At 42.3% G+C, this 70,149-nt stretch overlaps 5 protein-coding genes and 1 long non-coding RNA gene across 6 annotated transcripts; 4 read left to right on the top strand and 2 right to left on the bottom strand.

The window, feature by feature from the left end:
* Positions 1-9,488: 9,488 nt before the first annotated feature.
* si:dkey-30k22.5 (lecithin retinol acyltransferase family protein) lies at positions 9,489-12,916 on the top strand. The gene is made up of 2 exons (XM_062517475.1): positions 9,489-10,851; positions 12,532-12,916. The coding sequence occupies exons 1-2, from the start codon at positions 10,282-10,284 to the stop codon at positions 12,685-12,687; spliced, it is 726 nt and encodes a 241-aa protein (XP_062373459.1). The 5' UTR covers positions 9,489-10,281; the 3' UTR covers positions 12,688-12,916.
* Positions 12,917-21,919: 9,003 nt separating this feature from the next.
* Positions 21,920-23,032, top strand: LOC134075242 (neuropeptide Y receptor type 2-like). The gene has a single exon (XM_062530808.1). The coding sequence runs from the start codon at positions 21,920-21,922 to the stop codon at positions 23,030-23,032; it is 1,113 nt and encodes a 370-aa protein (XP_062386792.1).
* Positions 23,033-27,271: 4,239 nt separating this feature from the next.
* LOC134058927 (uncharacterized) lies at positions 27,272-29,154 on the bottom strand. The gene is made up of 3 exons (XR_009935038.1): positions 29,066-29,154; positions 28,382-28,483; positions 27,272-27,305 (listed from the first exon to the last, which is right to left on the bottom strand). It is a non-coding gene; the product is annotated as an uncharacterized LOC134058927 (long non-coding RNA).
* Positions 29,155-35,023: 5,869 nt separating this feature from the next.
* Positions 35,024-38,844, top strand: LOC134061684 (zinc finger protein 665-like). Its single transcript, XM_062517447.1, has 3 exons — positions 35,024-35,353; positions 35,970-36,106; positions 36,274-38,844. Exons 1-3 carry the CDS (start codon positions 35,104-35,106, stop codon positions 38,524-38,526), a joined length of 2,640 nt encoding a protein of 879 aa, XP_062373431.1. The 5' UTR covers positions 35,024-35,103; the 3' UTR covers positions 38,527-38,844.
* Positions 38,845-42,745: 3,901 nt separating this feature from the next.
* LOC134061677 (zinc finger protein 135-like) lies at positions 42,746-45,676 on the top strand. The gene is made up of 3 exons (XM_062517434.1): positions 42,746-43,070; positions 43,499-43,635; positions 43,765-45,676. The coding sequence occupies exons 1-3, from the start codon at positions 42,836-42,838 to the stop codon at positions 45,061-45,063; spliced, it is 1,671 nt and encodes a 556-aa protein (XP_062373418.1). The 5' UTR covers positions 42,746-42,835; the 3' UTR covers positions 45,064-45,676.
* Positions 45,677-50,976: 5,300 nt separating this feature from the next.
* Positions 50,977-53,685, bottom strand: LOC134061669 (retinol-binding protein 2-like). Its single transcript, XM_062517425.1, has 4 exons — positions 53,496-53,685; positions 52,942-53,120; positions 52,292-52,393; positions 50,977-51,294 (listed from the first exon to the last, which is right to left on the bottom strand). The coding sequence occupies exons 1-4, from the start codon at positions 53,566-53,568 to the stop codon at positions 51,241-51,243; spliced, it is 408 nt and encodes a 135-aa protein (XP_062373409.1). The 5' UTR covers positions 53,569-53,685; the 3' UTR covers positions 50,977-51,240.
* Positions 53,686-70,149: the final 16,464 nt, after the last annotated feature.

The raw sequence follows: 70,149 nt of genomic DNA, 5'->3' as shown, positions 1-70,149 counted from the left end.
TTATTGGGGACAGTCCCATGATTCATATCACCAAGAGACACGCACCTAACCTTTGACCTGTCCCTCCGATTTTAAAAATTCAGGTTCAACACACCCTATGACGTCAATTTCTGTCATAATGGATTTTCCGGCACTTTGGATTTAATCAAAAACAATTAAAAGTTTTCACAGGCAGTGGCGGTTCTAGACTGAACTACTCCCCAGGCGAGATCCTCCACGAGCGCCCCCATGAGTGTTTTTTGACGCACTTTGCGTCAGTCGGGCTCATAGGGTTAAGCGCTCGTGCCGCCCCATACAAGATGCCGCCCCGGGCGACCGCCCGGTTCGCCCGTACCTAAAACCGCCACTGTTCACAGGTCATAATTTATTTCCGATCAGCACCAATCTTGACACACATCATCTTCAGACTGCCAATGCAATGCTTCACAAATACATTACTCCGGAACTAAAACCGTTCGCCCATAACAGCCAAACCAAATTTGTGGCTAAGCTGCCAAACAGGAAGTGAGCTCACATCTCAGCAACAGATGTATCAAAAGCAAACTTAGCACATGTACTTCAGACCCCATCGGGAGGACACTCAAGACATTTGATGACCTTTGACCTCTAGGGGTTGCTTGCTGTAATTGACAAATAGGCATTTTGGCCTGTAGCTGCTGTTGTGCTTAGAAGGTCTGGCTGTGGTGTCTGTGGTAACACTTTGGGCAGTGTTGTGCCTGAATGCGTTCATTGAACGAAAGTTCATGTAGCCTACTCGTTCATAATTTTGGTGAACTTGAACTGACCAAACTGTATTTCTGCCTGATGAACGATTCTGTGAACGCGTTCATTCTGGTGTATGTGAACCTCACGTTCACTCTTTTTTAATTTCGTTCAATAAGGTTCAGGCAAAAAACACACCGTTAATAGCACTAAAGTGTTGCCCAATCGTTGTGTGTGCTTTAGGGCTTTGACTCCGAACTTCGTTATTCGAATATAATTCGAATTTTTGAAAAATATATGATATTCGAACGAATTTTAGGCAGCTCTTAATATTCGAACCTGTTATGAACATAATTTTTTTTGTACATGTGTTTGCATGCAAACGTTATTTTCAGATTCAGCGGCTTTCTCACATCTGGTAAAGTCGTGAATCATGAGCTCATTAGCAAGGCCATTAGGCTTACTCATCTCGGCTCCTGTAGGTGATGTTAGCAAGTGGTTTGACTAGCCTATTCAGTTTCCCCACGTGTGTGTACGTTTCAAGGTAAGCTAATAGTAACTTCCTCATTGAGTCTTGGAGTTGGGAGACATTGGTATTGAGATGGTCAATCAACTTCAATGCAAGAGTTAATCTGTGCAGCATGCTAATCATGCTAACCGGATAATTTAGCTTGTTGTCTTCTATGCGTCATTGCTTTCACGATTGTGAATGTTTAGGATGCATGTCGAGGGACGGGTGTCCATTAGAGAAAGCGGGCCATGGAAAATGAGTTTAGGCTACTTATAGGCTATACTGTTTGGTAAAGTTGTATGCATAGTGCCTCCACCTGAACAGCGTTATGTCGGTGCAGCTTCCAGGGATCTTGTTTTCATGGAGACAGACGCGGTCTGCACGGAGTGGAGGGGCTGTGTACGTGTACGTGTGTGTGTGTGTGTGTGTGTGTGTGTATGTTTGTGTGAGAGAGAGAGAGACGGAGGGAGAGCAGGAAAAGGAAATTCAGCTGAATGAATGCTGCGTGTTTTTCCAATAGCATAAAAATAATGGTCAAAATATTATTAACAAATAGGCCTATTCGAATACATTCGAAGTTTGATATTAATAACCAAACGAACTTCGAATACGATTTTTGGCCAAAAGTCAAAGCCCTAGTGTGCTTCTTTGTCTATGCCAGATTCTATGCCTGTCTGAATTCATATTTCCGCATATCTCCAACCGGAACTTTTCCTGCTTCCGACCTATGTTTCCGTAATGTTGCCACAGCTGCTATGTGAATGCAATCGCGGAAAAAAATCACACTTGATGATCAAGGGAAGTATTACGTGTAGCCATTTTAAGCGCCCTATGTCACTGAACAGTTCCATCTCTCAAGCTGCAGGTAGCTAATGCAGCAAGGTAGCCTCCTCTCTTGGTGTAAAAACTACACATTCTGACAGCGCGGCCGCATTTCTGCCCAGTGAACCAAAGCCCAATTGGAAATTCTACATTAGATGTGAACAACAGGAGGCCATATACATTTTGCATGCTACCATCAGAAATGCAGCAAGCAATTATAGTAGAATGTGCGTAAAACCTGTCTGAGAATGGCTATAATGAAATAATTGCTGGCTGTGGCAACAATTTTAAAAGAGTAGGCCTATAGTTCGCAAACTAGCTCATTTTTTGGAGCTGTGAACTTCGTTCATAATTTGTAATTATGAACTATGAACTGAACGAGTTCATTTCAAAATTTGTGAACTATGAACTGAACTAGGCTAGTTCATGTAGAAAGTGAACTTTCCCAACACTGACTGTGGGAGGTCTTTAGGTCGAAAAGGGACAACTTGTGACATCAACATCAACATAATTGATTTGGCCACCATATTGGATTTGATCAAAAATATTAAAAGGTTTTCACAGGTTACAAACTTCATCTGAGCTCAACCAAAATTGGCACACGGCAACCTCAGACTATGCCGTTTCCGTGCATTAATTTCTGGAACAATTGACAGAAGCGTTCGCCCGTAACAGCCCATTGAAATTGACATTGAAGCTGCCAAACAGGAAGTGAGCTCATATCTCAGCAACCCCTGCATGTATCAAAACCAAACTTAGTACAGTTCTCGGACGGATGCCCAAGAAATTTGGTGATCTTTAATGTCTAGGGTCGCTGCAAATAGCAAAAAAGACTTTTGGCTTGTTACTTTTGACGCATTTTTAAATACATTTTCTAAATGCTAAATGTTTTCCGGTATGGATTTCGGTCACATTTAAAACTGTTTGCTGTCTTAAACAAAAACTAATCATATACCATCAACAGATCATGGGAGTTTCCCACATAATCATTTGATTTGATGAAATAATAGTGTCAGAGCAGAGGTTGGTTCTCAATCTTTTGAGGGCTAAGGCACACCAAACTTCCAAAATGCCAAAGCACACCAACCATAGGCGTAATTTGCGGGGGGGTTACAGGGGTCATGACCCCCCCAAAAATCATATCAGCTAATATAACCCCCTCAATATCATCACATAATTCAGATCACACTGAATATGAAATATTCTGGATGAATATTTTTTGTTCGTTTTCTTTATTCATTTCATTTTCCAGCAAGATAGTATCATTTTTTTTTTATATTCTGAAATGTACCCCCCTGCCCACCGACTACTTGGTATTACCCAACCTGCGTTCTCTACCGAAAGTTTGTTTACTATTTTGCGCAGTCGCTGGGATGAATGGTTGGAGAAAGCTCTCAACTCAGGTGGGAAGATGAAAAAGACATTGAAAGGCAGCCAGACAGCATTTTTCCCATTGTTGGTTGACACCAACCAAAAATAGGAAAAATCCTGACCAAATGGAGGTATACCCCTATTGCTAAGTTAGCTGTTAAATTAGCTGATGATTTGTTGACTGGAGTTGGCTGGCTAGCCCTATGGGCCCGACGGACGCAAAGTGTGTCAAAAACACACCTATTCTTCCTATGTTACATTGCTCAGGGATAATTAGTCACAGCGAGATGAGACCTATATTGCACGAAAGAGCAGAACCGGGGCTTTCCAACGAGACTAGACATTTGTCTGTACGATCAAGTATGAAACTAAAATAAAATCATGAAGTTAAATCAAAGTATATCATATTTACAGTCTATATTGCTCTGCATTCACCCGCTCGCTTGAATGGCTACACGCGAACCCGCCATCGGAAAGATATGCATGTCAGATGAAAGGGGAGAGCTAGAGCTATCCACAGATACCACATACAACCTTCTTGGCCATAAAACAGACAAAGTGACAGCAAAATAATAACTTCATTTAGCTCCACTTACCCCATGTTTTGTGTGGCATAATAGCTATGTTCATAATCCAACGTTACCATGTGTTTCAGTTTCTCCATGGCAAGTCACGTTCATAATACGGTTTTAAGATCCTAGCAAACGCCTGTATGGTATTCAATTCAAGACTCATATTGCATCCAAATTTGTTTGACAAATAAACACTTTTTTGCCTTTACTTTGTTCATTGCAATGCAGTAAAAAATATTATAGAGAATCATCATCTGTGCACGTCATGTGTGCTACCACGCAAACAAGTCAGGTCAGATCAGCTAGTGTCACAAATATGGAGCACAAAAAGTGTCAAAAAGTCATTTCTCATCACTAAATAAAAATTGCTATTTATTTCTGGAAGGCACACACCACATATTTCGGTAAATTGCTCAGCCCCAAAGTATACCTCCACCATGGTTCTTATATTGCAATTTTCAGGACAGTCAGGCCTACACAACCAGTTGTCAGCTTGCTGTGGTGAGATACATGTCAAAATGTGTAAAAATGTGTAAAGTATATGCTTTTTAAATTTGTATTATTTAAAAATCTAAATCAAACCAATGCAAGTATTAATACATGTGGTAGATCTGGGTAGCCTAGACTGTGCTGAAAAAAACAATATGTAGCATGTGTGAATGGCACTTACAATGACCAGGATAAATGCTTCTAACTAGAGGTGAAAATGCCCTTAAAACAGCCTAGGGCTCATAGGGCTAGTGCAGGCACTTTATACATAGGCCGACACACAAGACGCGCGCACTTTATACATAGGCCGACACACAAGACGGTCCATGTGAGCACACTGAATTTAACTACTGTGTCATTATGGCACAAACAGTCAAGTGAACAGCTGCATTTATATTAAGTAGCCTAGCCTATATCATCATGATGTATTTCTAATAAAGGAATGGCAAATTAGCATGTTACCTTTTGCACAAGAAAAATATTCAATAAATAAATAAATTGATAAATATGCCGCAAATTTAACCCCCCCAATGGTAGACCCAAAGTTACGCCCTTGACACCAACTCATGGTTACTGATTATGAAGTAACGTTATGTCACACACATTATTATAGGCTTTAACAGGGGTGTTCTTTCTTATGCTCATATTTTCTCTGTACCTAATATTCATGAGCTGAGACCACAGCAATAGAGCTCCCCAGTCCCGCCCACAGCCTAGTCCGGAAGTAAAAATCCAATACAATTTCTCCATTGACAATTGGAGAATAAGCCATAACATCGTAACCGTCCATGGTAGACTTAAAACCAGCTACGATGTGACTAAGCGATTATACCTGCTCATATAGATGTCAAAAGTTAATGGGGGCATCAACCTTGTTTTGAGAAAACAATGCTTTATTCACGATTTAACGAGAGAGTACTACACTACCCGACACCCTAACGTGTAAAACTGGTGAAAGCAGAGCCTTTGATTGGTAGAGATCGCCGTTGCCATGGCAATGCCAAACAAACTGTACTCAGCTTTTCCCGCGCCTATCGTCCAGCTTCGTCTCGCTGGAACTTCAAAACTTAAAATGGTTGCAGGGCTGATCAGGACCGATGTGTGGTCTTCCGAAAAATAACGGTTTTCTCATCTTGAAGGTTGAATTTACTCAATGGAAACGGTAGGAAGTAATCATCTTCTTTTCTCAGATTAATATGGAACCATGTTAAACTATCTTTAGGCTGCAAATGTTGGAAATGTGTGTACGTTTGCAAAGCATCCTGGGATTTGAGTTCTCTATCTCGGAATTTAAGATATGTACACAGTCTTGTACCTTTCGCTTTTTTTACATTTTCTGTTCATTTTTTCACTCGAAATTATAAGTTATATGCTTATGAGTCACATCGTAGCTGGTTAGCCTAAGGCATGGTCTAAAACTCTTTATATCCGATTTTTTCCAGAAGTCAATGGGAGAAATGAATGAGAATTTTACTTCCGGACTAGCACCTCTCTCGGAGGAGGGGCGGGACTGGGGAGCTCTATAGAGCTCCCCAGTCCCGCCCCTCCTCCGAGAGAGGTGCTTGTCCGGAAGTAAAATTCTCATTCATTTCTCCCATTGACTTCTGGAAAAATTCGGATATAAAGAGTTTTAGACCATGCCTTAGGCTAACCAGCTACGATGTGACTCATAAGCATATAACTTATAATTTCGAGTGAAAAAATGAACAGAAAATGTAAAAAAAGCGAAAGGTACAAGACTGTGTACATATCTTAAATTCCGAGATAGAGAACTCAAATCCCAGGATGCTTTGCAAACGTACACACATTTCCAACATTTGCAGCCTAAAGATAGTTTAACATGGTTCCATATTAATCTGAGAAAAGAAGATGATTACTTCCTACCGTTTCCATTGAGTAAATTCAACCTTCAAGATGAGAAAACCGTTATTTTTCGGAAGACCACACATCGGTCCTGATCAGCCCTGCAGCCATTTTAAGTTTAGAAGTTCCAGCGAGTAGTGGTGTGTCGGTCGCGAACGAATCAGTTCTATCGAACGGGTCTTTAAAAAGAACGACCTGAACTAGTTCACGTTACAGTTTTTCTTCGTTCGTCCCTTCGTTCGTGCCTTCGTTGCTGTGTCCACATCAACCTACTGCTGCTGTGCCAAACCAATCATAAACGTTATCTGTACTGATTCTAAGACGTTCTCATTGAATTAGCCAATGAGAGGCAGGAAAGCATAGCAACCGTTTCCATGAAAGAAAACAAATGTATTTCGCGAGTGGCAGAACTTGGTTGCTAGCTACATATTAGCAGAGTGTTAACGTGTGGTAATGAAGGATCTTTGATATTAGTGGTGGATTGTACATGGCCATGGTAGTTCAAAACCATACAAATAGCTACAACTTCATATGTGCACTTTTAATAAACAGTGACCACGTGTATGTCAAAACATGAGCTACTAACGTTCATCGTTCATCTCGTTCGCGAATCAGCATTTCTCCTCGTTCATAGCTCAGCTTGCAGCAGGCAAGGTACAGGTCTCTCGTTCAGTCAGTCACTCGTTCTTGCCTTGTTAGCTGTACAGCAGATGCTCTTTTTATGGCTCTGTAGTCTAAATGGGGACTTGAAACCGTTTTATTAATATAATCGTTCTGCCAAGCCTTTAAACATGCTTGTCGGAATATTGGATTGTTTATTTATGAATTAACACGTTTTTTTAAAATAATAGCTGATCTAGCCATAGTCTAGCCTACTTTATCCAGCCAACCTTCAATGTGTCAATTTAATTTTAAGGCGAATACAACAGGCTGTTGTGTTGTCAAAGACTATTTGCCTTTAACTGCTGACCGTTTACGATCGTTTGTGAACGAGCTGAGGACTGTGCATTCCATGATTCACCGCTGAATTACATTATACCGGAAATACAACTGAACGAACGTACGAACGACCTATAAGAACGAATCATCTTGGCGAACTGAACGACGCGAACTGTGTCATCACCGCGAACGATAAAATCCATCACTACCAGCGAGACGAAGCTGGACGATAGGCGCGGGAAAAGCTGAGTACAGTTTGTTTGGCATTGCCATGGCAACGGCGATCTCTACCAATCAAAGGCTCTGCTTTCACCAGTTTTACACGTTAGGGTGTCGGGTAGTGTAGTACTCTCTCGTTAAATCGTGAATAAAGCATTGTTTTCTCAAAACAAGGTTGATGCCCCCATTAACTTTTGACATCTATATGAGCAGGTATAATCGCTTAGTCACATCGTAGCTGGTTTTAAGTCTACCATGGACGGTTACGATGTTATGGCTTATTCTCCAATTGTCAATGGAGAAATTGTATTGGATTTTTACTTCCGGACAAGGCTGTGGGCGGGACTGGGGAGCTCTATAGGTATATGCTTTTTTTTACCGAAGCGGTCACACTTTATTTGAAGGGGTCTACATAAGGGTGACGTGTAACCGTCATAAGAATGACATGACACATGTCATGCACATAAATGACACATTATTGATGTTTATGACTGTTGTCATAATGTGTCATTCAGTTTTTGGAATGATTTTGACAGGTATTTTTGACGTTGGCAGATTTTTGACATTCCAAAAACCGAATGACACATTATGACAACAGTCTTAAGTAAGGGATAACGGCCGACGAGGTGACCGGTTCGATGGAAATAATGGCTAGGTGGAGGTCTAGAACTCCGGCGACGTGCGAAGCACGGAGACGGAGTTACCTCCGCCGTGCCATTATTTCCATCGAACCGGTCGACCTCGAAGGCCGTTATCCCGCTTATCTCCCGTTTGTATTCATAACCTGTATATTTAGAACATAGTTTTATTCCACCGTTGCGTCCGTTAACATCGCTAAAACTGTCTTGACTGTGGGACTACTTTCCGCCACATATCAACTTTCTACTTGCAGGACAAAACTGCCGTTACTAGTTCTAAAATGGATGGTTGCTATGGCCAAAAGCCAGTCGTTAGTTCTGAATGGCTGGTTGCTACGGCCAAAAGCCAGTCGTTAGTTCTATCTCTCCCGTTGTCAAGCGGCCATATCGCAGGATTCTGATTAACTTTAACTTTGAAAGATCGCTACTTTTATAGCCTACATGGCATCCAACTAGCTACAATCCACCTCCGTCATATGCTACAATGTTACTATGGTTCTGCACGTCTGTATTTCAGCTTGGATGCAACGTGACAGTTCATTTAAACTTCGCAACGAGTTTGGCGAATTAATATTCAAGTGTGTTACGGGAACTAGCCTACTTCAAAGGTAGCAGGTTATACGAAGTTAATGGCCACCCCATCAGCCAATCAGAGAAGAGAATTCCATTACCAATTATTCAATTGCCATTTAGAACTAACGACTGGCTTTTGGCCATAGCAACCATCCATTTCAGAACTAGTAACGGCAGTTTTGTCCTGCAAGTAGAAAGTTGATATGTGGCGGAAAGTAGTCCCACAGTCAAGACAGTTTTAGCGATGTTAACGGACGCAACGGTGGAATAAAACTATGTTCTAAATATACAGGTTATGAATACAAACGGGAGATAAGCGGGATAACGGCCTTCGAGGTCGACCGGTTCGATGGAAATAATGGCACGGCGGAGGTAACTCCGTCTCCGTGCTTCGCACGTCGCCGGAGTTCTAGACCTCCACCTAGCCATTATTTCCATCGAACCGGTCACCTCGTCGGCCGTTATCCCTTACTTAATGTGCATGACATGTGTCATGTCATTCTTATGATGGTTACATGTCACCCTTATGTAGACCCCTTCAAATAAAGTGTTACCAAAGAAACGGTGTCATTTATGCATTTAATGCCCTATAGTCTATTTGATGACGCTGCATTAAAAAACAAAAAACTCAAGGTGCTGCTCACACAATATTGATGTCTGTGTTATTTTCTTTTTTATTCTGGCTCTAATAATGTAAATTACTTCATGACCTTGGTGGAGCATTTTTTTAATGTGAGCTTTAATCATTGATAATATCTGTAATGACCAACCGATTGACAGATCTCTAAACTCAGAACTGTTTCTGAACCCTGTCTGCATTCAAGTCTGTGCAGTGAGTTCTCTGGAATGTAACGGTTATTTCGTATTGGCAGCCCCTGCTCTCAATGTTAACCTGGGTGCCAGAGAGTGGTGTGATGAGTGTTGTCATGGTAATGAAGCCCCTAAGCTAGCAACAGTAATTGAAGGATGGAATTAGGAAGACCTTGACTAACTGATACAGGCCACCGTGTAAGGCTATATACAGTATATGTTGTCAAACGCTTGTTTAAGCGGTCTGAATATGGTCCGAAATGGATGAGGTGATCTTGTTCTAAGTCATTCTGTGGCTGAAGATTCTGTACAACTCTCATTGGAGCTGTATGCCCAGGTGAGTGGTACAAGGGAGAGCCTTTGTGCTCAAGTTCTCTATACTAGTCTAGTTCTCAAACGGCTTTCTTGATCTATTGATTGAAAAATGAACTGACAGTTTGATATTGATATCAGAGGCCGTGTCTATTTGAGTACGGGTCACATTTCACACACAAAGCAAGTAAGCATTACACAGCTGATTCTAATCGAACACTTCAGCCAGTTGAACTTTCAAAGCTACTTAATGGGCTACATTAATGTATGGACAAGAGGCTTGGAACCGTATTGTGAAATACAACTCTGCCACCACCATTCACATGTGATGGAGTAAAGCTGTTTATTCACACACTCATGCTCTGTAGGCCTCTATAGGCTGCTAAATCCCCTCCTGGCCCTCCCCAGCAGGGCCTCCATAAAACAGGCCCAAGGGGCTTCTCAGCTACCGCACACCAACATGCTCCCCCTCAGTCTCCTCACCGTGTTCTTCATCGGCTGCGGCGTGGAGGACCACGAGGACCCGAGGAGGGATGAGGAGGAGGTGGGGGAGAAGAGGAGGGAGGGGGAGGACGTGGACAAAGGGGAGGACAGCGGGAGGCCCGCGTACGACCTGTCCCTGTACAAACGGGGTGACCTCCTGGAGGTGCCCAGGACCCTGTTCAGCCACTTTGGCATCTATCTGGGCAACAACAGGGTGGCGCACCTGATCCCAGACATCGTGCCCTTGTTCTCCACCAACAAGGACGTTATCAGCGAGATGGTGACCAACGACCGCCTCATCATGGGGGTGATCGCCAAGCAGGCGAGCGTGCGCGTGGACACGGTGGAGGACTTTGCCTACGGCTCAAAGATTCTGGTCAACCACATGGACCGGGTGTGCAGCCAGCCCGCCCTGGACGGAGAGGAGGTGGCGCACCGCGCAGAGAAGCTGCTGGGCTCTGTGGCCTACAGCCTGCTGTGGTTCAACTGTGAGCACTACGTCATGTACTGCCGCTATGGCACGCCCATCAGCTTTCAGACCTACCAGGTAGAGGATGGGGGGGGGGGCTCCAGAGAAAGTACTCTATCTGTGTCAGTAGAACATTGTCAAATAGTTGCCATTTGTTAATCAAACCTCGTGAGCGAATTAGACTGACCAACTTAGTGTATTTGGCATTTGCCCACACTTTTTTGAGGGCTTGCTCTTGAGGCGGTGTGAAATCATGGCAGGCAAAATAAGGCAACATCGGTTCAGCCCCAGAGTATTGTAAGGTCACGCTCACGTGTGGAGGATCTTAAGATGCCAGGTGCTTCTTAAGCAGAGCTGTTGCAATTATTGTGAGAATGCCAGAAGTGCAGACTACTGAGCAATTAAACGTGACTTATTCCACAGGGCTTTTATTTCACACGCACACGTGTAGGTAGTCTTTGCAATGGCAATCATGAGCACACTCAGATTACACTAAGAGGTGACAAAACAAGTGTTTTTTTTCCTGTTAGAAGCTGAATTATTTACTCCACTTTGCAGGCACTGGTGGAGGGTGAAGAGATGGATAGAGAGATCAGGGATGCATCTCATAGAAGAATATATAAGAATAGTTGATACCACATCTACAGTTATGAGGAACAACATTATTCATACCCCTGCCAAATATTGATTTAGTGTTGATTTTTCTCTTGACCATTATGGTTGCTCATATTATTATTTGAATCAAAAAAAAGATTTTGACATTTTTATGAAAAATGGCTCCAAAAAGGTCCAAAATTATTCATACCTTTTTTAAATAATCAATGGAACATCCATATTTACAATCACAGCTCTCAGAGTGGTTCTTAAAATACCTATAAAGCCTCTCCATGTCTCCATGCTTTTAACAGCAATCCGGGGTTTGAGGCAGGAACGATTATTTGCATTCACTCTGGCCTTGCGCCCACTTTAGCGCACAGACTGAGGTCTGGACTCTGGCTGGGCCACTCTAAAAATGTTGATATTGTTAACCATTTCTTGCCTTGTTTGGCTGTATGTTTTGGATCATTGTGTGGTTTAATGGTCCAATGTCGCATATTGGGCTGACTGCCTGATCTAAATAAATTTGCCAGGGAAATAAATAATTTTGTTCCTAACTGTATATGGGCTGTGTATATGTGGCACAGTATTTTCCAGAGAAGTTCATGTGATTAAGAGCTGTCATGACTAAAGGTCATATTGACCTTTACAGCTGATATTTGAAAACAGCAAAGCTGGTAAACCAAAGAAAATTGAGAGATGTAAATGACAACCTTCTGCAGAATAGCAAGATGTGTACATCAGTCCTCAACTAGATGTGAATGTTCTTACACTTCTAAATTCTCCTGTTAATACAGCAGATGCAAAAAGCAAGCCTGGTCAGGTGACTGGGAGCATAATTGGCAATCAAAATGAGAGTAGCCCCATCTAGTGTCCAAAGCTACCCTAACACAAGTTGTGATCATTTAGTCACGCAATAATAACGACAACATTAAATGTATTTTGTTATTCAGAAAATTACAAATTCCTGAAAATGATGTATTTGAAATGATACACATTGAAAAGGAAAATGCTAAAACTCAAGTAGAAATAAAATCCAATCTCATGCAACCTGTTTTAGGACAGTCTGGTCAATCCTGGACTTTCTGAATTGTGTGAAGTCTTTCTGTTATACTTTGTCTCTAACATGAGTGTCCTTCTTCCTTGCGTTTCCTCTCTCAGTTCTGTAAGGCAGTGAGGAAGATCTTCTGCAGCAGGAAGTGTGCCCTCTTGTCGGCCCTGACCGGCGTGGGCATCATGAGCTACCTCGGCTCCGTCACGCCACTCACCACCCTGCCCACCATCCTCATCCCCTTCCTCATCTGGATGGCATCGTAGCCAGCTGGCAGCTTTGCCCTTTTCAGATGGATCGTTATCAGATCATCACACTCTTGATAAGGGTATTTGCCATCCACATACAGAAGAGTAGGAAAATATGTAGAATATTTTTTTTATGAAGGATGCTTGTAACATATTGTATTTAAAGAGAGTGTCACAGAAAGGTTTTTATGGAGAATGTGAACATTTAGTTTGAAAGGTTATTTAAAAGCTTTCTTATGTGAGAAAAAAAAATAGAGGTAGCACAAGGTGAGTATATAGTTCTGTTTAAGGATAACTATCATTACTGTGAATAGCACTTCTAACTGTTAACTTTTAAATCAGTTGTAAAAGATAAAGCTTGTCATACTGTATACTTTAATATATTGTCATATAACTTTTTTGTATTTATGTAACTGTTTTTATTCAGTGGATTTGGTTATGCACAATGTGTAACATTATTGTCACACATTTGAGTAAAGGTTGCTATAACCTAATGCATGAATCTGTCAAGACCTCTTATGGTGGCCATACAAACAAACACATTTACACTGTACACAAGAGTTCAAGCACTTGAACTCCTGGACCAGTTGAACACGCCTCTATGCACATACTTCAGGGGCCAATCAACAGCCACGTGGTGGATCATATGTCTCTGCTGTATAGTGTGTGTGCGTGTGTGTGTGTGTGGGGGGGGGGGATTATGATCAGGCTATCCCCGGGCTACGCCACTGATACCTCCATACCCACATGGCTGAGGGATGGAGGTCCTGGTGTCCTCTGCTACACCTGCAGAAAGCCAGAGCAGTGGCTGCTGACTAACCTGTCACAAACAATGCACACGCACACTGAACATTCAGCAGACCCTCGGCAGTCATTACAGAGCACTGGCCAGCAGGTTGACACCCCAGCTGCTCTCGATAATGAAAACACACGCCAGCCATCTCCACTCTAATCCACTTACAGACATGTGAACGGGTAACAGCCTTGATGCTCAATTCAGGCTCCAAACCAATTCCCCGCAGCTTTGTGTTGCGTTAGATGCAAACCACTTTTTGACAGAGATGCTCTCCTGCGCCTGGAGTTTACTTCAACACACAGGCTGGGATGAATACACTGCACATCTGTGGAGGCCAGAGAGGTATGTTGCTCTCATGCACTGGTGTAATGGTTACTCCAAAACAAGACACGGATGCTCCTCAGAGGAACCTTAGTTACATCCTTTTTAGGGTACAAGTTGACAGAGGAAAGCAAGCACTCTATCTTTTCAGGTGAACAGATGACTGAGTCACGATCTAGTTATCCTCAGCCAGAGACAAAATTCATTTGCTTTCAGGGGCTGTAGTTCCACAAAGCATCTGCCATTGTGCTCTAGAGATCTAACCCACGAGGCAGTGTCACACAGTGCAAACATTTGTGTGTGTGTGTGTGTGTGTGTGTGTGTGTGTGTGTGTGTGTGTGTGTGTGTGTTTGTCTCCATCTCTCTCTCTCTCTATGTGTGTCTCATGGCAGGGCAAAATTAACTGTGGGATTTGGGGAATTATGACATGGTAAGAATTCCCGTATGAAAAGATAGCAAATTTCTTCCACAGCCAAATATGATCTGAGGGAATAACACAGACACTCTGGGAAGATCAATTTTGACATTTGGTTAGAGAATAGGCTTACCATACTGATAAATAGGAACAGTAACTGATGGGATTTGTGTTTTCATGTAATTCCCTCTCGGTACAATTGGTGATCAATTGCTTGCTTTTCAAACATTAATTTGTGGAGACAGACAACTGTTCTGTTGAGTGCTTTTACACTGAAATACATCTTATATCTGGACAGGTCTGTGCAGCTCACACAGTCACACTCAGCCCAATATACTGTAGCTGTAAACCCTCCCTGATATTGGTCACACAATAACAAGTGTGCATTTAAAGACCACAAAGCTCCTTTCCTTTTAAGCAGTGTTTGACCAAACTCTGCACCACAAAGATATCATATGAATGCGCATATGAATTACTCATTAAGTCTGGGAATGTTTTTGCAATAACTGTTTTAATATAAAAAGATTATTATGTTGTGTGCAAAGCCGGAGCTAAACACTGTATGGTGAGACAGCTCACTGCGGATAAAATCCGAAGCTAATTGTTCAGTCCGTGATGCTTCTCTATGCAGGGTCATAATGCAATAGCACAGACTTAATAAGACACCATAATGCTGAGACAATATCACAGTCACAGACAAAGTCACAGACAATTATCCAATACATTTCAGAGAGTGATTACACCTCCATTTGCAGTATCCAAAATATGTGTGCAGTGTAAGACACCTGAATCTCTCACTAAAATAGACAGAGGTCTTTGGTCAGATTCCTCTGACACTGAGGCAGGCATGAGATAGTCACGACTGTTCGACCTTATACTGGGTTAATGACACATCTCCATCTCTGCCAATGCAACAACAGCAGGGGGTGATGCCTGGAAACTGCATTACTTTGGGAATTATTGATGTTGCCCCTCAACTCAACCCCTGGAGAAGTGTTTGCAGGAAGTCCAATAAAGGGTATTGAGGTTATAAAAAAACAAGTCCAATGAAGCAACCCTTATCTCACCAACCAATAGAAAGTTCCATGGTTCGACATGAAAGTAATCATTTATCACAGAATCTAATAATAATCATCAATGCTGTAAATCAGTGGGAATTTCCTAATTTGATTGGAAAATCTGGATGGCGTGAGTTGAGCTGTAATGAAAATATAAAAATTCAAATAAATTAGATGATCTCTCTGCCCATTGCGTTACATACTTACTGCAACACATTAGCTTGACATGAAGAGTTATTTGATTGCTTGAAACTGCTGAGTCTATGGTATTATATGGTTTATTATCCATTACTCCTAATTCAAAGTGCCTTTCTTGCTTAGTCTGCTGCTATTTAGAACAAAACTCTGTGTGTCGTGTCATTGTGAGGAAGGTTAGACCCAGTGATGTCCTATTTTGATTTGTGTGGACTCTCATCCAGACACAGCAGAGGAGGGTAAATCTGCGACTGACAGGGCTGATATTCTACTACTTTATAGACCTTGAGGAGTCTGACGCTCTGACACTGAGCTGAATCAATCACCCTTTCAATTAAAGAGCGGCAATAAATACAGAATAATGGTGAAAAGTAGCCTCCAGACTGTAACTGCTGACTAAAACAGGTTTACAGGCACATGGGTAGAATTATGAAATGCCAGTGTATACTTCGGCATTAACAATATCCGATACACTATACATTATGTTGGTAGAATTGTTGAAAATGTAATTTTTTTAACATTTACTTTAAAATCTAAATATAAAAAGGTATCAGTACGCATACAGCATATTTCTAGAATGTATAGCCTATTACTATATTTTCTCAAGATAATTTGAGGTAATCTCACCTGAAATGTCACATAAGATCATACACATTTCTTACATTTTGAGTAACAAATGTGAAATTAACAACACACTTTCAAAATTATTATCACAAGCTGATGGGTGCTATCATGAAAGGCAATTTGGCTCTTTGTTCTTTTTTTACATTAGCCAGTTATTGACCATCTCTGTGTTCATCATCAACAGAGCATTTTGCACTGTTCTAAAACTAGTTCAACTGTTCCAAGCCCCTGCTTTCCAGGTTGCCAAAGAAACACACACATCCACATCTAAAATGAGGGCAAATGTTTTCCACTTTTGAGAAGCCATCAGCATTCATGTCGGCCTGGTTTACTGAAATCAGATCTCTTCGCTAGCCTTTGGAAGTGTCTCTTTTCTTGCCCCTTGTTGATATGCTCCACCTACCTAATGGATTGGCTGAATGGATAGCAGGCGAGTTGATGTGGCTCTATTAAAAGTATGGGCTCGCTCTTCCCGGACTCTAATGGGAGTTAATTGTGACGAATGGCAGTGGAATGGAGTCAGACTCAGACAGAGCATATCATCAGTGATCAGGTTGAGAGCCAGTGTCTCCAGCAATGCTCAAATAATATCGATAGAGCAAATGCCAAAGCAGAGAGAGTGAAAGAGAAAGAGAGTGAGAGAGAGAGAGAGAGAGAGAGAGAGATATGTGGACTGAAGACAGAGAGGAAAAATGAGCAGAGGTGAAACAAGCATCCATCATTCATTTATTCAATTATACAGTATACGGACATGGACATGGACATGGCTGAATCCTGATGTGAACATCCCTGTCTCTTGTCTTAAAGCAATACTGGGTAGTACAAACAACATTTGAATCCAATAACATACAGTAGCAAGAATAGCATTTGAATCTGAGGGCGGTGATAGTGAAGTGACTGAGGAACTTGGCTAGCATACAGTAGCCACGTGGGGTTGATTCCCAATTGCCACAATTGTGCCCTTGAGCAAGGCAGTTAGCTCCAAGTTGCTTAGGATAAAAGCATCAGCTCAATGCAGAAACAATAGTGAATAATAATCTATGTGGCCAGTGACCTGCACTGAAACATGATCCATTTCATATTCCTACATTTTTAACTGCACAAAATGGACACCCAGCACACTGACAATTTACAGCAAGGGGTGTAAAAGCCTGGCAAAAGCAAGAGTCATTCGCAAAGGGAATAGTAGCCTATTAGTCACTCATGATGTGTTTACAAGCTGGATAGATATCGAGGTGTAGACATAACAACTTTTGAAATAATTGGTCCAGCCTAATCACATTGATCAGAGATTCCTAATGTTACTACCAACTTCGCCTACACTTTACAAACTGACAATAAACAGCATCCACAGTCCGGAAACAATGTACAGTATGTGCATCTACCTTTGCTGGGAAAACATTTCTGCATTTCTCCAACTGCAATTTTTGATGTTTGCAGACGTTGCTACCGTTTATCACAATCACAATCACAATCGGTTTTGATTTTGCCATTCCTTCTCCTTCTCTGCCTTCCTGATTGGCCTGTTGAGCTGACTTTGTAAAGTGACCTTGGGTCTGAGAAAGGCGCTTTATAAATAAAACATATTATTATCTCCCTGAAATGAACAAGAGATGAACAAGAGATAGCATTTAATTTTCCTCATGACATGAGTAGTAATCTCATGGAGGTGCATTTCTATGCAGTCAATATCCTTGAAAACACCCCAGCTGGCCCTGTTCCCCAGGCCTCATTAGCCGTAATGCTCTACAGTACAAAGGAAGACTCAGTAACTGCACATCAGCTGCCATCGACATGCAAAAGCAGAGTTTTATATTAAGAAATGAACTTGCTTGAGACTCGGAAGGCATACCACAAATAGGGGTGTGATGAAATTACTTGGAAAGACCACAGACTATTTCCATTGTTCTAGAAAAGAATGCCCCATACAGTAGGTCTTTTTTGGATGCTCATCAACATGGAAGGTTGAATAATGGATGTGAAAAAAATGGTTGGCTGTGTTGTGGTGGGATCTTGTCTATACTTCTCCTGATTGCCGGCTGAAACCCACAATCCTATCTGAAGAATGGGTGGAACTAACCAAATGAACGATAATACTGACCAGGTCATTTTGAGGACTTGGGTAAGTAAAGTAAATGTGAATTCAGAGTTTGAGGTTCAATCAGAGGGATATATCATGTTTCAATGGCTTTGGCAGTAAAATTATTCAAGACCACATGCCATGATATATAATATACTTCATTGTAGGCCTGGCACGACACATAACCTACATCAAGACATAGGAAGGTTATAATATACTTCAGTGTAGGCCTGGCGAGACACATACATCAAGACCTAAGAAGGTTAATCGGCACAATAGGAAGGACCATGGAGACAGGCATAGAATTCTAAAACGGGATTCCACAGGCATACAAACCTCCCACTCACACCCGTAGAGGAGACTTAAAGCAAGCATACTGAGAGTACAGTATACTGTAATAATAATTAACTGCACTTCATGAACACTGATGCAATTTAATACAACTGTTCAATGAAAGCACTGCACTGAATTGCTTTGTCTCTTTGGCAACATCGGAGTTTAATTGAGCATAAAACGGAGCCTTCGGCGTTTTTTTTTAAATCCAAGAGTCTTTGTTTTTAATCTGAACCCTCTTTAGTATACCCCAGCTTGACACACCCCACAGCCACTGATCCCACAGGAAATATAATGCACCAATTGTCTTTACAATGGATGTATTATTGAAGATTTCTGAAGGCTACCACAGGCTTCTTCAGTGGGAAACGATTCAAGAAAGGCTTTTTTTTATGTACACTGCACTGACTATTGACACTTTAGGCTCAGTGTGACAATTCATATTTACAGAGTATTTACCACAGACAGAATGAGAAACTACTATTTCTCCCAGGGAGAAAAAGGGGTTCCTTTAAAAGACTGGCAGGGAAATATGGTTAAAGCAGTGGAGTGAAACGTCCTTGGACCTGTCTCCTCCTCTCCTGGCACAGAACATAAACCAAGTTTTACAAGGCTATCTTTGTTTCTTTGACCACTTTACAACACTTAAGTGACCAGACTGTTAGTGGACAGCATAACATCGACCCCATTGGCATACACTAATCATCACAAATCCCTATCCTACCTTTTAGGCACAGCTACAGAATAGATCAATGGGACCATGATATTGTGTGCTACACTGGGGATTAAAATGGCCCCCAAAACATTGCTACTACCACAAGTTGACATCCCAGCCTGTTTTAAAGGAAGTTATATTGTTGTAAAGCGTCCCTGGCTAAAGTGACTAAACTGAACGTATAGTCAAGATCAGCTTTATAGAGTTAAATACACTCTAAAAACGTACCATAAATATTTGTTTTTCTGGAGTAGGAAGAAGTCAGAAAAAAGGATGTTGCATGTACTCTTTCCGTGATGAAACCATTAGTTTGGCATCAGAGTTTATATTTGCTGAAGAATTTGAAAACTGATTTCCTTCCACTCTACATTCCACAAAAAAACATCAAACCATTGTACTCAAAGGGCAAGTTGGGCACAGAAATCTATGCAGGTATAAAACCGGTCAGAGAAAAGCTGGCGAGAAACATTTACCTCACATTAAATGGAAAACCCCATTGCGTGTCCACTCCTCTTTTTCATTCTGTTTCACATTGTCCTCCTCTGTGTTTGAGAATAGCCACATCTGCGCCTACATGGTCCTTCACAAAACACACAACCACGATTACATTATGAATAAAACATATTTCTATTACAATGCCCTTCAAAACAAATTAGCATCCAAATACATTTTGATATATACAGGCAAACAAGAGCTATAAATTAAGTTCAACTAATCTAACTATAATTGAGAGTTACAGAGAGGTTCCACATCATTGGGATTATTGATGTTTGGCACTTAATAAACGACGGACTCTCCACCTCCCGTGTTCAGCCCCTCTCATGAAAAAATGTCAGTGAGCTGAGCTCAGTGTATTATGAGCCTGCACTGACTGATGTGACAACAGGAGGCTTAATTAAAGAGGAGAGGAAGGGAATCAATACGCGCCTCTGTTGCTACAGCCCTTTGCTTTTGTCTTCAAGTGTGTTATCTGTTCAGGTCTGAGTGAGCTCTTACCTGTAACCACAACATGTTCCAGGTTTGACTGTCTCTAAAAAAAGCTTTTATTGACAGATCTACACCACAGACCTTAAGCACCAATCACCTAGTTACATGGATTCACTGTTTAATTACCCAAGCACCCACACAGAAAAGGGCTTCTAAGATGTTGGCCTCAAATTGAGTTCTCCAGCATTGTGGGCTTGCCTCTGGCTGAACATATGGTTGAACTTTTAGATGTTTTCATCTCCAGATATTATACACTAATACACTAGTTATTATACACAAAAGTAAAAAATCTGGTGGTTGTATGTTATGAAAATGTCCTAAAATTCTTCAAAACAAGCCTCTGTGGTTCTCAAAGTAAGTCAAGGAAAGCTGAATAAGGCAAAGACAGAGTAGACTAACCTTCTCTTTGTGACAAGGTCATCAACCCTGCATGTAGGAAGGGACTTGCGCTGGGGGGAAAAGATTGGCCCTTCAGGAACAATAATTACTTCATAGTAAAGCTGACATAACTTCAAGTCATTATGTTTAGGCTGGCTACCAAATTATATAGCCAGATGAGTTTTACAACAGTGAGTTTAACATGCAGCTGTTTCACACAGACAAGGTTGGTTAACCTTAGATGTGATCTTTGTCTTGATGGCAATACAATTATCTCACAGCACAGATAATTACTGCTTGATACAGATCATGGTTCCTTTTGTGTCATAATCCCTTAAGAGTCCGCCATCTAATCACATTTACCAACATTGCAACTCTATATTACAGACATACTGTGGAAAACATTTTTTTTTAAATGTTGATGTCTCCAAAAACCGTCTGTTAATTTATTCACCAAAATTATCAAAGAATTTATTCTGAAGCTATATAACGATCCAGTGGTGCGATGTCAAAGACATTTTTATGTATATTATCTGAAAACATCTTTTTTAGAAGTTGAACGTTTCGTGGCTGCATCAACTCTGGGTTCCAGAATGTTTTAGGATAGGGTAATCAAATATGACTCGACGCATTTTGCTTTATTTATAGGAAGGTCTGTTTAGAAAACACGCAACAGAGGAAGAGCGCAGTCTCTCTCACTGGCCAGTCATCACCGGCGTTCCCGCGACGCTCCGGCAAGGCTATTGTATTGCGCAGTGCATGGGCTTCCGTTGCGCACACCGTTTGGGTAGACGCGCTGGGTGTACACATAACAGACGGCGAGAGGAAACAAGTAATGACAGGAAAAACATGCCTAATACCTCACTAGGTTGGATATACTTCTAGCTTTACATCAAGAAAGCACGAATGCTTGAACAATGCGTTAAACTTTGAGAATAAGCGCGTCGTGGGAAAAGTCCATGGAATACCCTTATTTCTGGACACCAGGTAAATGCTACTTTGATATTTAACAATCAATCAAGCTGGAAAAAAGACTTAAGTAGTTATATTTCTTCGCTTCAGTATGCTATCTGCTTCAAATATTAGTAGTCTACCATTCAGGAGTTATACAGACAGATATAAATCAAATCACTTTTCCCCATTTGATTTCACTTAAAATTTGAATTGAAGTTAAAGACACATTATTTAGTTACACGTTGATTCTGAACTTTATTGAGTACACCTCGCAAAAACATTGGATGGCCTAATATCATCGCGCCCCTGCACCTTCATGCGCGCGACGCGCGAACGAATGAGTGTTTGATAACATCTGCTTCTCTAATTATAGGCTGTATCATCCGTTCTGGGAATGGATGCACACGACGTTGGAAATGTTTCTCAGGACGAGGTTTTCGGCTCTCAAGTTAAAACCTCCAACCCACCAACGACCGTGCAAGATGAACACTTTCTTCTGGAAGACAGTACCAAACTAGTTGGAGTTCAAGTGGTTTTAATAGTTGCCTACAGTAGCATAATTCTTTTTGGGGTGATAGGTAACTCTCTCGTTCTATATGTTGTGTATAAATTTAAAAACTTGCATACAGTGACAAACTTTTTCATAGTGAACTTGGCCGTGGCAGACCTGTTGGTGAACACCTTGTGCTTACCCTTCACACTCATGTACACACTCCACGGCGAGTGGAAGTTTGGGTGGACACTTTGCTTCATGCTACCTTACGCCCAAGGCCTTGCGGTGTACGTCTCTACTATAACACTTAATGTTATAGCGATGGACCGGTATCGCAGCATTGTCTATCACATGGAGACTAAAATGTCACGGAACATGTGCGCGGTGGTCATAGTTTTGACCTGGGTTGCCAGCGCCATTCTGGCCAGTCCACTCGCCATCTTTCGCGAGTATGTGTCCTTTAACGTGACACCTGAGCAGTCCATACAAGCGTGCACGGAGAAGTGGCCAGGTGACGGTGTTGACGGGACCGTGTACAGTGTTGCCACCTTTCTACTACAGTACGGCATTCCACTTTCCATCATCTCCTACGCTTACGCTCGCATTTGGATCAAGTTGCATAGGCATGTAAGTCCAGGGGGTGGAGGCCGAAACGACCGTCATCGACGCCGCAAGAAAACTACAAAGATGTTGGTGGCTGTGGTAGTAGTGTTTGCCCTCAGCTGGTTGCCTCTTCATTCTTTTCAACTCGCCGTTGACTTCCACAACAGTATTCTCGACATGAGAGACTTTAAACTGCTGTACACTGCCTTCCACGTAACTGCCATGTGCTCCACTTTTGCCAACCCGATTCTGTACGGCTGGATGAACCGGAACTACCGAACTGCATTCACTGCTGTGTGCAAGTGTATCTGGACAGCTGACCGGGCTGGGGCCGACAGGGGTCAGGCCAGAAGAAAGGAGAAGGAAGGAAAGGGCATTAACTGCCTGCATACACACGTAACGAATGTTTAAGATAAGATCTTTGGGCATTATCCATGTAAAGGTAGTTTACGGGACTGCACAATGAACGCAGGCCTACATGTTTGTATAGGGCATATTGTAAGGACGATTTAAGGTAATTGAGGTGAAGGTGAGGTCACAGCTGAGGTAATAGTCGAAATGATAGCTGCATTTGCTGGTCCCTCAGTCTGGTGGCAATTATTAGAGCAATTAGTCGTGTAATAGGCTGGTAGATATACAGGAAGCATTGTAGGCTTTACATCCATTTCAATAGAGGGTTTGCGTAATTACTTACCTGATAGTCTTTCCTTTTGCGTGTGTTAGGCTACTCATTGTATAGGCCTACTACAGCAATTGTTGCGATCTCATCGTGTGAGATAGCCAGATATATTTAAGCCTGTTTTTTGTCATTATTTTCTAGTTAAATGTCCAGTTTGGTGAATGAGGCAACCTTATTGCTTGTTAAGCGTTGCTTGCATTAGGCCTATTATCCCTCTAACTGAGATGTTCTTACATCTGCAGAACAATATAGATTCATGTATTGTCAGATTTATTGACTGAGGAAAAAATACTTTCAAATGACCATTATGTATTAGTATTATTAGGAAAATCAGTTATTTTTTGTGTAATGTGCATAGAGCTTTTCTGATAATCCTTGATGTTTACGTTGGAATATGTGTGTAAGGACTGCATACAGAAATACTGATGTCTGACTAAAATATTCAAATTGAATGCATTCTATAGAAATCATGGTGAGTGTCATAATCGAATGAAAATATAATGATGAATGTCCCCTGCTTGTAGCAAGAGATGGCATTTAAGTTCAGTCAATGTCTTGGTGGTCTTAGCACAGTCAGTGGTGTTCAATATTAGCTTAAATTGCAGATAGTTACCCAAGAGGCATGTGATGGCTTCTCTTAAATCAAGATGGTCTTTTCTAAAGTATTGTTCCTTAAGCTGCACAATATACACGATACCACAGCTATAGACATTGTACCCTCGAGAACTGGTCTGGAGGTAATCAATCATTGTTTAAAGGCATTTTCAAAACCAGTAGATTTTCCATAAAATGAAATGAATGTGATTGCCAACAAATGAAAGACAGGGAATGATCATGTAACTGTAAGACTAACAATGTTAAATTATATTGATGCTTTTAGGAATCAAGAACAACATAATCTATACACTAAAATGGTGAGCTGGCTATCCAATGTATTTATGAGTGCAGTTACTATACAAAAAAAGAACAGTGAATGCTGCCGCAAACTGATTAAATTGATTTCGATCCGTTCCTCCTGCGTCCTCTACCTTTCACTCTCCTCATTTCTGACGTTTGTCAACTCTCATAAGACATTAAACATGACGAACACAGAGCAGTATTGATTTCTTGTCAGCCATCCGCTGGGGCCATTCTGAAGCATTAAGATGAAAAGGGCAATCACCTGGAGAGTAATTACCTCTAAATTCCTCCACTGTGGACCAAAGGTCAGTGGGGTTTCCTTCTCTAAGGCATCAATATCAAACTAACAAAGTGAGGGCAAGTAAGGGGAAGGACATACTCCAGAGGGGAGGTGTGGTGCTCTCCATCCCCTCAGCACACCACTGGCCTGCACTACCCTCTGGTGGCATCTTTTCATTAAGGCTCATTCAGGAAACGCAGCCACTGTGTTGTTGACACAGTCACATAACACATTTGCTTTTCAGTAATGACTGTAGTTGACAATACAGATGGCAAAGCATTGGTTAAACTAAGAGCTTGAGCTAGTGTTTCAATGTGTTACATAATCTATCTCTTAGTACTGATTGTGGTGTAACAGTGATGCTGTGGAATCAAGAAAAAACAATACCTGTTGCATTTTTTTTTTTTATAAAAATCATGATATCCTTTTTTTCCCGTTTGCTGTTCTTTGTAAACAACTACAATAAATAACCTATGAAATTAAAAGCATTAATAATAAAAAAAAAAAAAAAAAATGAAAAAACAATCAGGCTTTCCCAGCAGCCAACATGACCATAGCTCTCATGGATGTTCGATGTTTCAGACCTCAACAGACTGAATATTTAGGGATTCATTGGAATCTCTGATTATTACAGAGTTAAGATGCCGCATAAAGCGCAAGCTTTATCCTAATTCCAGGAAGTCTCTGGTGATCACACAGGGCTCAGTGTGCAGGAGCTGGTGGGTGGCTGTGCATTCTGAGTGTTGCATTAGGAGGGTCATTTTCCAAAAGGCACAGTATTATTCGGGGGGCTCCAGGGAGGCCGAGGCTCATCCTGAAGAATGGCTTGGATCCGTCTGTCATTCTTCTCTGGTTTTAGTTGGAATTCTTTTCTTTTCTGGGAAAGAGTGGTAGAGCAAATCTTAAAAGAATGTAAACAAATACCAATAATATGTGGCATCACCAGAGGGAAGACCTGGGAAGATCAATAGATATTCAATCCTCCCTACATCTCCCAAGCAAACAATATATACCTTCAATTTGTCATTCACCTCCAGTGGCAACAATATACATACCATTCGTTTCTCATACATCTCCAAAGCCAGCTGGTCCTCCTCCGGCTTTTCTTCCTCCTTTCTTCTTTTTTCTAGGATGACATCCTTTTTGGTCTAACCCCTAGAATTGTATGCAGGAGGAAAGTTATTCACAATACTTTAACTATGGGTTATGTAACTGATAATTCTCCAAATCCTCAATTTGGTAAAACTTTATTATGACCGCCGATAGTGTAGCTAGGTTTAGTCTCTTTTTATCTTCAGTATTTTTGTGTCAACGATTCCGGGGACATCGAAAGACCAGTGGGATTGGTGGGCATGTAGCCCCACAAGGCTGACACGGAGCCATTGATTTTCGTTTTGATCCGTCGCCCACCTGCCGCACTGGACGCCCCTCAAAGTTTTCTGTAAATATATCGAGAACCATAGAGCTTAAAATTACCCATTTTTTCTGTATTGGTCTCAAGGGGCCATCTCAACCAATCCCATAACCACTCATTTGAGTTATAGCACCACCCAGGTAAAAATGAGAATGCAAAAATGAGGCATAATCACAGGTATCTCTGGCTGACAGTTGGCTGAAGCGTAGGATCATTTTGACACCCTCTGAATGTACGGCAAGTTTCATGGAATTCTGTTCATGGGGAGCCATACAGTAAATTCATTTATACAGTGGGGAGAACATGTATTTGATACCATGCTAAAGTTGCCTAATAAGAGGAATATAAAATCCTCATTTGACAATTCCTCATTTGATCTTAATGCCTTAAATAAAAAAAATGGTAAAAATCAAACCGCTAAGGAGCATAAAATGAGCTAGGCCTACTGGAAAAAGCACCATGCCAATCTCTAGCTATGGTGAAGGGTATGTGATGATGTGTCTGTCTTTTGGCACCAAAGACAGGAATGTCAAGAAGACTGCACTAATTCCTACAGTACTGCATAGTTTTCCCTAAGGAGATTGTCCAATGGTCAAATTTCTACTTTATTTCATTTTTTTTCTTTGTACTATGCAGTGTTGTCTTTTCCATAGTACTGTAAAGATGTGACTGTTCTTTCTGGATATGACATGTAGGCGTTCATACCTCTCTTTTTTCCCCTCGTTTAGTTTCTCTTCATGCCTTTTGGCTTTCAACTCTTCTCGTAGTTTCTCCTGTTTCTTCCGAAGCCATTCCTGTTCATATCCAGAAACATTAAGGCACACGTTGGTAAAGCGCAGGAGGACTTCAGTGTATGCAGCATCATTCCTACTAGAGTGAATTAAATGGCAGAGAGTCCCCAGAGTGAATTAAAGTGTCCCAGTGTCCCCAGACAATCTCTAAAGCTGTCTTTAGTACCTGGTAGACAGCTGCCTGGAGAGAGGTAGCCTCTGGCTGGGAGTCCATGTTGGGCAGCTGCTTGTCCAGAACCGGGAGGGACCCCAGGTATTTAGGCTTAGCTGTGCAGGAGCTCACTCTACCAGCCTTCTTGGAGCTGGATGCTTGGGCACTTGAGGGTCTGCATTTTGGGAAAATGCACAGACATTCAAAGGTTAAGAACAACAATAAACATACATTTGCTGTGTGTCTTCTTCAGCGATTTCAGAGAGTGATGAATAAATAACAACTATGCATTTAAGGACCTACACAACACATTCTGCTTAAAACAACAGTATCTTAAGGAGGATCTGCAGCATGGAAGTGAATACAAATCCTTGGCAGATGTCTAAGAGGAGAACGTTTACCTGATGGCCTCAGTTTTGCCCGAGGTGTAGCTCAGTTGGCTTACTGCACCATCTGGGCGATCTGCAGACTACATTTAAAATACAATATTGATGATTTCACATAACATAAAGAACATTCTACTATTAACTTTGCTGTATTTTCACCCAAATAGAGGTTAAAATTCACTCAACGTCACACTCAGGAAATAACCTGACCAAAGAATACTCCTTTAATTCAATGGCTGAGCTCAGGATGTGTGGCCTATATTGATCTGACCACAAGCCAGGCAATGTTACCGACTATTGATGGTGCAGCGGTCCATTTAGAGCGGAATCCAATATAGGAGAACAAGGGTGCCACACCATCATTTTTATTCTCTTCACTGTAGTGTGAAACACTTAAACCTATTAGCTGGAGATCAGTGCAATGTTACCAGATCAGTTAGTTGTCTCCTAGTAGAAGGGAATCCCATAATTTATGTATACATGATTTGTACGGTCTACCACTGTTAATTAAATCGGATCCAATTTTGTTACTGGCACTAACTTAGATAAGCTCAGGCACTGGTAAGAATGATATGGTAATTGCTTTTTGTTTTAATCTCGTTTTGGCCTTTCATCCGCATGAAAGCACTGTTCTCGCTCACTGAAAATGGATATTTTTAAAAACTACAGCCAATATTTTCAAAAAATCAGTCTCAGTGCTTGCGTGTAGACAGGCGAAAACAGAGTTTTTGTTTGTTCTCTTTAAAATGTTATCCGACTGCTTGACGGCCTACAACGGTCTTTTGTGTATCCGTGTGGATGGAATTATTTTGCAATACGGAGGAGGAAAATGTTCCTTTTAAAAATACCTGGCTATGACCTGAGTGGACATGGCCTGAGTAGGCACTGTGACATGATAAAAGCGGATATTTCACTACTACTACTACTACTTCATATTCTTCAAAATTGACAGAATATGTATCTCCTTTGCCTTCCTCTGTCTCTTCCAAAACATCTAGATAAAAAAAAATCTTAAGTACATGAACATTTAACACAACCGTATGTTGCTATTATTTATATATATTATGCTAACATGAATTAGCTTTTAAGTTTTTATATAAAAACATCAAATAAAAAAAAACATTCAAATTAGATACTACTGAAGCCCAACATCTCTTACTATTGCAGGAGTTTTCAGTAGATTTCGGTAAAGACATCCCATCACCAGCAGAAGATGAGTACCTGCTCAGCTTCGATGATGCGGAAGGATCTCTTCCTACAACTTGAGGGAAAAATGGACAGTTCTACAACTTCACTTTTGCAACTATTGTCTCACTTATGGCTTGAACTGGTCAAACTGGTAAACAAATAAATAATAATGTTCTAGATGCATTACATTAATGCAATCAGCCCCAAGAGGCCCGAAGCCGAGTGTTTTTAAGGGCACTGCACAAATGATTGCTTTTCTAAAATGGATACTATACATACTTAATATGTGTATACCAATATATCATAATCAATAAATGCACAGCAATGAGAAATATAATAAGTTGCTCATACAGTATATAACAGTCTTCCACCAGAATCATATTTCTTTTATCAGAATGGTTATCAAGCAATGCCGAGGCGCAAGAACTCTGCAGTGAGTGGCACAGAATACAGAATGAAATGTGGCCAAGGTGAAGGATTATGCTGGGTTTTACAATAGCATCAAACACCATTCAGCCAATCACAATCAAGGACTGGAACTATCCGTTTTAATTTGAGCGCATTGCCAAATAACAAACTGTACGTGGTGAAAGTCGCCAAGCGTAAAATCAGTCTGGAGCTGACCGTGTAGGTAGGTCAGTGTAGTGTCACTGACCTGAGATGGGCCTCTCTTCCCTGAGGAGGAAGAGGAGGAGGTGGCCCTCTTGGTGGGAGCCGGGGAGACGGCTCTAGAGGAAGAGCGAGTAGGGCCCTCTGCTCCTGGCCTCTCCTCCATGGTGGGACTGCCCGCCCTGCGCATCCTCTGACGAGGCTTGGGTTTGGGAGGCCCTTCTTCCAAAACCCAACTGATCATGTCTTTGAGGAAGAAAAGAAGGGGAATGAGAACCTGTTGTTGACGGTTGGATTATTTCTCTTCTTGAGCATGTTTGGTATGCCCGACCATTTCATGTGTTCATCATCCAATTTGCAAAATGAACACGCATCTCTCAGAGCAACTGGGACTTATTGACTGACTCCATCATTGCGTATGCAGTGTTTGTTCACCAGTGTTGCAGTGTTGTTAAAATGGTGGCTTCATTAATCAATTGAATGATCCATAATCTGCACACAAGATGCACAAATCTGGAAAGAGCGGCATAGAACAGAGAGTCATTCAGTCCAATGTAGTTGAATTATCTAAAAATAAATACAAATTCATTAAAAATACAAAGTAAAAATAAAGAATGTAGAGATACTCCATTAACACCCAGGCATTACCCAGATACCTGCCAATGATAAACGTCACTGCTTGGTACACTGTGCAGTCAATATGTGCATACTGGTAGGTCTCTAAAGACCTCTAATTATCTGTCATTTTGATATCAATGACATATAATTAATTATTGATTCTAAGTTCCATTATTAACAATTATCCATTTCTGTTAACAGCCTTCTCTCTCTTCAATGAACTATTAATGAGCTCTTTGTTATTTCAGCAAACCTAATTCTGTGGAAATCTATTGTACTTACTATTTATGACACCGTACATGCCTGGAACTGTTGGAACTGTTGAATGGAGCCCTCAATTTACTCTTTTATACAACAATGATGAGCTACCACTGACCTGTTGTGGGTTTCTCTTTCACACTTCACTCTCTGGCTGGATGTGGGAGAGGTGGATTCTAGGGTGCTAGTGGATTATTCTGTGTCATGCTGCCATCTAGTGGTTATGTTATATTTAACACTCATTATTATTACCTCCGCCAAGGAGGTTATGTTTTCATCGGGACTGGCGTTTGTTTGTCTGTCTGTCTGCCTGTCTGTCTGCCTGTCTGTCTGTTTGTTTGTTTGTCTGTTTGTTTGTTTGTTTGTCTGTTTGTCTGTTTGTCTGTTTGTTTGTTTGTCTGTCTGTCTGTCTGTTTGTCTGTCTGTCTGTTTGTTAGCAAGATAACTCAAAAAGTAATGGATGGATTTCAATGAAAGGTCAGGTCAGAAATTACCCAAGGAAGAAACGATTACATTTTGGGAGATCCGTATCACCGTGGGGATTCCCGAGCCGTTTATGTTATTCGCTTAGCAGTGTAATGGCATGGTATGGCCACGTGGTGGCGATCTGAATAGTATGACAACCATACCATCACTGGCCTGAGGAAAAGTAGCAGCTGTGGAGAGAGATGGACAGGGTGAACCAGTTAAACCACTTTTACAACAGGTTTGATTGCCCTGCTCCAGCCTCAATGGACGTAGCCTGTCAACCATCATCTCCGGACGCTGCTCTTGCTAGCTTAACTGCCCAATTCACACCTCCCCTTTCACTCTCAGTGCAGCACGTCTCCTCCTCCCCTCCCCCCCAGGGTGACCGAGACCATGGTAAACCCTCACCCCCTCCCCTCCCCTCCCCCCTCATCATAACGGCAGATCAAGTTACTGCTGAAGAAACTCCATCCCAGGAAAGCAGTCACGCCTGACCGACTGCCTTCAACCGAAGTCTACGTCTCGGGAGAGTCCCAACACTGTGGAAGACATCATGTCTCATCCCCCTCCCCAAGAAACCACATCCAAGTGAGCTGAATGACTTCAGGCCAGTTGCTCTCACATCACACCTGATGAAGACCTTGGAGAGACTGGGGATACTTAGGCCACAGGTGCGCCATGCACTAGATCCGTTACAGTTTGCATACCAGGAGAAAGTGGGCGTCGACGATGCCATCTCATGCCTCCTACACAGGACACACTCTCACCTGGACAAGGGGAAAATTGCTGTGAGAATCATGTTCTTTGACTTCTCCAGTGCTTTTAACACAATCCAAGTCTGGGGGACTGAGTGACAAGCTCCTGCAGATGGGTGTGGATGCTCATTAGTATCCTGGATTGCAGACTACCTGACAGAGCGGCCACAGTTCGTCAGACTGAAGGACTGCCTCTCCGACACTGTAATCAGCAGCACCGGAGCTCCACAGGGAACAGTGCTCTCTCCAGTCCACTCTCCTGGTGGAGGACTTTGTGCAATGGTGCAGACTCAACCACCTACAACTCAACACGGCCATGCCAGGTCTATGCCTGCTTTGCTGCCAGTCACCATGGAGGGGCTCAATGTGGAGGTGATGAACACATACAAGTGCCTGGGCATACATCTGGACGATAAACTGGACTGGTCAGTCAACACTGAAGCAATATACAAGAAAGGGCAGAGGCAAGCTCCTCTGGATGTTATCTGTTGTTGCCAGCGTCCTCTTCTATGCTGTGGCATGCTGGGGAGGAAGCACCAAGAAGAGGGATGCTGGGCGACTAGACAGGCTGGTAAGGAAGGCTGGCTCATGTTGTGGGAGCTGAACTGGAGTGCATGACTTCAGTATCAGACAAAAGGACCCTGAATAAGCTACTCAACATCCTGAACAATGACTGTCATCCACTCCACAGCACTATCATACAGCAGAAGAGCTTGATTAGTTGGAGACTACACTCCCTGACATGCACAACGGACAGACTGAGGAAGTCATTTGTAACCAGGGCCTACAACTCTACAATGCTTCACTGAAGGGAAAAGGAGAGTTGGACTTCTATGCATAGAATATCTGTACCTCCACCCTCTTATACACTTACATGGCATGGCTTACATCTATACCCTCTCTTATTTTGCACTGCTGCTATAATTCTTATATTACTATGTTATGTTTATCTTAATTATCCATATATTTAGTACTGTTATATTACTATGCTTACATTTTTGTACTGTACATATTTATTGCTGGTCACTAGAATTTAATCTTGCACTGTTGCACCATTGGACTTATTTGCACTACCAACTTGACACACACCTCATACTGGATCACAGTACCAATCCTCAGTACATTCATGCACATCTTTATCTCTAGTGTTTTTAGTCATGTTGATTTGTTGATTTGCTTTGTATTTTCCTGTTTACATTGTAGTGTATGTTGCGTGTGGTGTCTTAAGCTGCTGGGACCTTGAATTTCCCCTTGGGGATCAATAAAGTATCTATCTATCTATCTATCTATCTATCTATCTATCTAGCAGATTGCCCATTGGAAAGAAGTACTAGCAATGTTTTTGACATCTAGACCTGGAAGGAAGGGCTCATGATACTGCTTAAAAAGTTGGGAGTAGGAGGGCGCATGTACAACTGGATTTACAATTTTGGATTTTGACAATAGGCCTATTAGCCTGTTTGATGCTCATTGAGCTCAATGCAATTCAAACAGGCCAATAGGCCTACTGTAAAAAGCACCATGCCAATCTCTAGCTATGGTGAAGGGTATGTGATGATGTGGGGCTATTTTAATTCCAAAGGCCAAGGGCAATTTATCAGGATGCATAATATCCTGGATCCATGAAATAGCTGGCCTTTAAAAATAAAAACATATATATATATAAAAAAATCCTCCTGCTCCTATGGGACTTTAACATAGGGTCAAATACCGGTATGTCCTTCCCCCTAGCATTTAAGGAAGAACATTTATTTATTTACGATACATTCTTCAATCACAAAGAAAATTGGTGTCCTTGGCGGTTTGATTTTTACTCATTTTTTTAATTAAGACATTAAGATCGTCAAATGATGATTTTATATCCCTTTTTTTAGGCAACTTTAGCACGGTATCAAATACATGTTCTCCCCACTGTATTTTAAGGACACCTATGACTCTTACACAGAAATATACACTGACACAGGTCGAACAGGAGCATCCATGGTGGTCAGAGGCATTGGTGTTAGCTTCTTTTGGAGGCTGACTGATGAGTTGTCTGTCTACTCCATGGAAACGGTACAGTCAAGGCATTGGAGTGGGTAGAATAGACAAGGCCCGAAAGGGCAGTTGTCTGCTCAGACTCAGCAGTTCTAAATAGCAGTCATCCAGGTCATGCAGAATGGACCTGATGTTTGAAGTGTATCTACACCTGTAACAGTTAGAAAGAATGGGAGTGGCAGTAAAATTTGTATGGATTCCAGAAGCGCATGTTGGGGTGTGGGGGAATTAACGGGTGGATAGGTTGGCAAAAAAAGCCTTAAGAAGACCAGAGCCTGAGATTACTGTTCATCTGCGAAGAGGGGAGATGAAGGTCCTTATTCAGAGGGCAGTAGTGAAACAGTGGCAGGTCCTATGGGACCTGGAAAGAAAAGGAAGTCACTACAGTATCAAAAGGCGAGTGGGGAAATGGGCCAGAGTGGGTGGTAACAGGAGGGATGAGGTGATAATGGCCAGATTGAGAATAGGCCAGACTCTGCTAATGACACCCAGTCTAGAGCCCCTTTCACATTCACCGAATTTAACGCTAAATCAGCCGAATTTAACGTTAAGGCTGTTCCTTTCACATTGACGACACGGGGTGGGGAGTCAACCCGCCTCGGCAATCCAACCCGTCTCGGGGGGTAGTATCAGAGCCGAGCCGTGTTGAATATGAAAGGAACAGAGGTCAACCCCGCTATTAGGGGTGTGTGACTGATGACGTATTTGGCCAGGCAGGAGGTTAAAATACAGGAAACACACAAGAGACTAGGATAACTTTAGCTGCTGTGTCCATAGATATATATATGTGTGTCCAACAACAATCACGTTTTTTATGCTGAGACTGAGTGCCCTGAACCTCATTTTCTCAGCACTTCGGTCAAGTGTTTATTGTTGCTAGGTTACCAAAACCGTCTGCTGCCAGCAGCCAGCAGCTAGTCTTTTTAGAAAGTTTGCCTAATGATAGCTAACTAGCCAACGAGCTAACTGTCAGAGCAGAAGTTGTTCAGGACTCAGCACACTGAAATATGACTTCGACAGACAAAAGGACCTCATTTGGCATTCAAATAACATAACAAGTGGCCCGCCATCATTTGGAAGCTAAACCACGTAGAACTAGCATGACAGTTGTGTTTATCAGTTTATCTCCGAGGTCCAAGGCATGCTTAACGTCATTGTTCACTCCCAAATTGCGTGTGACGTGCTGCTAGGCAACGCCTCCCATAACTCGCCTCTGAAACCGGCTTCAGACAACCCCGGGACCAGAACACGTCTACCTTTCACATTGCGAAATCCCCTGAACCCGCTATTTCTTAAACGCTAATGTATCGTTTCTGAATGTGAAAGGGGCTTAGGATGGAAAGAAGGGCATCAGGGAACTGCTTATGGTGTGTGAATGAAGCTGAAATCACAAAGGATGTGTTATTTGAATGTCCTAAGTATCAAAGTGAGAGAGATCAATGGACAGCAGAGCTGCAAAGTGATGGAGATACTGGCACCAAGTTAAATCTGGTAGCAGTGCTAAGAGTAGAGCCTAACACGAATTAAATACCTCAAAACAACAGGGCTTTATGCCCGAATTTAGGATATAGCAGAATATCCTCTGTACCAGTAGGTGGCAGTATGCGCCACTGACGCGTAAACTGAGTAGTGAGCAGAGAGCCAGCCTGAAACTCAAACCACAACCAAAGTCATAGATTTCCTGAAGGAGACACAACTTACAAAAAGACTGTAGCTTTTTGTTTTGTTTTGTTTTGTTTTGTTTTTATCAACACAAAGCCTAGTATGATCACACCTCAATCCTGTAGATGGCGGTAATGCACCAAGCCTGCAACCTGCCAATAAAACCCACAGAAGAAGAAGCAGATTGCCCATTGTAAGAGCCGGAAGTCGAGGTCAGCAACAATTCGAATTCGAGCGGTCTGAGTTCAGGAATGTGGTGACTGTAAACTTGCTAAAAAACATAATCATGGGAAATTCGGAAGATTTTCAGCATCAGTTTGCATCTCTCATGAAGAACATTTTACATTGTGCGGTGACTGAAACGACCAAACTTTTCGAGAGCTCAGTGCATGAAATGAGAGCAGAGCTCATGCGGATAAGAAAACAGAACGATAACGTTAAAGATAATGATACTTTTACGATTTGCCTGAAACAGGGAGGGTGCGTACCAAACTGTCAAGGAAATCCATGCAAACAAGATAAAGGCGTACAATGTGGTAAGTAGCTGATGAAAGTTGACTGCAGTTTCTGTAGCCACTTGTAGTTAAAAGGCTTTAGCCGCTATAACCCATAGCCGCGGCCCAAGTTAACGTAGGCTATCCTATCATGGTTGGCTTGTCACTGTTTATTTTTTTGGTTAAACATAGCGAATGCTAGGCTACTGGCCAACTTGAAAGGCTACAGATGAATAACAACGGCTTAAACGCACTATGAGATCTTGCATGGTTTTTAGAGCAATTTCATTTTTGTCTCAAGTCATAGCATCTCCCTTTGATCAGCTTGCTGCCTGCTCCCTGAATAAATTGTGAAAAAATCCGGTCTCTGGAGACAACACAGGGGCTGTAAAATGTCAAACAAACATTAGGGCACAGGCTTTGTACCAAAACAAACCATATTTCAGCTAAACACCAACAAGATGTTTAGGGGAGGGGTTGGGGGTTGGGGGTTAGTGAGCATGCATATGGGTTGGGGGCAGTGAGAACTTGATTTAGTAGCTTGCATTGGAAAGTGGTGTTTTGTTTGTTTACGTGGATCATTCAGTATCTCATAGTGCACCTTTAACACACCTTGATGAAGGCAATTGTGTGAAATAGTGTTTTTTTTCTTTGACAGTAACATCCACCCAGGTGGAGGAGTCCAGCAGCTCTTCACAACATGACGATAGCGACAAAAACAGATTTTCGGATCTGTTCCCAGGTTTCCTGCCGAATGAAAACCAACAATTTACATTGCTGTTTATTAAGCCAGAGGTTAGTTGTTCTGTTAATACGTTACACACAACCTGTAAAACCTAATTTATACAATGATACATTAGAATCTCTAGATTCATTTTACCCCATAGTGAAAGAACAATTAGCCTATTCACTGATTTTGATCTGTGTGTCTCTCTGTCTGTCTTTCTTTGTATGTTTTGAAGGAGCCAGACATGTGTGATTACACCCCTGCATGTCTCCTGCCGAATCTTGCAGACAACCAGCCAAGGCCCATTCTGGTGCAGCACATTAAGGCCCCAATCATTAATCAAGAAGCGGGACTGTTTCCAGGCAGACTGTCTCCATGTCAGGGCCTTCCAGATATTCCCACAGGCCCATCTACCCATAATCACACTGCATCCCCTCCTCGGTCTGTGCAAGAGCCATCTGCACCTGATGAACAAAGTCAAAAATTAAATCCTTTACAGGGTGTCCATGCCTCTGTAGACCCCTTGACTGACAGACTGGAGGAAAAGCCAGTCATGCTGCTGCAACCACCCACACCCTCATCAATCAGTTCCCAGAGGGATGCAACCGATGGAAGCATATCTGCTGCACCAAAGGATGTAGCTAAAGTGAGCTATGAAGATCACCCCAGAAGGTTAAGTGCTAGGAAGTCAAAGTCAGTATACCGCCGCACAGTGGATCTAGAAATACCACAACCCAGTGCAGAAAATATCACACAAGCAAATGACATCAGTTCCCCCACATGCCTTGCTTCTGCTGAGATTTGCCAGGAAACGAGTAAGAAGAGTTCCAAGCAGCTTAGCTGGAACACGCATCAAGATCAACCTAGAAGGTCAAGTGCAAGGCAGTCAAAGTCAGTATACCGTCGCTTGGTAGATCTGGAGACACCTCAACTCTGTGCAGAGAGTATCCAGCGAAATAATGACACCAGTGAAGCAACATGCCATGTTCCCACACAGATTTTAAAGAAAACGGAGAAGAATTCCGAGCAGCCTAGCAAAAACCAGCTTGACAAACAAGAAAATGACCGGGACGACATAATCAAAAGACAAAAGAACCAATGTGAAGTGTGTGAGCTTGTTCTCAGCAGTGCCACTGCTCTGAAGCACCACTGGAAACTTCACAGAGCGGAGAGAGACAGTGTCTGTTACAGGTGTGGGAAGATTTGTCCTGATGATAGAAGCCTCAGATGTCATCTACTTATTCACACATTGGACAAGAGTCCTCAGCAAACGGAGGATGTATCTACACCAAAAACAGATCAAGCTGACAGTGAAATAGATCAGCAGAGCTTGATACCAATTCAGGAGATTCGTCAAGATCGGTGTAAAAAGTTGAATGCTAGGAAATCAGTATATCGTCCGCTGGTGGATCTGGAAACCACTCAACCCAGTCCAGAAAATGTCCCCCAAACAAATGAACCAAGTGTTTCCACTTGCTATGCTACCACAAAGGTTAAAAAGGAAACAGACAATAACAGTTTCAGGCAGCATAACAAGAAATCTTACAAGAACCAACCTGGCACAAGACACAGACACACGAGACACCAGTGTAATGTGTGCGGGCGAATCCTCCGTAGTAGCCCTTCTCTGATCTACCACCTAAGAGTCCACAAAGGGGAGAGACCCTTCGCCTGTGACAGGTGTGGGAAGGCTTTTCTCGACAACACAGGCCTCAGGCGTCACCTTCTTATCCACACATCGGACAAGCGTAATCATGGCTCGGAGGATGGAGCTGTAAGGAGTGAAATAGATCAGCAGAGCATGCAATCACGTCAGAAGACTCCTCAACATCAGCCCAGAAGGCTAAGTCCTCGGCAGTCAAAGTCCATTTATCGTCGCCAGGTGGATCTGGAAGCACCTCAACGCAGTTCCGAAAACATCCAGCAAAGCTCTGCACTGCTGCACCACCAGAGCGTCCACATGGAGAGACCTGTTGTCTGTGACTGGTGTGGGAAGACCTTCCTTGATGAGCAAGGCCTCAGACGTCACAGTGTTATTCACACAAAGGAGAGGCGGCACCAGTGCTTGCAGTGTGGTAGAAAATTTCTCTATCGCTACCAACTCACTCATCATCACCACACTAAACACACAGATGAGAGGCCGCCTCCCTGCAAAATCTGTGGCAAACGCTTTGTGTCCAAAGCAACGGCAGATGTTCACATGCGCCTGCACTCAGGAGAAAGGCGTCACAGCTGCATTGTGTGCAGTAAGGAATTCGTAGGAGAGAAGGCGCTGAAGGGTCACATGTTGAGACATCGTGAGAAGTCTTACAGTTGCCTGACTTGTGGCAAACGCTTTGTGAACCGCTCCGATCTGAAAACACATGAGCGCATACACACTGGGGAGAAGCCTTATGAGTGCGAGATATGTGGCATGTCATTCAGACAAGCATCGCACCTTCGCTCGCATGTCAGGAATCGTCACAACAGTTTATCACAAGACTCATAGCGCAGAAAAATCACTAAAATCACAAAAAATGTGAGTGTTACAAGCATATCAATATAAGCTAATATCAATTTTATTTGATAACATTTGATAATAGCTGAACTCTTAATGAAATACACCCATTCCTGTTTGTTTTTTGTTTGCACTTTTACTATTTTGTTTTACTAGGCCTTTTTGAAATGGATCACATGTCTGGATAAAATATGGTTTGATGATATCTATGTATTGCTCCATTCATTCTTTCTTAAAACATTGTATTATTGCTTTAAACTTTAAAAGGCCCTGTAGAAATACAAATAAAGTATATTTCTGATATAGTAATGTTTTTCTGTAGCTGTTCAACCAGGATTAGGCGTAATCTTTTTTCACTCTGTGAATGCTTCTATGCTTCAGTCAGTTGTGTGATTTTTTGAATATTCAACATGGCGTTTCAAGGGGCTTGTTTCCGGTGCCGTTTTACTTAGCCAATTAAGTGCCAGGTTACTGATTTACGTAAGGTAAAGAAGGAGAGCTCGTGCCCACAATAAGCTTGTGCATGAGCTGAGAGTGGAACAGCCACCAATCAGCATGAGGAAAACGGCACCGGACATGATGTATTTTTGGACAATGGCAACGAGGAAGTGCCTTGCTAATCGGCGAAGCTAATCAGTCAAATTCTGACCCCCTGACGAGCTTAGTGTGGGCACGAGCTCTCCTTCTGTACCATACGTCAATCAGTAACACATTCTGATAATTTCTCAGTTTCTCAAACATCACACACTAATACCTCTGCATGAAGTAGGCTCGCTGCTCACTGATGACCCAGTTGACTATTGAGAAACCCTGAAAGGTGCCATTCACAAAGGGATGCAGCCTGAATGTATGATCAAAGCTAGGCCTATAAAGATTTAGCCTTTGCTCCTTGGTTTTTGCTGTGGTATAGGCTACGTAAACTCCATTTATTGGCCACCAGTAATTGTTGCCCCCACCAAAATGGCTGCGCTTTTTATGTATGTCTACATAGGTTCCGGAGCCCAATGCAATATCTAGCTGTCTAATATAGTCCACTTAGCCTAATTGATGTAGCCCTACTAAAACCATAGACCTCTGAAGTTCGCCTACAAAAAAGCCACCATCTTTGCCCAAATAAGGAGATCCGGTATCTTGAGATTTTTTCTATGGGAAAATAACATGGGGATTTTCAATAATCGCACCTGTTAAACTCTCGCGGGGATGATGACATTTGAAATGCAGATGTTTTTCACTACACAGTTTTGTCCACTGCCTTCTAATGGATACTGTGATCTTCGGCAGGTGAAGACAGCACACTTTGATCTTTGCTACCCCAAAGCTAACTTACAATGCAACTTGCTATAGGCAGTTAGCTTCAATTAACTCCCGGATCTCCTTATATGGGCAAAGATGGCAGCTTTGGATCCTTTTTGTAGGCGAACTTCAGAGGTCTATTGGGCCAGCTGTTAATGAAATTAAAGAGTAGGCCCAGCGCCCTTTCCACAGGTGAATGAAATCAAGCGCCTTGGTTATGAATGCAGACTGCATGGTGCTTGATTAACCCATCAATTAAAACCTGATCAGAGGCTTGGTCTCTGGTCTCATTTCAATTGGTGAGTTGAATAGGCTTATAAGCTACTGAAAGAGTTGCAAGACTAAGGTTGGGATCGTATGCGACCAAATTTATTATGCACTAATGACCTGATGGAGGTGTTTTTGGCACATGGGTGTTCTTCAGTCCAGTTAAACTTAAACAGAGATGAGAAAAGTATCGAATCACTTGTTTTGTTTGGCAGTAGGCAACATATTGACCTTGGTAACCTGATTCAACTGATTCCTTGCCACTCTTTCATTTGCAGTGTTGGTAGCCTATCAAAAACTTGATCACCAGACATTTTTGTTTTTCTAATCAGGTGGCCAGCCACTCTCTCTAAGCCAGTTACCACGAGACTGTGGCTACTCCGAGGACTGCAGTGGGCCTTGTGTTTCTTGTCCCTTTTGATGATTGTGATGTAAAACAGGTAATACTGACCCAAACCAAATGCAAAGCTAGTGAAAAATCAGTCAAGGATAAAGATGGAAAAAATACCAGTTGCCACGGTATGCCAATGCCACCACCTGTAAATCCATTCCTGTTTGGGGGTCGTCTCAGTTGGCCCACTAGAACTAGTCAATTTTGTTGATCTCAAAGCAGGTGAACCTGATTCACAACCACTAGTTCAGTTGCATAACTGGTCTCAATACCACAAGTGTTTTTTTTAAATCGGCGGCTATTAACATCTATAGTTTACCTTTGTCATGTAACGAATATTTCTAAACTGAGATGATTCTCAATCTGATATAGTCAATAATAACCAGCCATGCTTGTCTGAAGTCATTCAAAGATTGCAGATCAAGAACATAAAGCAATTCCATTGTCCATTATAACTATTTCTTCGACTAATAATTGTAATGTCACTATCCATAGCAATTTTCAGAGAAACATATGCTTTAAAAAACATTTACTATCCGGAGAAAGTAAAGGATATAGCCTATGTAGATTCCCTCAACATATTCCAATTCTGCTCTAAAGTGCACACAGGGAAACTTCCAGATAGGTTCAGGTCTGCTTTTGTGTCATGCCCTCTGTGTTGGAGCAGAGAGGGTTGAAGCGGAGCAATGAAGGATCTTTTGGTTGGAGCTGCCAACTCTCAAGCTTTCGGCGTGTGACACGATTTTGCCTGTTTACACCATAAAAGAGAGGCTACACACGCACTCACGCCGTCCATTTTCTCACGCAAAGCAATCGTTTATTTATTTTTTTTTAGAAGTAGTAGTAGTAGTAGTAGTAATTCTGCATGTACATGATCCGATTTTGTACTGAGACTCGTTCGTTCCTTTTCAAACTCCCCGACGGTAGATGGCGCTAAATAGTGCCACTGTATGCTAACCCTATTCGTTACATCCAAGTCGATCCAAGTGTGTGCGACAGAAGGACAGCTGCGGGAGAGAGAAACTTGAGAAAAAAAATCGCCCTTCCAATCCTATGATCCAATCTGGTCAGAGACTAGGTATGTTGCTGGTTGCAGTCAATGTCACAAATCGACTCTCTTAAACTTTTTAAATCTTGAAAGAAAATTGTTTTTGTGGATCATAGACCTAAACGAATGTGTGGATGAACTCCCTGTTCACAAAAGCACCTCGCATCGACCCTTTTCTTCAAAAACTTCTGAAACAACGATGTTTAATAGCCTACTTTAAAATAACATTTGATAAATTAACCTTACATTTTCCAGTAGCCATAGGTGTGTCGATTTTAACAAAATCTGGTTTGGTTCTTAGCGGGGCTTTTACCTCCTGAAATATCATTTTCAACGGTTAGCCCCTCGCTAATAGGAACTCAAATCGGTTTTGTAGCTAGGCTACTATATGCAGCACCGCTCATTCTCCAATTGCCTACTTTTTGGACCTGGACATTTTCAGAAAATGAAACCTTTTAAATTGAAAGTACTGGCATAAAACTCTATGGTAAAACTAACATTGTTCTTTTTCCAGTAGGCTAGGTAGTATAGCCTACTTGGCCTACATTTTAGAAATGATGTAGGCTAGGCCCTCAATTCGGTTTATGTGGAACAATCAACGTTCGAACCGGAAAACGGACCTCAGCTTTTCACTTCCGTACATTGCAACGCTAGTTACCTGCAGCGGTAGGTGATCTCCTTTGAAGTAACTGTGAAATTTGGCTAATTATAGTACAATTCCGATTTTTGACTAAAACGTTCCTATATTTGTCTTCATTAAAATGTCACGAATATCAATAAATCAAACCCGGCAACATCCCCACAGCAGTTTTTATGCTGAGATGCTGTGTCTGGGGAAAGTTTCCACCCGTTCCCATCTCAAGACATGCGCTTGGATCACTATGATCATTGCATGTGAACGTGCACACGGTAATTAGTAGGAGAGCAGCTTAGTAGGCATTACACAGACACTCAAACACGCTCAGTGCTCCTGGTTTAACAGTAAGATTGCTAAGGTGTAGTAGCTTAGTTATTTTTAACATTGCCTAATGCATTTATTACAATAAGTTGACAAGCAGACGTCAGTGTAGACCCCGTTGTTGAGGACTGGTTAGGGACGGGAGTGTGCTTCTCCATTTCAGTTCCCGCGGGCTAACCGGGGCTAACATCTCGCGATTCACGAGGAGCGAACAGTAGTGCTACAGGGATAAGAGGAGCAGTAGCAGGAAGTGGTAGACATCAACACAACTTTTCGAATTCCCGAGACCCTAGTCAGGACGACTCGATTTATAGACATCGGAAACGTCCTTAAAACGGTAAAAATGAAAAACCATGACGACTTTCAGCGCCAATTCACGTCCGTTATGGAAAACCTTTTGCATGCAGCGGTTTCTGAAACGACCAAACTCTTCGAGGACGCTGTGCAAGAAATGAAAGCGGAGTTGGTTCGGTTGAAAAAACAGGACGGCAACTTCGAACAGGAAAATTCGTCGGAAGACAATCCTATTCATATAGCTAAGAAAAATCCATGTACACGGGATGTGGGTATACAGTGTGGTAAGTACTCGATGAAAATTAATAATGTAACAGGGAAATTATATTGGCGATTCTGATGTTACAAATGAGACGGCTAGGTAGCCATTCTCAGTTAGCCAAAACATGGTACAGAGATGGAGCAGCCTATAATTTTGACGAACGACCATGCAACTAATTGTGTGTAAGTAGAGTTTTGTTTGCCTCCCTGGTATTCGAATCCACCACTTGTTTCGATCGAGCCTGAAGCTTATGTAGGCTTGGCTAATTCTTTGTTTATCAGGGTCTGGGACGATATGTTGTTACGGAGTCCTCAAGGGGACAAAACTTTCTGGTGCGCTCAGGGACGTTGCTGATGTTCACCAGAAACTCTAACACGTTTCTGGGGCTCCATGATGTGTTGATACAAATGTTCGTTATTATTATTAAATGGTAATCTGTCTCACCTTCAGTTACACCCACCCTGCTGGAGCGGTCCCGCAGTCCTTCATTACATGGAGAAAACGACAAGGACAGATTTTTAGGTTTGCCTCCAGGTCTTCTGCAGTATGGAAACCAACAGATTGCATTGCTTCTTATCAAGCAAGAGGTGAGTTATATTCAGCCATGGCCACAGAATATTACAAGCAAGCATAGGAGGAAGCATTGGCTCTCCTCCTCAAATTCGCTTTGTTGGTCTGTGGCTCTGTGCTCATGTTTGTCTGTATCTGTTCCACAGGATCTAGACATGTATGACTACAGCTCTGCCTGCATCTTCCCGAAGCTGGCAGGTGACCAGTTAAAGTCCTTCCTGGTGCAGCGGACTCCGGCGCCAGTTCCGTCTCAAGAAGCTGACCAAAGTCCATCAAATGAAGCCACGGCCCAGCAGACCCATGGCCCCACTCCTTCTCCATCTCACCCTGTGCAAGGGCCTGCTCCCTCAGCACCTGTTGAAGCGGCTCAGAGTTGTGAATTTAATCCTTTAGACAGTCTCCAGGTCTCTTTAAACCTGATGCCTGATATACAGGAGGGAAATCCTGCCATGCCACCACCACCTGCACCGTCCACATCACCTACCTCACCCACTTCCCAGGTTGATGCAGCTGATGAAAGCACATCTTCTACATCCATAGCTATAGTCAATGTAGCTACCGTGAAATCAGAGCCAATTGATTGTGAAATAGATCCGCAAAACTTGAAGTCACATCCACTGACTCACCAGGATGAGCCTAGACGGCCAAGCACCAGGCAATCAAAGTCAACGCGTCGTCGTGTGGTGTTTATAAAAACAACCCATACCCAGGCCAAAGATCTCCCTCAGGAAAAAGCTTCTACGTTCCAGAAGCGGCAAGCGATGGTCACTCTGACCCACTGCGATACTTCGCCCAGCCAAGCTGTACCCCAGAAGAGACCACGCCACTCAGGCGGGGGCCATGTTGGTAAGAACCAGTGCGAGGTGTGCATGCGCACGTTGAGCAGCGCGTCGGCCTTGCAAAGCCACCGCTTGTTGCACACGGGCGAGAGGCCGTTTGGCTGTAGCCGCTGCGACAAGACCTTCCCCAGCGCGCGCGGCCTCAACCGCCACGTGCGGATCCACTCGGGCGGCAGGCCGCACCAATGCGAGGAGTGCGGCAAGTCCTTTGTCTACCAGTTCAACCTCACGTCGCATCAGCTCACCCACGGCGCCAAAAAGCCGCACAGCTGCAGCGTCTGCGGCAAGCGCTTCCTGTCCAAGCCCGAGTTGACCACGCACTCGCGCGTCCACACCAACGAGACGCCATACAAGTGCACGCTGTGCGGGAAGAAGTTCAAGTACCGCATGTCGTACAACACACACGTACGGGGACACCACGGCGATATGCGTTACAAATGCACTATCTGCAGCAAAGCCTTTGTCGACCCCAGCAACTTGAATACACACAAGCGTATACACACTGGGGAGAGGCCATACAAGTGTAAAGAATGTGGGAAGACGTTCACACAGTCGGGGCATCTCAAGAAACATGTCACGACGCAACATGCATATTTATCAAAGTGATAACCTCTGGGACAAATCATTCTATCATATGTTAATAATGCATACTTGGTGTAGGCTTACACCATGCAACACCAAATCAATTGGGATTAATATGACTCCATATGATGTGCCAGTGTGTTGATTTATATCAGGGATTCTCAAGTCTTCTCCTGGACTTATTGTAAACTCACATGATGTTTTCATGAGTAGTCAACTCATTACGGTCATGCTCAATAAGGTCTTTCACATTTAATAATAATATTTGGTATAAACATAATTTAGCAATTCCAGTGGCACAGATGTTCATTGTTCAATGTACATGTTTTCTGATTTATTATATGGGATTGGTTACCGTGACAGTATCCATAGTATAGTGTCTAGATCATGGATGTTAAATGAAAATATTTAGGAGAGAAAGTTTATACAGTTTAGATTGTAAATATCTCTACCTTCTTACACTTCTGTGAAATATTGTTGATATGAATGCTGAAGATTTGTATGTGTGCTTGTTTGTATACATCCATGTTTATATCTGATGCTTCACTTATGTTTTTTCTTTTCTTTTTTTTTTCCCTTCACGTCATGGTATGACAGATGTGTAATAAAAGCTTAACAGAAAGAGATGTCCATGTGAAACTCCATGAGCAATTTACGCTGAATATCAATCTATATTGTAAAACATTGTAAAACATCAACTGTACCATTGGTAATTTTGCCTCTTGTTCCCCTACCCCCCAAAGGTGAGAAATACGTTCACATCACCATAATGTACCTTTTGTGGTCTAGCAATGAAAGCCATTTACACACTATTCAAGAGACCTAACTCAGGTAGGCTACCTTTATTAATGTCTGACTGCCTACCTCACAGTGTGGCATAGATTGTGCCAAAGACGAGGGTGGCTATTAACAAGAATGTTTCAGGTCCATTGTTCTGAAGATGACTGGCCATTTTCTACATCTCATTAGGTGATACCCACTCAGAATAGCCATTTGCTTTGCGATACATCTGGTCTCAATATGCAAATGTTAAAGTTCATATGAGAAATGAACAGAAAAGTTTGTTGTGTGCTTTCTGAAGATCTGTGAAAGCAGCTCAAAGGCTCTCAAAAGATCTGTTGATTTTCATCTCCCTGCTAGATAGCTTCCAGGTTAATGCATCTGAGAGTATAGTCAGTAAAACAAGGACCTCTCATTGTTGTCATTTTGTTTCTTGAAGTAGTGGCAACTGTTCATTTGCTGGTAGTGATGTACAGTAGTTACCTGATGAGCCCAATTAACAGAGATTTGCACAAGTTTTATAGACAAAAGAGCTCCATCTAGTGGTCTGAGAGCATCACTGTATGTAGGCCTTTCACCTCGACAAAGCAACATTTTAAATGAGATTTGGGCCATTATTCACAAAGCATTTTATCGTAGCCTACTCTATTCCATCATACTAACTTTCACTAAAGGTTTTCACAATTGTCTCTTAAAACCCACGATGCTAAAATAAGCGATCAGAGCGCATCAGTTAGGTGCCTGGTGTAGCCTCCCTGTGTTCAGTTTAAGTGAACACTCATTACTTGACTTCACCAACTCAACCACTGGCCCATGCTGAGTGTCATCTGCTAATTTCGGGATGTGTCAGTCATTTGGACTTCTACAGTCATTGGTGCAAAGGAGCCTACAGCAAAGGGGGCAGGACAAGCCTGTGGAGAGCCAGACGGCGGAGTACTGTTTTTGTCAAGCTCAAAATAAGTTATTTCTTTTCTAGCTAAAATATGGCTGAATAGGGCTGAATGCAAATGAAAAATCCAGAAGTAAGAGCCTGGCGTGTGTTGCAAAATCAACCATGTGGTCATACAGAGGGTTAAGTAGCTGTTACCTCCAGGTAACACAGCCTAATTTGGCTTGTTTTAACAAAATGAAACAACCGGATTGGATTATTCTTCAGCAGGGGTAGGAATCCCAGTATTATCATGCCACTGCAAAAAAGGTCACATGACTCACAGGCAGTCATTTTGCTCAGGGACTGTGCAGGCTTTTCTCAGTCATTTTCTTCAAAAATAAAAAGGGCTTTTTTGTGAGTGTTGCTACCAGGGTGCAGGTTTCGTACTGGGGGTTGGGGCCAGTTGGGGTGACTGCTTTCTCCTGTTGCTACAGTACATGATGCCAGAATTGAAAGGGCTTGCTGTGATGTCAAAGGAAGTGTGCTCAAAGTATGAGCTGTATGAGGGACCTCTAGATCAGATCAGGACCCCTGTATGAGGACTCCCATGGAAAGGTGATGCACTAGTGATGTACAGTTGTGGATGTGGCACCTGTGTGTGTTTTACTGACTGCCATCAATGGTTGAATACTCCGACTACCAGTGTTGGGAAGGTTACTTTAGAAATGTAATGTGTTACAGTTACAAGTTACCCTGTTTAGAATGTAATAGTAGTGTAATTATTTGAATTACTTTTTCTGAGTAACGTAACTAATTACTTTTGATTACTTTTTGATTACTTTTCCGATTTTTTAATGATATATATAGTCCCCAAATCCATGCGAAGATTTCGGCCTTGGTCTACAGGCTGCCGAGCAGTTCTGTACAATCGCACAAGGCAGCAAGGGCATTCAATACATGAATTAGCATCACATCTTTTGTGAGGATAATATAATGATAATTATAACACGTTTACAGGCAGGCGTGTAGGCCTACGCTAATGGCTCTGTAGACGTGATAGAGCCTATCAGAAGGTCCCGTATCAAACTATGGCTGTGGAGGGAAACAGTTCTTTTTACATACAATATTCTTTGCAAGGTTTTGCTTACAATATTGAGATGTAATTCAAATTGTAATTTTGAAAAATGTCAAAAGTACCTGTAATTGAATTACACATTTTTCTACAGTAACTGTAATATATTACTGTTACATTTATTTTGTAATTAAATTACGTAACTCAATTACATGTAATGCGTTACTCCCCAACACTGCCGACTACCATACCAACACCCATGGCTTGTTGGTGTTGTGGTCAAGCTGCACATTTAAGGCCTGACTGCCCTCTCTGTTTGTTAGTGTCTCATTTTGAGACAAATTACTTACTAAACTTTCAAAAAGTCAGGCGGTGTGTGCGTGGATTCTTGTCTGTGTATATGCATACCTGAGAATGTTTAGGGGAGATCATATCTGTAACATTTTTATTATGCAGTGGAACAATGTTGCCTTTATAAGTTTATAAAGGTGTTTTAAATTACCATGATTTCCCGACTATTAGCCGCGGCTTATACATTGATTTTGCAAAATGTCTTCCTATGAGGTTAATACAGGGGGGCAGCTAATATGGTGTTAATATGCTTTTGTTTCTTTTAACATAAAACACTGTCCTGCGGCTTATATGCGGGAAATTACTGTAGTAAGTTAGCTTTAATTCCTACAAACAGGAATGATTTCACATTTTACTGTTATGGTACTATGTTAGCCTGACTCCGCCTGTCTATGCACTTCCGCTCAATTTATTTTCCCTACAGTACTGTCTGGGATACCTTGATCTACTTTTGTTTACTCTGGCAAGTGCACCTCTGCCCAATCAGCAAACAGAGGGCGTTCCCGAGAGCGATTACATTTAAGTTTCAAACCTATTGTTATCGTTGTGTCCCCCATGGTTATCATACATCATTACCAAAGGTTCCAATAAGCGTCCATCAAGCAGGAAATAAACATTTGCGAATGGATCTAGGCCAGCCTCTGGTCTCCAGGCTAGTATTATGTTGCCTTGAGGCAACACATCTAAAAATATATACAACTAGAAAAGCACTCAGAGAGCGCAGACCTCCACCTGTATTGTTCTTCCTAGGTTGTCATACATTTGAAGCTAAACTATTCAGATCGCCACCACGTGGCCATACCATGCCATTACACCATAAATCGAAAAACATAAACGGCTCCGGAATCCCGACGGTGTTCCGGATCACTCCCAACATGTAATGGTTTTTTCCTTGGGTCATGTCTGACCTTCCCTGAAAATTTCATCGAAATCAATCCATTGCTTTTTGAGTTATCTTGCTAACAATAATATGTAAATTATGATGTAAGTAAATGATTATAGGACCCCAGGAAGAATAGCTGGTCTGACCAAGCTAATGGGGATCCAAATAAAAAATCCAAAATCCAAATCCAAACAGACAGACAAACAGACAAACAAACCCCGGTGAAAACATAGCCTCCTTGGCGGAGGTAAAAATGAATAAAAATGTACATTGTTATTGTTAAAGTGTCCTTTTAAGCAGAAAAAACACTGCCAATATATGTTTTTTCCTCAAGGATATCATAATGCATACCATAGAGGCTTAATGTGATGAAGGCATCCCCGACTCCCATCCCAGTCCTGTGCAGCTTCATGGGGTCCAGAGTCTCAACCACCCTTTCCAGCAGTTCCACCTTCACAAGTCTTTCAAGTGATTTCATCATCAGTGAAGTGCCACTGGCCTGGGTCATTTTAGGTCCTTAAAGGGATAATCCGGAGTGAAATGCACTTTAGATCAATTTTTCGGACTATTGGGAGTACATACGTTGAGTTGACACCAAAATCATGTCATTCGGATGTATTTTGAGAAAGTTCGCGCTCACCGTTTTTAGCCAAAACTCGTTAGCCTGGAAGTGACCGGGGCGTGTCCTTTCGCCGCTACAAAACGCTATTTTTATACCTCTTCTACTGTTCCAAACAACACTACACTTACGTGGTAGTGAGTAGAGGTTCCCTAAAGCCAAACCGAAGTATCCGCACGTCTTTATGTGGTCGGATAGAGAGTCCAGAATGAATTTAATCGAGTCCGTACCTTTCCGGAAATGTTAGTAAAGTGTTGTGAAAACGTTGCTAGCTGCAACAGCGACATTTCCGGAAAGGTACTGACTCGATTAAATTCATTCTGGACTCTCTATCCGACCACATAAAGACGTGGGGATACTTCGGTTTGGCTTTAGGGACCCTCTACTCACTACCACGTAAGTGTAGTGTTGTTTGGAACAGTAGAAGAGGTATAAAAATAGCGTTTTGTAGCGGCGAAATGACATGCCCGAGTCACCTCCAGGCTAACGAGTTTTGGCTAAAAACGGTGAGCTCGAACTTTCTCAAAATACATCCGAATGACATGATTTTGGTGTCAACTCAACGTATGTACTCCCAATAGTCCGAAAAATTGATCTAAAGTGCATTTCACTCCGGATTATCCCTTTAAGAGTGCTGCTTTGAAGCACCAGGACAATGAAGGGCTTCTTCTATTTTGGAACTCTTCTTTGCTCCACACACACTTTAAATATACTGTATAACAGAGCACCCCACAGAGCCGCTCTGAACAACTTGGTCAATCTAACACTACTTCCATCTGGCCCTGTTGTAGACTTATCTAAGCAGTGCACACACACACACACACACACACACACACACACACACACACAAACGACAGGTACAGTACTTCTGTCATGCCGCCATTTCAGGACCCTGGCCAGTAACCAGATATGCTTTCCCAACAGAAACTTATAGAGATGGGTGAATTTAAATGGAGGTTTGAGGGTGATTAGGGATTCATGCTTTTGGTTATATTAGAGATTTAAGATCAATTTTTGATTTGTGTGTTTGTGTTGGGTGTTTGGGGTCATATTAGGCAGCTCAATGTACACTACATGAGAGGGGACCCTAATATGGTCTGCTACAGTATATTGTATTGTCTCTTATTCCACTGATTGGTTGAATTCCCTATTGTCCTGCATTCTAGGGAGGGTGCATTAGCCGTGTCATCCATTGTCCATACTGCACTCACCCTTAAAGTCATGCTGGGTTTGAATATGGCTCGAGTGGGTTGAGGTACCCTGTAATCATGGATTACAAATGCACATGTGCATCACACTGCGCACGCAGTCTCAGGGCTCTGAAGTGTCCTGTGCTGGCAGTGAAACGTATGGTCACAGTGTCACAACATAGACATTATTTATTCAAAAATCCCATTAACTGCACAAATATTTGCATTTTGAATGAAGTACACTAACCTGAATGGACTTGACTAAATGGATATGTATTTTACACAGACTTGAATTGTAGCTCACGTATGCTATCATCTTACTGTTCTATACATACTGATATATACAGCAGAATGTACATATGTCCTTGCATTCAGGAAATCCCAATAGATGAGTTCCTGGTGGTGATGTCCTTCATAATCAGTGAGAGATCAAGCTCAAGCCTTCCTCTTGAACACCTGTCTGCAGACCTTGTCCTCGCACGTCAGCTCCTGAGAAGAGAGAGGTTACATAAGGGTGAGGAGAAAAGTAAACATTTCAGGATAGGGACGGACAGCAACATTTTCTCAGAATGGAGGCAATTCAGCTGCATTTCCACATCTGCTGAGTGGCGACAGTAGTTATTTCTGATTCCAGTGGGATAAAAAAACATCATTACCTGTGCATCACACTGCACACAGTCTCAGGGCTCTAAAGTGTCCTGTGCTGGCAGTGAAACTATGGTCACAGCGTCACAACATAGACATTATTTATTAAAAAATCCCATTAACTGCACAAATAACTGCATTTTTAATGAAGTCCACCAACCTGAATGGACTCAACTAAATGGATATCTGAAAGTGTTCTACAGAGCCAAAGAGTAAACACAATAAAGGTGATGGTGATAAGGGAAACAAACGTCCTTTTAAAGGCCCATCTGCTTGCGATCGCCATGGCAGTGGGTTAGACTGCACTGGGATGCTTGGAATGCATAGAATTAGTGTGAAAAACATTCTTTTCAGCTCACATCCATCCATGCCCTTGAAGTAATGGTGGCCGCAGAACCAAATGCATTTATTTACAAATGTACCCATGTTACAGCAAGAGTAAAACCAGACAAGCATCAGATATTCTTTTTTTGAATAATAGTTTAAGTAATTTGTATCAGTGAATAATGAGGTGTTAACAATATTAACACATTGTATTGTAATACTGTATATAATCAGTTTACATTCAATGTATCAGTTCAAGTAATTTCAGTTGTAAAACCATTACTGACTACCATTACTATACAATATTATTGATATAGCATAATTTCCTTTACACTAGAATCTCCTCATGCTTGTGTGGTCTATATATGTCTCACATCAACATCAATATCTTTCTCATAATTAATGAAATTATGATGTATTTATGTACATAACAGAAGAATGATAAACTACTTCACTACAAGACGACACATTAACATTGCATGACTTTGCTCAGTTGGTGAACATGAATGTCTCTTACCAGAACCAGTTTACCATCATCTATCCAATGCTTCCAGCCCCGGTTGGCCTTTTCCCCCTTCTGGGTGCACACCAGCCGGTCTCCCTCCCAATTCACCAGGGCCTGTGGGGGATGATACAGTGTGGAGTAATGAGACCGGGTGGGTGTGCACATGATCTGATCACTGACTCGTTGACTCATAGTAACTTGAGTGAGAGAGTTCAGGAGGAGTGTGTGACCTTGGCACAGTTAACATTTCAGTCAAAAGACAGAGAGGGTTTGGGTACAAATTCCCTTTGCTTGCAGTTTTACTCAATCTTATCTATGATTCTGTATCATTGATTGTGGATATTCTTTTCAGTGACTTAGGGCATAAATTGGTAATATTACATGCTGTTTTACAATAAAATGATTAATCACAGATCGATATCTACACACGCAACTAGATCATTTAAACAGGCAGCTAAACAGATGTAGGACACGTTCATCTAGACTAAATAGAAATTTAAACAAAGAGCTGACTGAACACGAAGAGTGTATATACAGTAGAACACAAATAGCAGGAGGCCAAAAGGATAAAATATACTGAGAGAGAGAGAGAGAGAGAGAGAGTGTGTGTGTGTGTGTGTGAGAGAGAGAAAGTTGTATCTTTGTATACTCAGATATTCTACCTTGACCACCCTGTTGTCCAGTCCTTTGGTGTGCTCGTCCATCTCTTCTCCAATGGTGAAGGTGAGCTCGTAGTTTCTGAAAGTGCTGAGGGTCTTGACTGTCATTAAGTTGCCTTCCTGAATTAAGACTTTTGTCTGGCTAAGGGCGCATGCAATCTTGCGGGTGGCAAAATCGATGTCTGTGGAGATAATAGTTAAATTGATCATGACCTTTTTCAATTTCCACATTGAATACACACACAAACACACAGACATGGGGGGCAGAAAATCAGGTTAGGTAATCATTAAAAGTTACACAGACACAAACCATAGCCCAAATCAGTCCATTATACACGTTTCGCAGTACAGACGTTACCACTCATCAGCTATAACCTGTTGGTCTAAGTGCAGAGAGAGTGCATATGTCCATCTCCAACTTTGCCAGAGCTAGCAGATGAAGGCCTGGTCCAGACTAGGCCTCTGCGTAAGTAAGTAAGTAAGTCTGCGTGGGCCAGAAGTGGGCCAGAAGGGGACAAGCTGAACCGCTCTGATAGAGACCTGCTGCCTGCTCTTACTCAGCGCCTTCAGGTAGTCATCAAAGTTGTCACTCTTCTCCATCTCCCAGGTCCCATTGAAGTCCACCACCATGGCTCTACTGTGCTGTGCTGTCCTCTGCTGTGCTGTGCTGTTCTGCACCGGGCTGTGAGCTGGGCAGTGTTGTGTTGTATTGTGTGATATCTGGACTGGACTGGACTTTGGGATGAAGCGGGTACAGAGCGCTCTGGACTTTTATACGGGGCAGGCCTTGTGGGGTGGGTGTAGGGCAGAGTACTATAGATAAGAGGGGTTACTGGGCTAAGGGGGTGAGGGGTGGGGTGGGGGGTGGTGTGTGCGGTTGGGTTGGGTGGTAGTGGTGGGGAGGGGGGGGGCAGCTACCAGTAGAACCCCCTGGTCACGACATCAGGCTGTAGTAATGAAACACCCAGCAATAAAATCCCATCTGCAGAAATGGGGCAGGGGGGACACAGTCCATTCACAACATTTGCTGTAGTACTACTATGACTATTACATGCATGGCCAGACAGGTGGATAGATGTTTGAGAGGGGAGGGCTGTACCAATATGCAGGTGTGCACTCAAAGTCCATTTGCCTATATGAACGCAGACAGAGACAACCTGTGACACGTGGACACATCTGCCTCTCAGTGTAAATATGCTTTACTCACCCTGTGTTTGCTCACCATCAGACAAGCAGGAGTGAAGTTAGAGATGGGCTTCAGGCCAGACCTGGCCAAGATCTGGTGAGGACTCAGGATATAGAGGCCTCTGATCAAATCAGCACTGGATCCTTAAAGGAGCCATCAAGACTAGTGGAGCAGGGTGACAATAGAGACGAATATGAGCTGCGTTCAGAACATCCTCTGAATTGATATACAGTTTCAATAGTACAGTAATTTGCCAATACATGAATTCAAATTATTTTCAAATGAAAGTAGATAAGTACTGCATGTGCTATCACACCATCAAAGGTATGAAATAATGGCACAATGATGTCCCAAGAAAGAGAGGACACAAAATCCAAACCATTTTCTGATATCAGATATGATCAGAGATAAAACATTCCTCTCACACTCACAGTTTAAGCTGAAATAGAAACAAGACAAATAACCATTGAATAATAGCATTTATTCTCATAACATCAGATGCTACAGTCTCTATCTGAATGATTTGCATCTCAGTAAGTGTTACAACATGTTAACTTTTATTTGTTTCCAAAAAAATAATTTACAAATGTATGTTTGTATTGCATTGACATAGCATAATACATCATGTTCTGTGTGATTTAAAGGTGACTATAGGAGGATGGACATAAGGCTGAGGACAGCAAACTCTCCAGGAAACTCTCTGGACCAGTTGTTAAGTCCAGACAGTCAAGCCTGCTCAGACGCCATCCCTCACACGTCCCTTCAACTGCTCACCACTACCCGACCCCCCGCTGAAATGCCCAAGGAAGTCTGAGGCCACACTTGGAATGTACTCCTCATTTTAGCCACAAGGTGGAGGCACTGAACATGAAAACTGGCAAAACTATGTGTGATCTAGGAAAGCTTTTCTTGCAGTAAAATAAATATCGCCCTACAGCATCACTGAAATTGTGAATATTTGGGTTTTTTTCACTGTCATGATCATGGTGTGTAGATGACTCTGACTTGACACTAATCAGCTATTTGTCAGCATTTCTTTATACACCAACATTCAGTGTTTCAAAGTTCAGTTCGTTCTTTGGGAAATCATAAGAGGCACCAAAGATATTCAAAGACAAATGAAAGTAAAGGAATATTTAGAGTGTGTATGTGTGTGTGTGTGTGTGTAGGCTACTTGTATTTCATTGTAAACTTTGCCAGATCAGTTTCGCACATTGCTCTTGCACAAAGGCAACATTGCTCTTGCACAAAGATACATTTACTATTCAGGGTGGAGATGAAAGAGACCCTATGCAACATTTTCATAGTCATAAAATCGCTTAAGAATCGTTGTTTTGCTTGTCTGACCAGTTTTATCGAAAACAGTAATATTTCCTCCCGCCCCCAGTGTCCCTATCCGCTATTGCAGCCTTGCAGTTTGTCTAGGAGGCGATCGCTCCTTGTTTACGTCTGGAAGTGTGAAACGTGCAAGGAACAAGAAGAACCACGCTTGCAATTTATACACCTCTGTCCAAAAGTATTAGAACACATGCTTAAAGTTAAATATAAAATCATCTTTTGGAAATTCATCTTAATGCATCACTATACACTTAACATACTAAGAGTTTGGCATGCTTTATGTCAGTTATTAGCTGTTAGCTAATTAGCTGGTCTGAATTGCATTGAGCTCAATGAGAATGAAACCAGCTAATTAGCTAACAGCTGTTTCATTTAAGGCATTAAGGTGAATTTCCAAACGATGATATTATATTTAACTTTAAGCATGTGTTCTAATACTTTTGGACAGAGGTGTATATAGCCTATATGTCTAAATATACACGCTAAAGCTGTAGGGGAAGCTCTGCAGGGAAATATGCAAGCATAAAACGAGCGAAAACGAAAAGTGAAACCGAAACCGGAGATGAAATCGCCATCCTGCAGTTTCTCTTTAAATGAACTGTTGTAAAATCCATATACAGCATTCTCAAACATAGTAGACTCAAATGTAGCGGAAAGATATAGTGTGTGTGTGTGTGTGTGTGTGTGTGTGTGTGTGTGTGTGTGTGTGTGTGTGTGTGTGTGTGTGTGTGTGTGTGTGTCTGTGTGTAGGCTACTTGTATTTCATTGTAAACTAGAAATGGGCATCTCCGTGGAGGAGCTGCAAGAGTGGGCTTGCAGCTTGCCCACTAGCTCTATTGCATTACTTTAAACTCTCTGAAAGGAGCTGACTGGTATAGTGCTCAGTGAAGTAAGAGAGTCTGGGCCCTATTTTAAATGCTGGGCAAAGGGCAAAGTCAGTCCATGACAAGATTCCCATGCATGAACTAACAGAATCAGGTGGAGTGAGACAGCTTTTAGCTTACCGCTGTCTGTGCTTAGGATCTTTCTCGTGGTAATACAGCTGGCCACTTAGTGAAATAGTCCATGGCTACGAGCACGTAGCGATTTCCTGCTCTGTGACCGGCAGTGGGCCCATGACATCAATGGCTACCCGCTCCATGGGAGCTGCGACTGTGTATTGCTGTAGCGGAGCATGCAAGGGGCCCTTTCTAGCGCTGCGCATAGCAGTCAACATGCAATTCAACGTCCTGTCTGCACCCCGGCCAAAAGAGGTGGCCTCTCAACCGGTGTAGAGTTTTTGCCACACCAAAATCTGCGCCGTCACCAAATTTTTCTCCTCCCTGCTGGTGCAGTGCTGGCACTGGTCTGCTGCACACCGACGCCTGGATAGGGTGTCCGCCTTGCCGTGGACACGGCTCGCCCAATGTCGAATCTCCATGTCGTAGTCTTGCAGCGCCTCCAGCCAGCGAGCCACCTGGCCCTCTGGTTCTTTGCAGTTCAGCAGCCAGGTGAGTGTTGCGTGGTCTGTTCTCAGGAGAAATCGTTTGCCGTACAGGTCCGAAAATGGCGCACGGCCAGCGCCATGGCCACCCGTTCTCTGCGGGTCATGCAGTAATTCTTCTCCGCCCGATTCAAGGAGCGGCTGAAGTAAGCAATCACACGGTCGCCGCGCTCGCCCCCTTGGGAGAGAACGGCACCAACGCCCACTAGGGCGCATCAAGTGCCCCTCTTTCTCTCAAAAACTCTTTTTTTGATTTTGGCTATTTTCCAATAATCTTCTTTACACTACATTTAAACTTAATAACGTAAATTAATGACATATCTAGCTTCTGTTTACAAAGAACATAACCGCTCCACTACACTACAACAATTTGCTAAATCATTTATTTATTTAAACTATCCAACCATTTAACTGTTCAGCCATTCCAACTCAGTTGTCATCAACTATGACTCCAACCGTTCATTTCCCTATCTGACCTGTATCATTGCACTTGGATTATATTTTAAAGAATATTTAACAATATTTTACTCAGCAGCCATGTTTGCATTTCCATGCACTGGTAATTCCCTGGAATTGCTTTTCTAGTTCTTCTTCTTCTAACCAGAGAATGTCTAATATGGGGAGAAGGACCACTTGCTAAATACTTCCGCATGGTACTGCAACTAGAGGGCGATCGCGAGCAAGTGATGAATGAATGGGTAGCAATGGAGCTGAACCCCCCAATACCACATTTGTCTTTATATAATTTTTTCTCCAGCAATTGCATTAATGCATGCGATGCAGGATAACTTGACTTGACAATTAGCTGACCAATGCAATTTTCAATATTTGTTGTTATTCCTAAAAACCCTTTCAAAGTTTTCAGGTCACGTGACACAAAAGCGAACCACTTTACGGCCATAGACCTAAAAGAAGGTTCAGCTTCACAACGTCGTCGTAATCGGTCGCGATTTCTCGATGACCAATCAGCATCCATGAGCTAAATGCTAGCATGTTACGCGGAAAGCGGCCCATCCTATGAAAAGCAGAAAGGACATGAGTGACTTTTGATTTCATTTCCAGTGGAAAGCCTATACTCAGGTAGCTACTACGACAATGTACATTAAGAAATGAAGTTGTCAACTGTGAAAAAAAAGAGTTTTAGCCGCTTAGCTCCATAGACCACAATTCAGTTATCACTTGCTCGGCAGCGCCCCTAGCGGAATTTCCACAGATTGCAGGAACAATCCGGTACAATGGAGTTAATAGGAAGTGGACCGGCTCTCCCTAAAGGGGCTCTGTTCTAACGCAGCTAATTCAGCTTCAACCGTTTAAAGTGTAACTGCACCCCATAACTCCACCCACTTCACATTTCTGAAAAAGGCTTTCAAAATGGGCGGGACGTTCTGAAATTTGGAAGGGAGTGCAGCACTGCTGCAGCCAATCAACCATGGTGATTTTGTGTCAATCTGGGAATGAGTGCTGCAGACATGGCTTATCACAGGTAGGCTAATCAGGGCAGCAGGTGTTGGGGCGTTTCATTGCAATAGCATTTTGGACCAAAATACCATGGCATGCTTCAACCTGTAGAAGGCGCGGAGAGCTATATCTCCACAAAATCATACGAAATGTTACTTTGTCAGGAAACACGATTTTTGTCAATATTAACCCTGGTAATAGTGTAGTTCACCACTTATGAGTATTTTCAATCAATCAACAGCTAAAAAAAAACAGCTAAAAAAGCATAGGCCTAATTTAGGGTGCAGTCAAAGATAATTAAGGGGCGGAGATACTTCATGAGCAGTGTCATCTTAGGCTACTTTTAAAAAGTTACAGTTACAAATTACTTCTGCCAAAAAGTAATTGAGTTAGTAACTCAGTTACCACACTGTAAAAGTAATTACTCAGCAAAGTAACTGACATTAATTTTATGTTCTATAACGCTATTAACATCTTTAGCGTCAACGATATCTATAATAACTGATTGAATCAGTGGGTGGAAGTCAGAACGTGCGCATGGCATCCGCCAGCCCAGGCCCGGGAGGATTCCCGGTGGGCTGTTAACGTTTTGGGCCGGTCTGAATGTTGTGAGCTTAAATATATTGTTTCTGTCGATTCACTTCAGCAGCCTGGACTGTGCGGTCGCGACCCCTTACTTGCAGTTTCCCAAATATTAACAAAGAAGCACTCACAAAACTGTTCGGAAGTCTATATTTGCAATAATCTACGGGAGTAATGAACAACCCCTCTCCAGTTGAATGGCCCTGACGAACTATGTAGGCTATGCAGTGCTCAGAGACGTGTAGCCTGATGATGAATACGTCGATGACACGCAATGACGCGCCTCTTTATGCAGAGGAAGTGATCCCCATTTTGCGCCCATAGACATGAACTACGACGAAATATCTTACTCCGCCTTAAGGATCTTAGGTGCAGTTACACTTTAACGCTACGTTCGTAACCTCTATTTTAAGCTCTACCTTAAAGTGACAGTGCACCATTTATGAATTAATTAAACAGCATCATATTAACCGTATATTTCTTAACAAATTTATTTTCTACAACAAAATTACTTTGTCATTATTATCATTTAAATAATTATACGTTATATACTTCACTGTGTGTACATGTCTGGGAGGGGGGATATTTAATGGGCCCTTGCCACTCAAACAAAATTGGGCCTCAAGGTCAAAAAGGTTAAGAATCCCTGATGTAGAGCTCGACAGTCCTGCCCACAGCCGATTCCGGAAGTAAAAATCCAATACAATTTCTCCACTGACAACTGGAGAATAAGCCATAACATCGTAACCGTCCATGGTAGACTTAAAACCAGCTACGGCGTGAGTCGCGTGACTAAGCGATTGTAGGCTACCTGCTAATATAGATGCCAAAAGTGAATGGGGCATCAACCTTGTTTTGAGAAAAAAATAAATTATTCGCGATTTAACGAGAGAGTACTACACTACCCAACATCCTAACGTGTAAAAGATGGTGAAAGCAGAGCCTTTGATTGGTAGAGATCGCCTTTGCCATGGCAATCCCAAACAAAACCTCTCAATTTTCCCCATGCCTGTCGGTTCTGTTTATGAAGCACTAAAATAACTGAGTGAAATGAAAAATGCATTCAAATTTACACCCCGGGTCGAAACGCATTTCTGACACACACATGTGATATAGGAAAGGCGCTTCTGTTTTACTCCATATTTTTTATAATTAAACGTGCAAGTTACAAATAAATCTAAAATGAACAAATTGTTTTCTATAGGCCTAGCTGTTATTTCAGAACAACTTGGTCACTCTTACATAATGGCAATAGATAGTTTTCAATGATTTGTGCATACTCTTTTAAATAGACAAATGTAAGAAACTCCATAAGAACCCCCCAGCACCAGCGTTCCAATCACAGCGTGTATAGAGTTGGTGGGTGGGCTTAACATAATGGTGACTGACATGCGACCAGAAGTTGCGACCAGGGGGTCAGGATTTGACTGAATAGGTGCGTTTGCGATGAGCTGCGGCTGACTTTGGCTGACTTTAGGCTGGCTTCATACGTCAACGAGAGCTGCAGAGTCTTAGCAGGAGGGGCAACTAGCACACGCAGCTCATCCCGGACAGTAGGTGCATTCGAGTTCGGAAACCAGTGCCGGTTCAGCCCTCCATGGGGCTCTAAGCAAAATCCTGCTAAGGGGCCCTCCACCTGGGCCAAAATTTAACCATTTTTTTTTACAGTCGCACATGATACCTCAGCGTTCCCAATTCAATCATCCCACCCCATCTTGTCAACAAAAGTTACCAAATATAGTGTTTTGCCCATAAAGGACTAGGAGAAAGAAAATAATTGTAAAAATAATTGAAAGAAAAATAATTGTATGTGATTGAATCACCTTCACAGCTATAAAAGCAGTTTTAGGGTCTGGGCTGCTTGATTGTGCTAGTAGCCTACTCACTGAGGCTGACCTGTGTCTGTCAAAGACTATTTAAACAATCATGTTAATACTTATATAGGCCCTACCCTAGGCCTAATTCACGATGTGCATCTATTGTCCAGTATGCAGCACAGAAAATCAAAGTGAATCCATTAGGCTACTTTCCATTTTGCATGTTAAGTAAGAAGGCTATCTAAACCAAAGAAAGCTTGACTGATATTGTAAAACAGTAAAAGCATTTGCTTGTTTTAAAAATGTATGGGAAGAGTGAAATCACCGATTAGGGTAGCCTACTTTCATCTCGAGCACACACGTTATGAACGTATTTAAGATACGGTTAATAGGCTATTAGGATACCTCCACCTTCATTGGTGTTTGTTCGTGTGTTAGCAAGATAACTCCAAACGTTATGGAAGGATTTCGAATTCAGGAAAGGTCTGAATGAAGGATTACATTTTGGGAGTAATGCGCACTTGGGCGGAGGTCTGCGCTCTTGGAGTGCTTATAATTTATTTATTTATTTCAAAATGTAGCCAGTCGCCGCGACATTAAAAAAAAACGCAAATTGTGGTTATATTTCACAACTTTTGCAAAGTAGATTGCTCTGACTGGGAAAGGCTAGCAAGCAAGCCACAGACAGATCAGGGGATTCACTGCCCTGTTAGGCCAGCAACACGCGCATCAGAGATGCAAACAAATGGATCAATTTGGCTACTCAGATTATTTGTTGACATTAAACCGAGGAACGAACACAAGTTTACCCGACTGCTGTTCCCGCTGTTCATTCTCGTAACGTTTCTTCCTCTGTTTGTAATTCGGTTTCATGATGATTGTCGCTATAATAACTGTACAGTAGCCTACCTGTCGCTTGACTCAGGGGAGACGGGGGAGGGGGCCTTCATTAACTTGCGGGGCCCTACGCAACTTGCGTAGTGTGCGTATAGGGAGAACCGGGCCTGTCGGAAACGGCTGACTTCGGCTGACTGCATACGTCAACGAGAGCTTGAGTGTCACCGGGAGGGGCGAAAGTTTTAGGTGCAGATGGTCCCGAACACGATTTTGCAAATTTGACAGACGTGATTCGCGTGAGACCTCGCGGGAGATATCGCGGAATTTGTGTTCATTAAATACAGTATTTAACTTTCATTGTTACTCATTAAAATGAGCATGATGACTGACGAAATAAAGTGATATGAAGTAGTTTAAATAAACCACTGTTATCATACAGTTACAGGCCTGCATTGTAGCACATTAATTAAATATCAAGTGTTTTCCGTGTGTATATGTAACCAACAGCATAAAATAGCAGAATATCAAAACCTTTTCAGTAGGCTAGCCTACCGCTGTTCCAGAAATCACAAATAAGAAGGTAGGCTATCCCTTCCATATCTGTTAATTTTAGTACCTTCTAACGTAAGGGGCAAAGATTCTGCAACAGAACAAGATGGATCACTTTTGACAAGCTCAGGTGTCATCCCAGACAGCTGGCTGTGCTGATCCTAAAGTGTTAACTGCATCCATCTTGCTCCGCTATAGAATCTTTGGTAAGCAGGCAGAACGAGACCCCTGTCATAATCGTCATGGGGAGATTCCTTCCAAACCTGTTCCAAACGGACCTATCAAGTCCTTGAACTGACGTCATGGGGCGGGATACAGCCAGTTGCATGCACGAAAAGGCAAATGCAGGATTCGACTGCAGGTGTCTTCATCCCGCGAGTTTTGAGTGACGTGACATGGTCGCATTTTTGTGACATGATCACAACTTTTCTTCAAGTCGAACAACACGTCTAACCAGCATGCACTGCATATGACTCAAATTACGTTTCGACTGCATGCGTTTGCAGCCGACTTGACATGTCGAGTGCACCTAGTCTGACTGAGCTTACGTAGGCCTACCTGAAGTTACTCGCGAGAGACCTGGCTGGAGACCTCGCGGTAGATATCGCGGGATTTTGTATTAAATACAGTAAAACTTTTATTCTTACTCATTAAAATGAGCATGGTGACTGACGAAATAAATCGATATGATGTGTTAAAATAAACCACTGTTGTCATACAGTTAACAGGCCTGCATTGCAGCACCTTAATTAAATATCAAGTGTTTTCCGTGTGTATATATTTAACCAACAGCATAAAATAGCAGAGTATCCTCACGTTTTCAGTAGGCTAGCCTACCGCTGTTCCAGAAATCACAAATAAGAAGGTATCCGTTCGATTTCTGTTCATTTTAGCAGATTCTAACGTAAGGAGCAAAGATTCTAGAACAGAGCAAGATGGATCACAGGGATAAGCTCCAGCGCCATCCCAGACGTTGGTTTTAGTGCAGTTGAACTGATTCGTCTTGATCCGCTCTAATGTCTTGGGTAAGGAGGCAGAATGAGACACCTGTCATACTCGTCATGGGGAGATTCTTCCAAACGGCCCTATCACAACTTTGAACTGACGTCATTGGGGTGGGTTTTGGCCAGCGCAGTTGCTCAAAAACGAACTGCGCTGAACTGCGCTGGCTGAGCTAAGGCGCAGTCTCCCGAGATCTTGTATGGACATGTGACATGATGTCACGGGGGTAACTCCCACCGCGACTGCAAGAAGTCGGACATGATTTCTAACCAGTTTGCATTTCGTCTGTCCCAGTATGCACTCTGTTTAACCCAGCATGCATCACATCAAGTCAGATCTGCGCAGATTTTCGTCAAGTCAAACGCACCTATTAGGTGCGTTTGCGATGAGCTGCGGCTGACTTAGGCTGACTTAGGCTGGCTTCATACGTCAACGAGAGCTGCAGAGTCTTAGCAGGAGGGGCGACTAGCACACGCAGCTCATCCCGGACAGTCTGACTGAGCTTACGTACCTGAAGTTACTCGCGAGAGACCTGGCTGGAGACCTCGCGGTAGATATCGCGGGATTTTGTATTAAATACAGTAAAACTTTTATTCTTGCTCATTAAAATGAGCATGGTGACTGACGAAATAAATTGATATGATGTGTTTAAATAAACCACTGTTGTCATAGAGTTAACAGGCCTGCATTGTAGCACATTAATTAAATATCAAGTGTTTTCCGTGTGTATATATTTAACCAACAGCATAAAATAGCAGAGTATCCTCACGTTTTCAGTAGGCTAGCCTACCGCTGTTCCAGAAATCACAAATAAGAAGGTATCCGTTCGATTTCTGTTCATTTTAGCAGATTCTAACGTAAGGAGCAAAGATTCTAGAACAGAGCAAGATGGATCACAGGGATAAGCTCCAGCGTCATCCCAGACGTTGGTTTTAGTGCAGTTGAACTGATCCGTCTTGGTCCGCTCTAGTGTCTTGGGTAAGGAGGCAGAACGAGACACCTGTCATACTCGTCATGGGGAGATTCTCCCAAACGGCCCTATCACAACGTTGAACTGACGTCATTGGGGTGGGTTTTGGCCAGCGCAGCTGCTTAAAAACGAACTGCGCTGAACTGCGCTGGCTGAGCTAAGACGCAGTCTCCCGAGATCTTGTAAGGACATGTGACATGATGTCACGGGGGTAACTCCCACCGCGACTGCAAGAAGTCGGACATGATTTCTAACCAGTTTGCATTTCGTCTGTCCCAGTATGCACTCTGTTTAACCCAGCATGCATCACATCAAGTCAGATCTGCGCAGATTTTCGTCAAGTCAAACGCACCTATGACCTCCATGGTTGCGACGGTAACGCATCCTGTTATTTGAAAACAAGAAGATGATTCGTTCAGCGTTATCCTATTGCGTGGAGAGGGAAGGTTACGCATCCTGCTACTTGAAAACAAGAAGATGATTCGTTTAGCGTTATCCTATTGCGGGTAGGGAATTTGAAAGACAACTGTTTATCCCACCCCATTTTTGGAAATAAGCTAATTTCCCACCTACCCTCGAGCAAAACAATCGATATTTACCTTTTTCCCATTCATTCAGCCATTCTGTGAGTCTGGCGATACAACTTTTAGCTTCAGCCTAGGATAGATTGAATCGGATTAGACCGTTAGCTTCTCGCCTGCTAGCATCATGCTTACAAGTGACTAAGATCTCTTCTCAAGTTCAAAAGTGCAATAAGACCAACTGAAAATGAAACCTGCCGTTTTTCTAGGCTGATTTGACACGGAACTACACTCTCATCTGGCGTAATAATCAAGGCAAGTTGCAAACGTACCATGGGCGCAGTGATATGTGACCATTCAAAGCGAAATCAGTCGTTTTGCGCACAACGTTATTTTGAGAAAATCAACAATAACAAACTTCCGGGTTAAAATGTTGAATTTCACGTTTTCGCATAATTCGACTGTATACAGTCTACAGTTTCATATCGTGAACGCATTTCAGGGAAAAACATACGTTTTGACTGTTAAACCCGGCGAAGATTCAACTCATTTGCTGTCATTCCCGTTGTGCACGCGCCGCTGGAACACCTAATTTTGGGGTGTTTTTGCCCGCATTGCACATCATCTACTCAGGAGGGCACTGCTCCCACATACTTTGGCCCACCATGACAAACCTGACCTCTACTGAAACCTGACACTCAGAGGTATTATATGAAACAGTCTGTTTGACTGTGTGATGTACTGGCAAAGGGTTACAGAGGCTTGAATATTGTTTTCTCTTTCAGCCGGTAACATACATCTCTGGAACTGCCCACATTTGGGCCCTCTAGATCACCATGTCAGCCTTGAAACACAACTAACACCTAACACCAGGTCTTGTGAGCCTGTAACTCAAAGTAGATTACTATGGGCTAAAATATGGAGTTTTCACAAATTTATTTGTGTTGAAATACCTATGCGAGTCATTTTTAGAAATCTGCCAGAGTAGCAAATTAATATGTAAAGTTATCCTTTTTCTTTGATTCTATGACAGTCAGTGTCATGCAAAAGTGGATAAAACTAGAATCTCCAGAATGTTAGCTTTCATTTGACACCAAGATTATGTTTCTACTCAAAGGGGTTCTTGTGTAGTAAGGGTTTTATTGTTTGTATGCACCATCAAATCTCTGAATTCTTTGGCCGAAATGACTATTTCCTTGTTTGAATGGATTTGGAAGGGCTAGCTCTATGGTATATCCGGTAGTGTCACATATCAATCGATCCGTCTAACTCTTAGCATCCCGGAACCGTCGGTCCCATCTCCGAGACTTGCTGCAGTCCCGCGTTATCGTCATTCAAAGCGGAGGTCCCTGATTGACAGCTTTCTTGCCCAATCCCCTCCGGTTACGGATATCTCGACAACCAAAGGTCGCAGAGAGACATGGGAGGGCTCTATGAATGCGGAAGAGGCAGACGAATCTTCGGATGTTTTTAGCTTAGCGATAGCACTTTGCTATGGAATGCTACGCGGCTATACAGATAAGTTTCAAGTCGCAGATTATTTATTTCTAGTTTGTTGCTTTTGTATGAACTGTATTATACATCTACCAAACGTATTATGGATAAAACAACGTGGATATTCCATTACTATGGGTTCTTACCATGTGAAGGCCCAGCATTCTATGGTTGGCAGATCGCTATGGGGTCGTACAAGGACTGTAAGGTAAGGAGTCACTGATTCGAGATGGGTTTGGTGGGAGGGGGGGTACAGTACAGTACAGTACAGTAAGTTTTTTTTTTTTTCTTTTCATAACGAACTATACATATCTTGATTCGTGAGAGTCTAAGCTTTCAACCGATATGTGACATGACTATGGAACTTCGTGATATGATGCCTAAAATTATGGGAGGGGGGAGTGGGGGAGGTGTGGGGGTGGGGGGTGAGTCGTGAGCGGCACGCCCGTTCCAGAGGATGTTAAAAAGGTGATTTCTCCTCTTCTGGCATATCGTGACAGGAGAACCATGTCAACTTTGGATGCGGTTATCTTAGCGATAGTTTGTGTAATACCCTCGATATACATATCGTTGTAAAGCTTAGTTTATGGCCGTTAACGTGAGCACAATAACTTAATTTAATACATTTTACCGAAACAACTGGTTCCGCTTTACAGGGATACATATATGAAAATAGTCCCCATAGGCAACAAGCAGGAAGTAGGGCGTGATATCACTGCGCCCATGGTACGGTTGCAACTTGCCTTGATAATCCGATTCAATGATCTATGCTAGGCTGAAGCTAAAAGTTGTATCGCCAGACTCACAGAATGGCTGGATGAATGGGAAAAAGGTAAATATCGATTGTTTTGCTCGAGGGTAGGTGGGAAATTAGCTTATTTCCAAAAATGGCGGAATATCCCTTTAAAACACATGCCATGTTTGGTCATTAATATCTTGACAAATGTGTTCCCCAGCCTCCCCAAATTTTCTAGGGTGGAGGATGTAATGTGTAAACAATTTCAAGTCTGTAGTAAATGTCTCTTGACTTTCGAAAGGGCCCTAGATTTTGGAAAAATGTGCATTAAGTGTGATATTGAGGGTAGCCTATTAAAGAACAGATTTTTTTTCACACCACTCTGACACTAGATTAGGCCAATAACTGAGGTCAGAGCAAGCTCCCCTTACTGTCTGTATCTATTACTGTACAATTAAAAAAAGAGACAAACTTCAGCCAGACAGTGACTCTCTGACGGTTATGCTATGACATATTGACATATGCAGTGACATAACATAATAGTTCATGGATCATCAGATGTGTGCGTTTTTTTTCAGTGAATCAGAAAGACGAAGAAAATAAATACATTCCCATGTATAGCCCACCCCTGTGTATTAACCTCATAGCTGAAGAGATTTTGTTAAATCAATAGGCCTACTGTACACCTCGGTTAATAGGCAGGAAATGTATAGGCTATATGTATGACTATAGCTGTACATCTCAAGAACAATCAGGTTTTATCAATTCATTGTGTAAAATAAATGTATACAATTTGGAACGAACCATGCTGCCAAGAGACTTTGAAAACAAAAAAGAAATTAGATTTGTGAACCAAACCTTGTGTGAATAAAATGTGAGAGATACCCAAGCACAAGGAAGGGTCAGGGAGTTTTGGCCAATGATATAACTTTGAAATATTTGAATTTTTTATGTTTAAAATGTAATTATTTTTAAATGTAAGCCTGTGTAAGGTATGTGGTGACTGCAGGTGCACAGGATGTTCATATAACCACACGAGGGTAGGCAGTCTGTAAAGCTCACTCAAGACAAACCACAAAAGAACACAAGGTGTTCAGAGATATCTGAGTGGAACAATACCCAGAAAAGCAAACGTCAATGTGGCTGATCAGTATCCTGTGTAGGGGTCATGGAAAGGTAAATCATCTGACTGTCAAAAAAAAAAAAAACGGTTTACACCAGAATCGGGTGAAGTGTTGAATGTACCAGAGTCTTAGGGAAAGGAGTATAAAAAGAGAGAACAAAGATAAGTTCGGGGGCTTTTTCGAGATGTAGCGACAGAGTTGGAGTTGCGGGCTGCTGGGACCTGGTGGGGGGTGGTCACGCAGGGTCGCTTCTTAGTTACCATGGAGAAGACAGAAATACTTTTGTTTTTCACTTTATTTGAACCATTTTTCCTGTTGGATTTTTGGGCTTTTTGTGGTTGCTTTTGAACCTGCGTGGTGATTGGGTCATTAACCTTAAGTCTGTAGGTTTTTCTTTGTTCTTTTATTTTGTATTCAAGTCCATTTTTACTTATACCTTGTATTCAATACTTTTCATACTTATTGACGTTTTATTACACTTAAACTTTTATTGGAACCAAAAAAACTAATAAAAACCGCTTCCAGTGGGGAAGAGAAAGACACCCTTTTGGTCCGAGTCTCCATCTTAAGGGGTTCTTTCCCCTCCCGGTGTGCATGAAGTAACCCTACTCTTTCCGTGGACATCACTGGCTGACCCTTGGGGGATCAGTTGTCGGGCCGGACGCCTTTGTCTCAGAGAGCCTGCGTGTCTAGGAGGAAAGTGGGGTAAGTTAAAAGGTTGCCTCTACTCTCCATCCCTGTTGGCCTGAGGGGGGAGCTCTGGTCATACGGCAAAAGGTTGTGATGTGTGGGTGACATGTTGGTCTGTACTGTAGGGTTCACGGTGAGTGTGAGAGTGTTTGTGTGTGTTTAGAGTAGGGACAGGTTTCATTGTGTGGGTTAGGGAGAGTTAGGCCTTGACGTTCCTAGCATCCTTGGGCCAAAGGTGTAAGCTAGATGATAGACGTTTCAATTGGGGAGAGAGAGAGAGAGAAAGATGGTTGGTTGGGAGTTGGGAAAGGGAAACTGGAAGGGGACACATGCCATACCCACACATAGCCACATCCATTCAGCCCTGACCTTTGTTTTAAGCTCGTATTGCACAGTGACCTCAAGATGTTCACAATCACTTCAAATGCATTTGATTTGGCTATATGCCTTCAGTATCATTTGAGATGTATGCATGGGACAGCGTTAAATCCCATCACTTATGCATGCTTATTCAGTATAATCCCACGGCTAATAGGATTATGGGAGCATGCTTAAAGATGGCTCAGTCATCCCAGGTTAAAGATGGTTTAGTCATTCAAGATTTCACATTACAAAATGGCTGTCTAACGCTTCATCTCTCAGAGTCCCCTCATGCACTATTTTGACAGAGTGGGGAAACAAAGCTGCAATTTGGCCTCAATTTGTATTGAATGGCTACAGCCTGGAGACATGAAAAGGGATATAATATGTTAAGTAATTTGAATAAGTAATAGAAAGGTATGTTATACTGCATATGGTTCAGAATGTAGCGACGGGTAACGTTTTCAATCAAACAAAAAGGGCACAGTACCCGTCCCATTACCCATTAGTCGTCATATCCATTATAGTCAGAATTTGAGTCTGCAGTAATACTGCTCCATTGGGATGTAATTATGGGACGTGTTTCAACCGACAAAGGGGGGAAATGCCAATCGACAAAATAGCTTACAGTGAGCTGTAGGAAAAACACCTGAGCCATTCCTCTTCTCCACAAATGCATTAAAAAACTACTACTGTGAATGATGGCGTTAACCTAACTAAGTGTAGCGTCATCTGGAACTGCTGCCCCTACACATATGGCAGTCCAAACTGTTTTAGTTTGTAGTTCCCCGATGGTGGACAACCAAGTAACCCGAGTAGGGATGTTGCACTCCACTTTCAGGAAGCTGGACCTCTTCTCAATCTCAACACATCTCTTAACACATGCAGCTACCCTTCTACTTACCATACACGTCCCTCTACCTCTATCTTATCTGACAACTCTGCCAGCTGGTACTTCAATTTCTGTCATGTAAACTATGTTTGCAAGGTAGGCTACTATTTATGTTTGAGGTCTCCTTTCTTACACGCATCATTTTCTTGTCCTATGCTGACCTAAGAGTAGT

The sequence above is a fragment of the Sardina pilchardus genome, chromosome 2 (genome assembly GCF_963854185.1).
Source record: "Sardina pilchardus chromosome 2, fSarPil1.1, whole genome shotgun sequence".
Classification (NCBI taxonomy): Eukaryota; Metazoa; Chordata; class Actinopteri; order Clupeiformes; family Clupeidae; genus Sardina; species Sardina pilchardus.
This window is presented reverse-complemented; position numbering and strand designations above follow the sequence as displayed.

Excerpts from the sequence above, each read along its gene's own strand:
- LOC134061677 (XM_062517434.1), top strand. The coding sequence starts at position 42,836 with ATGAAAAACCATGACGACTTTCAGCGCCAATTCACGTCCGTTATGGAA. Across the intron at positions 43,071-43,498 it reads GGATGTGGGTATACAGTGTG|TTACACCCACCCTGCTGGAG; the intron begins GTAAGTACTCGA and ends TCTCACCTTCAG. Across the intron at positions 43,636-43,764 it reads TGCTTCTTATCAAGCAAGAG|GATCTAGACATGTATGACTA; the intron begins GTGAGTTATATT and ends TCTGTTCCACAG.
- LOC134061684 (XM_062517447.1), top strand. The coding sequence starts at position 35,104 with ATGGGAAATTCGGAAGATTTTCAGCATCAGTTTGCATCTCTCATGAAG. Across the intron at positions 35,354-35,969 it reads AGATAAAGGCGTACAATGTG|TAACATCCACCCAGGTGGAG; the intron begins GTAAGTAGCTGA and ends TTTCTTTGACAG. Across the intron at positions 36,107-36,273 it reads TGCTGTTTATTAAGCCAGAG|GAGCCAGACATGTGTGATTA; the intron begins GTTAGTTGTTCT and ends TATGTTTTGAAG.
- LOC134075242 (XM_062530808.1), top strand. The coding sequence starts at position 21,920 with ATGGATGCACACGACGTTGGAAATGTTTCTCAGGACGAGGTTTTCGGC.
- LOC134061669 (XM_062517425.1), bottom strand. The coding sequence starts at position 53,568 with ATGGTGGTGGACTTCAATGGGACCTGGGAGATGGAGAAGAGTGACAAC. Across the intron at positions 52,394-52,941 it reads TGGACAACAGGGTGGTCAAG|GCCCTGGTGAATTGGGAGGG; the intron begins GTAGAATATCTG and ends CATCCCCCACAG. Across the intron at positions 51,295-52,291 it reads ATGATGGTAAACTGGTTCTG|GAGCTGACGTGCGAGGACAA; the intron begins GTAAGAGACATT and ends CTCTCTTCTCAG.
- si:dkey-30k22.5 (XM_062517475.1), top strand. The coding sequence starts at position 10,282 with ATGCTCCCCCTCAGTCTCCTCACCGTGTTCTTCATCGGCTGCGGCGTG. Across the intron at positions 10,852-12,531 it reads TCAGCTTTCAGACCTACCAG|TTCTGTAAGGCAGTGAGGAA; the intron begins GTAGAGGATGGG and ends TTCCTCTCTCAG.